The sequence below is a fragment of the Vanellus vanellus genome, assembly GCF_965231255.1.
Source record: "Vanellus vanellus genome assembly, contig: HAP1_SCAFFOLD_88, whole genome shotgun sequence".
In the NCBI taxonomy this organism is placed as follows: Eukaryota; Metazoa; Chordata; class Aves; order Charadriiformes; family Charadriidae; genus Vanellus; species Vanellus vanellus.
This window is the reverse complement of record NW_028126988.1, coordinates 400,202-470,316: the sequence shown is the minus strand read 5'-3', so window position 1 is coordinate 470,316 and position 70,115 is coordinate 400,202. Positions and strand designations below refer to the sequence as shown.

The 70,115-nt window shown below is 54.4% G+C and overlaps 1 protein-coding gene across 1 annotated transcript; it reads left to right on the top strand.

Moving 5' to 3' along the window:
• Nucleotides 1-54,789: 54,789 nt before the first annotated feature.
• On the top strand, nt 54,790-68,811 carry LOC309685583 (electroneutral sodium bicarbonate exchanger 1-like; the record flags this gene model as incomplete). The annotated part of the gene is made up of 24 exons (XM_082501331.1): nt 54,790-54,803; nt 54,863-54,942; nt 55,652-55,795; nt 56,199-56,334; nt 56,526-56,686; nt 57,638-57,826; nt 57,973-58,082; nt 58,213-58,370; nt 58,745-58,832; nt 59,267-59,413; nt 59,578-59,669; nt 60,160-60,334; nt 60,469-60,602; nt 61,487-61,732; nt 61,835-61,940; nt 62,833-62,994; nt 63,701-63,814; nt 64,168-64,329; nt 64,924-65,175; nt 65,960-66,028; nt 67,293-67,466; nt 67,567-67,701; nt 68,117-68,214; nt 68,724-68,811. The coding sequence occupies 24 exons, from the start codon at nt 54,790-54,792 to the stop codon at nt 68,809-68,811; spliced, it is 3,234 nt and encodes a 1,077-aa protein (XP_082357457.1).
• Between the last annotated feature and the right edge of the window lie 1,304 nt (nt 68,812-70,115).

Below are 70,115 nucleotides of genomic sequence, written 5' to 3'. Positions count from 1 at the left end.
CGGAATAAACACTCAGGGAAAAAGCTGCAAGGAGTCTTGGATGCTTCCCAGAGGATGGAGCATTGTCCAAGGAGAAAAATCATCTCGGGTATCTTCCCTGGAGGAGTCTGGGATTGCTACCCGGGATCACAGGGCCCTAAAGCACTGGAGAAAACTCTGCGGGAGACGCCTGGGAGGAATTCTGGGTAGATCCCGCAGGATAGACCACTGTCAAGAGAGAAAAATCATATTGGGTGTCTTCCCTGGAGGAGTCTGGGGTTGCTACCTGGGATGACAGAACCATAAACCGTGAGAAAAAAGACTCAGGGACATAGCTGCGACAAGTCTCGGATGCATCCCAGAGGATGGAGCATTGTCCAAGGAGAAAAATGATCCCGGATATCTTTCCTGGAGGAGTCTGGGGTTGCTACCCGGGATTAAAGGGACCCAAACCACGGGAAAAATGTCTGCGGGAGACGCCTGGGAGGAATCTCAGATGCATCCCAGAAGATGGAGCATTGTCCAAGGAGAAAAATCATCTCGGGTGTCTTCCCTGGAGGAGTCTGGGGTTGCTACCCGGGATCACAGGGCCCTAAAGCACTGGAATAAACACTCAGGGACAAAGCTGTAAGGAGTCTCGGATGCTTCCCAGAGGATGGAGCATTGTCCAAGGAGAAAAATCATCTCCGGTATCTTCCCTGGAGGAGTCTGGGGTTGCTACCCGGGATCACAGGGCCCTAAAGCACTGGAGAAAACTCTGCGGGAGATGCCTGGGAGGAATTCTGGGTAGATCCCGCAGGATGGACCACTGTCAAGAGAGAAAAATCATATTGGGTGTCTTCCCTGGAGGAGTCTGGGGTTGCTACCTGGGATGACAGAAACATAAACCGTGAGAAAAAGACTCAGGGACATAGCTGCGACAAGTCTCGGATGCAGCCCAGAGGATGGAGCTTTGTCCAAGGAGAAAAATCATCTCGGGTATCTTCCCTGGAGGAGTCTGGGGTTGCTACCCGGGATCACAGGGCCCTAAAGCACTGGAGAAAACTCTGCGGGAGACGCCTGGGAGGAATTCTGGGTAGATCCCGCAGGATAGACCACTGTCAAGAGAGAAAAATCATATTGGGTGTCTTCCCTGGAGGAGTCTGGGGTTGCTACCTGGGATGACAGAACCATAAACCGTGAGAAAAAAGACTCACCGACATAGCTGCGACAAGTCTCGGATACATCCCAGAGGATGGAGCATTGTCCAAGGAGAAAAATGATCCCGGATATCTTTCCTGGAGGAGTCTGGGGTTGCTACCCGGGATCACAGGGCCCCAAAACACCGGAATAAACACTCAGGGACATACCTGCAAGGAGTCTCGGATGCTTCCCATAGGATGGAGCTTTGTCCAAGGAGAAAAATCATCTCGGGTGTCTTCCCTGGAGGAGTCTGGGATTGCTACCCAGGATGACAGGGCGATAAACCACCGGAATAAAGACTCAGGGACATACCTGGAAGGAGTTTCGGATGCTTCCCAGAGGATGGAGCATTGTCCAAGGAGAAAAATTATCTCGGGTATCTTCCCTGGAGGAGTCTGGGGTTGCTACCCGGGATCACAGGGCCCTAAAGCACTGGAGAAAACTCTGCAGGAGACGCCTGGGAGGAATTCTGGGTGGATCCCGCAGGATGGACCACTGTCAAGAGAGAAAAATCATATTGGGTGTCTTTCCTGGAGGAGTCTGGGGTTGCTACCTGGGATGACAGAAACATAAACCGTGAGAAAAAGACTCAGGGACATAGCTGCGACAAGTCCCGGATGCATCCCAGAGGATGGAGCTTTGTCCAAGGAGAAAAATCGTCTCGGGTATCTTCCCTGGAGGAGTCTGGGGTTGCTACCCGGGATTACAGGGACCCAAACCACAGGAAAAATGTTTGCGGGAGACGCCTGGGAGGAATCTCAGATGCATCCCAGAAGATGGAGCATTGTCCAAGGAGAAAAATCATCTCGGGTATCTTCCCTGGAGGAGTCTGGGGTTGCTACCCGGGATTACAGGGAACAAAACCACAGGAAAAATGTCTGCGGGAGACGCCTGGGAGGAATCTCAGATGTATCCCAGAAGATGGAGCATTGTCCAAGGAGAAAAATCATCTCGGGTATCTTCCCTGGAGGAGTCTGGGGTTGCTACCCGGGATCACAGGGCCCTAAAGCACTGGAGAAAACTCTGCGGGAGACGCCTGGGAGGAATTCTGGGTAGATCCCGCAGGATGGACCACTGTCAAGAGAGAAAAATCATATTGGGTGTCTTCCCTGGAGGAGTCTGGGGTTGCTACCTGGGATGACAGAACCATAAACCGTGAGAAAAAGACTCAGGGACATAGCTGCGACAAGTCTCGGATGCAGCCCAGAGGATGGAGCTTTGTCCAAGGAGAAAAATCATCTCGGGTATCTTCCCTGGAGGAGTCTGGGGTTGCTACCCGGGATCACAGGGCCCCAAAACACCGGAATAAAAACTCAGGGACATACCTGCAAGGAGTTTCGGATGCTTCCCAGAGAATGGAGCATTGTCTAAGGAGAAAAATCATCTCGGGTATCTTCCCTGGAGGAGTCTGGGGTTGCTACCCGGGATCACAGGGCCCTAAAGCACTGGAGAAAACTCTGCGGGAGACGCCTGGGAGGAATTCTGGGTAGATCCCGCAGGATAGACCACTGTCAAGAGAGAAAAATCATATTGGGTGTCTTCCCTGGAGGAGTCTGGGGTTGCTACCTGGGATGACAGTACCATAAACCGTGAGAAAAAAGACTCAGGGACATAGCTGCGACAAGTCTCGGATGCATCCCAGAGGATGGAGCATTGTCCAAGGAGAAAAATGATCCCGGATATCTTTCCTGGAGGAGTCTGCGGTTGCTACCCGGGATTAAAGGGACCCAAACCACGGGAAAAATGTCTGCGGGAGACGCCTGGGAGGAATCTCAGATGCATCCCAGAAGATGGAGCATTGTCCAAGGAGAAAAATCATCTCGGGTGTCTTCCCTGGAGGAGTCTGGGGTTGCTACCCGGGATCACAGGGCCCTAAAGCACTGGAATAAACACTCAGGGACAAAGCTGTAAGGAGTCTCGGATGCTTCCCAGAGGATGGAGCATTGTCCAAGGAGAAAAATCATCTCCGGTATCTTCCCTGGAGGAGTCTGGGGTTGCTACCCGGGATCACAGGGCCCTAAAGCACTGGAGAAAACTCTGCGGGAGACGCCTGGGAGGAATTCTGGGTAGATCCCGCAGGATGGACCACTGTCAAGAGAGAAAAATCATATTGGGTGTCTTCCCTGGAGGAGTCTGGGGTTGCTACCTGGGATGACAGAACCATAAACCGTGAGAAAAAGACTCAGGGACATAGCTGCCACAAGTCTCGGATGCTTCCCAGAGGATGGAGCTTTGTCCAAGGAGAAAAATCATCTCGGGTATCTTCCCTGGAGGAGTCTGGGGTTGCTACCCGGGATTACAGGGACCCAAACCACAGGAAAAATGTCTGGGAGATGCCTGGGAGGAATCTCATATACATCCCAGAAGATGGAGCTTTGTCCCAGGAGAAAAATCATCTCGGGTATCTTCCCTGGAGGAGTCTGGGGTTGCTACCCGGGATTACAGGGACCCAAACCACAGAAAAAATGATTGCGGGAGACGCCTGGGAGGAATCTCAGATGCATCCCAGAAGATGGAGCATTGTCCAAGGAGAAAAATCATCTCGGGTATCTTCCCTGGAGGAGTCTGGGGTTGCTACCCGGGATTACAGGGACCCAAACCACAGGAAAAATGTCTGCGGGAGACGCCTGGGAGGAATCTCAGATGTATCCCAGAAGATGGAGCATTGTCCAAGGAGAAAAATCATCTCGGGTATCTTCCCTGGAGGAGTCTGGGGTTGCTACCTGGGATCACAGGGCCCTAAAGCACTGGAGAAAACTCTGCGGGAGACGCCTGGGAGGAATTCTGGGTAGATCCCGCAGGATGGACCACTGTCAAGAGAGAAAAATCATATTGGGTGTCTTCCCTGGAGGAGTCTGGGGTTGCTACCTGGGATGACAGAACCATAAACCGTGAGAAAAAGACTCAGGGACATAGCTGCGACAAGTCTCGGATGCAGCCCAGAGGATGGAGCTTTGTCCAAGGAGAAAAGTCATCTCGGGTATCTTCCCTGGAGGAGTCTGGGGTTGCTACACGGGATCACAGGGCCCCAAAACACCGGAATAAAAACTCAGGGACATACCTGCAAGGAGTTTCGGATGCTTCCCAGAGGATGGAGCATTGTCCAAGGAGAAAAATTATCTCGGGTATCTTCCCTAGAGGAGTCTGGGGTTGCTACCCGGGATTACAGGGAACCAAACCACCGGAAAAATGTCTGGGAAATGCCTGGGAGGAATCTCATATGCATCCCAGAAGATGGAGCTTTGTCCCAGGAGAAAAATCATCTCGGGTATCTTCCCTGGAGGAGTCTGGTGTTGCTACCCAGGATCACAGGGCCCCAAAACACCGGAATAAACACTCAGGGACATACCTGCAAGGAGTCTCGGATGCTTCCCAGAGGATGGAGCTTTGTCCAAGGAGAAAATTCATCTCGGGTATCTTCCCTGGAGGAGTCTGGGGTTGCTACCCGGGATTACAGGGACCCAAACCACAGGAAAAATGTTAGCGGGAGACACCTGGGAGGAATCTCAGATGCATCCCAGAAGATGGAGCATTGTCCAAGGAGAAAAATCATCTCGGGTATCTTCCCTGGAGGAGTCTGGGGTTGCTACCCGGGATCACAGGGCCCCAAAACACCGGAATAAACACTCAGGGACAAAGCTGTAAGGAGTCTCGGATGCTTCCCAGAGGATGGAGCATTGTCCAAGGAGAAAAATCATCTTGATTATCTTCCTTGGAGGAGTCTGGGGTTGCTACCCGGGATCACAGGGCCCTAAACCCCTGGAAGAAAACACTCAGAAACAGAGCTGGGAGGAGTCTCGGGTGCATCCCGCAGGATGGACAATAGTCCAACGAGAAAAATCAACTTGGGTATCTTCCACGGAGGAGTCTGGGGTTGCTACCCGGGATGACAGGGCCCAAAAGCACCGGAATAAACACTCAGGGAAAAAGCTGCAAGGAGTCTTGGATGCTTCCCAGAGGATGGAGCATTGTCCAAGGAGAAAAATCATCTCGGGTATCTTCCCTGGAGGAGTCTGGGGTTGCTACCCGGGATCACAGGGCCCTAAAGCACTGGAGAAAACTCTGCGGGAGACGCCTGGGAGGAATTCTGGGTGGATCCCGCAGGATGGACCACTGTCAAGAGAGAAAAATCATATTGGGTGTCTTCCCTGGAGGAGTCTGGGGTTGCTACCTGGGATGACAGAAACATAAACCGTGAGAAAAAGACTCAGGGACATAGCTGCGACAAGTCTCGGATGCATCCCAGAGGATGGAGCTTTGTCCAAGGAGAAAAATCGTCTCGGGTATCTTCCCTGGAGGAGTCTGGGGTTGCTACCCGGGATTACAGGGACCCAAACCACAGGAAAAATGTTTGCGGGAGACGCCTGGGAGGAATCTCAGATGCATCCCAGAAGATGGAGCATTGTCCAAGGAGAAAAATCATCTCGGGTATCTTCCCTGGAGGAGTCTGGGGTTGCTACCCGGGATTACAGGGACCCAAACCACAGGAAAAATGTCTGCGGGAGACGCCTGGGAGGAATCTCAGATGTATCCCAGAAGATGGAGCATTGTCCAAGGAGAAAAATCATCTCGGGTATCTTCCCTGGAGGAGTCTGGGGTTGCTACCCGGGATCACAGGGCCCTAAAGCACTGGAGAAAACTCTGCGGGAGACGCCTGGGAGGAATTCTGGGTGGATCCTGCAGGATGGACCACTGTCAAGAGAGAAAAATCATATTGGGTGTCTTCCCTGGAGGAGTCTGGGGTTGCTAGCTGGGATGACAGAACCCTAAACCGTGAGAAAAAAGACTCAGGGACATAGCTGCCACAAGTCTCGGATGCATCCCAGAGGATGGAGCTTTGTCCAAGGAGAAAAATCATCTCGGGTATCTTCCCTGGAGGAGTCTGGGGTTGCTACCCGGGATCACAGGGCCCTAAACCCCTGGAAGAAAACACTCAGAAACAGAGCTGGGAGGAGTCTCGGGTGCATCCCGCAGGATGGACAATAGTCCAAGGAGAAAAATCAACTTGGGTATCTTCCACGGAGGAGTCTGGGGTTGCTACCCGGGATGACAGGGCCCAAAAGCACCGGAATAAACACTCAGGGAAAAAGCTGCAAGGAGTCTTGGATGCTTCCCAGAGGATGGAGCATTGTCCAAGGAGAAAAATTATCTCGGGTATCTTCCCTGGAGGAGTCTGGGGTTGCTACCCGGGATCACAGGGCCCTAAAGCACTGGAATAAACACTCAGGGACAAAGCTGTAAGGAGTCTCGGATGCTTCCCAGAGGATGGAGCATTGTCCAAGGAGAAAAATCATCTCGGGTATCTTCCCTGGGGGAGTCTGGGATTGCTACCCAGGATGACAGGGCGCTAAACCACCGGAATAAAGACTCAGGGACATACCTGGAAGGAGTTTCGGATGCTTCCCAGAGGATGGAGCATTGTCCAAGGAGAAAAATTATCTCGGGTATCTTCCCTGGAGGAGTCTGGGGTTGCTACCCGGGATCACAGGGCCCCAAAACACCGGAATAAACAATCAGGGACATACCTGCAAGGTGTCTCGGATGCTTCCCAGAGGATGGAGCTTTGTCCAAGGAGAAAAATCATCTCGGGTATCTTCCCTGGAGGAGTCTGGGGTTGCTACCCGGGATTACAGGGACCCAAACCACAGGAAAAATGTCTGCGGGAGACGCCTGGGAGGAATCTCAGATGCATCCCAGAAGATGGAGCATTGTCCAAGGAGAAAAATCATCTCGGGTATCTTTCCTGGAGGAGTCTGGGGTTGCTACCCGGGATTACAGGGAACAAAACCACAGGAAAAATGTCTGCGGGAGACGCCTGGGAGGAATCTCAGATGCATCCCAGAGGATGGAGCATTGTCCAAAGAGAAAAATCATCTCGGCTATCTTCCCTGGAGGAGTCTGGGGTTGCTACCCGGGATCACAGGGCCCTAAAGCACTGGAGAAAACTCTGCGGGAGACGCCTGGGAGGAATTCTGGGTAGATCCCGCAGGATGGACCACTGTCAAGAGAGAAAAATCATATTGGGTGTCTTCCCTGGAGGAGTCTGGGGTTGCTACCTGGGATGACAGAACCATAAACCGTGAGAAAAAGACTCAGGGACATAGCTGCCACAAGTCTCGGATGCTTCCCAGAGGATGGAGCTTTGTCCAAGGAGAAAAATCATCTCGGGTATCTTCCCTGGAGGAGTCTGCGGTTGCTACCCGGGATTACAGGGACCCAAACCACAGGAAAAATGTCTGGGAGATGCCTGGGAGGAATCTCATATACATCCCAGAAGATGGAGCTTTGTCCCAGGAGAAAAACCATCTCGGGTATCTTCCCTGGAGGAGTCTGGGGTTGCTACCTGGGATCACAGGGCCCCAAAACACCGGAATAAAAACTCAGGGACATACCTGCAAGGAGTTTCGGATGCTTCCCAGAGGATGGAGCATTGTCCAAGGAGAAAAATTATCTCGGGTATCTTCCCTAGAGGAGTCTGGGATTGCTACCCGGGATTACAGGGAACCAAACCACAGGAAAAATGTCTGCGGGAGACGCCTGGGAGGAATCTCAGATGCATCCCAGAAAATGGAGCATTGTCCAAGGAGAAAAATCATCTCGGGTATCTTCCCTGGAGGAGTCTGGGGTTGCTACCCGGGATCACAGGGCCCTAAAGCACTGGAGAAAACTCTGCGGGAGACGCCTGGGAGGAATTCTGGGTAGATCCCGCAGGATGGACCACTGTCAAGAGAGAAAAATCATATTGGGTGTCTTCCCTGGAGGAGTCTGGGGTTGCTACCTGGGATGACAGAACCCTAAACCGTGAGAAAAAAGACTCACGAACATAGCTGCGACAAGTCTCGGATACATCCCAGAGGATGGAGCATTGTCCAAGGAGAAAAATGATCCCGGATTTCTTTCCTGGAGGAGTCTGGGGTTGCTACCCGGGATCACAGGGCCCCAAAACACCGGAATAAACACTCAGGGACATACCTGCAAGGAGTCTCGGATGCTTCCCATAGGATGGAGCTTTGTCCAAGGAGAAAAATCATCTCGGGTGTCTTCCCTGGAGGAGTCTGGGATTGCTACCCAGGATGACAGGGCGCTAAACCACCGGAATAAAGACTCAGGGACATACCTGGAAGGAGTTTCGGATGCTTCCCAGAGGATGGAGCATTGTCCAAGGAGAAAAATTATCTCGGGTATCTTCCCTGGAGGAGTCTGGGGTTGCTACCCGGGATCACAGGGCCCTAAAGCACTGGAGAAAACTCTGCGGGAGACGCCTGGGAGGAATTCTGGGTGGATCCCGCAGGATGGACCACTGTCAAGAGAGAAAAATCATATTGGGTGTCTTCCCTGGAGGAGTCTGGGGTTGCTACCTGGGATGACAGAAACATAAACCGTGAGAAAAAGACTCAGGGACATAGCTGCGACAAGTCCCGGATGCATCCCAGAGGATGGAGCTTTGTCCAAGGAGAAAAATCGTCTCGGGTATCTTCCCTGGAGGAGTCTGGGGTTGCTACCCGGGATTACAGGGACCCAAACCACAGGAAAAATGTCTGCGGGAGACGCCTGGGAGGAATCTCAGATGTATCCCAGAAGATGGAGCATTGTCCAAGGAGAAAAATCATCTCGGGTATCTTCCCTGGAGGAGTCTGGGGTTGCTACCCGGGATCACAGGGCCCTAAAGCACTGGAGAAAACTCTGCGGGAGACGCCTGGGAGGAATTCTGGGTAGATCCCGCAGGATGGACCACTGTCAAGAGAGAAAAATCATATTGGGTGTCTTCCCTGGAGGAGTCTGGGGTTGCTACCTGGGATGACAGAACCATAAACCGTGAGAAAAAGACTCAGGGACATAGCTGCGACAAGTCTCGGATGCAGCCCAGAGGATGGAGCTTTGTCCAAGGAGAAAAATCATCTCGGGTATCTTCCCTGGAGGAGTCTGGGGTTGCTACCCGGGATCACAGGGCCCCAAAACACCGGAATAAAAACTCAGGGACATACCTGCAAGGAGTTTCGGATGCTTCCCAGAGGATGGAGCATTGTCCAAGGAGAAAAATTATCTCGGGTATCTTCCCTAGAGGAGTCTGGGGTTGCTACCCGGGATTAAAGGGACCCAAACCACGGGAAAAATGTCTGCGGGAGACGCCTGGGAGGAATCTCAGATGCATCCCAGAAGATGGAGCATTGTCCAAGGAGAAAAATCATCTCGGGTGTCTTCCCTGGAGGAGTCTGGGGTTGCTACCCGGGATCACAGGGCCCTAAAGCACTGGAGAAAACTCTGCGGGAGACGCCTGGGAGGAATTCTGGGTAGATCCCGCAGGATGGACCACTGTCAAGAGAGAAAAATCATATTGGGTGTCTTCCCTGGAGGAGTCTGGCGTTGCTACCCGGGATTACAGGGAACCAAACCACCGGAAAAATGTCTGGGAAATGCCTGGGAGGAATCTCATATGCATCCCAGAAGATGGAGCTTTGTCCCAGGAGAAAAATCATCTCGGGTATCTTCCCTGGAGGAGTCTGGGGTTGCTACCCGGGATCACAGGGCCCCAAAACACCGGAATAAACACTCAGGGACATACCTGCAAGGAGTCTCGGATGCTTCCCAGAGAATGGAGCATTGTCCAAGGAGAAAAATCATCTCGGGTATCTTCCCTGGAGGAGTCTGGGGTTGCTACCCGGGATTACAGGGACCCAAAGCACAGGAAAAAAACACTGAGAAACAGAGCTGGGAGGAGTCTCGGGTGCATCCCGCAGGATGGACAATAGTCCAAGGAGAAAAATCAACTTGGGTATCTTCCACGGAGGAGTCTGGGGTTGCTACCCGGGATGACAGGGCCCAAAAGCACCGGAATAAACACTCAGGGAAAAAGCTGCAAGGAGTCTTGGATGCTTCCCAGAGGATGGAGCATTGTCCAAGGAGAAAAATCATCTCGGGTATCTTCCCTGGAGGAGTCTGGGGTTGCTACCCGGGATCACAGGGCCCTAAAGCACTGGAGAAAACTCTGCGGGAGACGCCTGGGAGGAATTCTGGGTAGATCCCGCAGGATGGACCACTGTCAAGAGAGAAAAATCATATTGGGTGTCTTCCCTGGAGGAGTCTGGGGTTGCTACCTGGGATGACAGAACCATAAACCGTGAGAAAAAAGACTCAGGGACATAGCTGCGACAAGTCTCGGATGCATCCCAGAGGATGGAGCATTGTCCAAGGAGAAAAATGATCCCGGATATCTTTCCTGGAGGAGTCAGGGGTTGCTACCCGGGATTAAAGGGACCCAAACCACGGGAAAAATGTCTGCGGGAGACGCCTGGGAGGAATCTCAGATGCATCCCAGAAGATGGAGCATTGTCCAAGGAGAAAAATCATCTCGGGTGTCTTCCCTGGAGGAGTCTGGGGTTGCTACCCGGGATCACAGGGCCCTAAAGCACTGGAATAAACACTCAGGGACAAAGCTGTAAGGAGTCTCGGATGCTTCCCAGAGGATGGAGCATTGTCCAAGGAGAAAAATCATCTCGGGTATCTTCCCTGGAGGAGTCTGGGGTTGCTACCCGGGATTACAGGGACCCAAACCACAGGAAAAATGTCTGGGAGATGCCTGGGAGGAATCTCATATGCATCCCAGAAGATGGAGCTTTGTCCCAGGAGAAAAATCATCTCGGGTATCTTCCCTGGAGGAGTCTGGGGTTGCTACCCGGGATCACAGGGCCCCAAAACACCGGAATAAACACTCAGGGACATACCTGCAAGGAGTCTCGGATGCTTCCCAGAGGATGGAGCTTTGTCCAAGGAGAAAAATCATCTCGGGTATCTTCCCTGGAGGAGTCTGGGATTGCTACCCAGGATGACAGGGCGCTAAACCACCGGAATAAAGACTCAGGGACATACCTGGAAGGAGTTTCGGATGCTTCCCAGAGGATGGAGCATTGTCCAAGGAGAAAAATTATCTCGGGTATCTTCCCTGGAGGAGTCTGGGGTTGCTACCCGGGATCACAGGGCCCTAAAGCACTGGAGAAAACTCTGCGGGAGACGCCTGGGAGGAATTCTGGGTGGATCCCGCAGGATGGACCACTGTCAAGAGAGAAAAATCATATTGGGTGTCTTCCCTGGAGGAGTCTGGGGTTGCTACCTGGGATGACAGAACCATAAACCGTGAGAAAAAGACTCAGGGACATAGCTGCGACAAGTCTCGGATGCAGCCCAGAGGATGGAGCTTTGTCCAAGGAGAAAAGTCATCTCGGGTATCTTCCCTGGAGGAGTCTGGGGTTGCTACACGGGATCACAGGGCCCCAAAACACCGGAATAAAAACTCAGGGACATACCTGCAAGGAGTTTCGGATGCTTCCCAGAGGATGGAGCATTGTCCAAGGAGAAAAATTATCTCGGGTATCTTCCCTAGAGGAGTCTGGGGTTGCTACCCGGGATCACAGGGCCCTAAAGCACTGGAGAAAACTCTGCGGGAGACGCCTGGGAGGAATTCTGGGTAGATCCCGCAGGATGGACCAATGTCAAGAGAGAAAAATCATATTGGGTGTCTTCCCTGGAGGAGTCTGGGGTTGCTACCCGGGATTACAGGGAACCAAACCACCGGAAAAATGTCTGGGAAATGCCTGGGTGGAATCTCATATGCATCCCAGAAGATGGAGCTTTGTCCCAGGAGAAAAATCATCTTGGGTATCTTCCCTGGAGGAGTCTGGGGTTGCTACCCAGGATCACAGGGCCCCAAAACACCGGAATAAACACTCAGGGACATACCTGCAAGGAGTCTCGGATGCTTCCCAGAGAATGGAGCATTGTCTAAGGAGAAAAATCATCTCGGGTATCTTCCCTGGAGGAGTCTGGGGTTGCTACCCGGGATCACAGGGCCCCAAAACACCGGAATAAACACTCAGGGACATACCTGCAAGGAGTCTCGGATGCTTCCCAGAGAATGGAGCATTGTCTAAGGAGAAAAATCATCTCGGGTATCTTCCCTGGAGGAGTCTGGGGTTGCTACCCGGGATTACAGGGACCCAAACCACAGGAAAAATGTCTGCGGGAGACGCCTGGGAGGAATCTCAGATGCATCCCAGAAGATGGAGCATTGTCCAAGGAGAAAAATCATCTCGGGTATCTTCCCTGGAGGAGTCTGGGGTTGCTACCCGGGATCACAGGGCCCTAAAGCACTGGAGAAAACTCTGCGGGAGACGCCTGGGAGGAATTCTGGGTAGATCCCGCAGGATAGACCACTGTCAAGAGAGAAAAATCATATTGGGTGTCTTCCCTGGAGGAGTCTGGGGTTGCTACCCGGGATCACAGGGCCCCAAAACACCGGAATAAACACTCAGGGACATACCTGCAAGGAGTCTCGGATGCTTCCCAGAGAATGGAGCATTGTCTAAGGAGAAAAATCATCTCGGGTATCTTCCCTGGAGGAGTCTGGGGTTGCTACCCGGGATTACAGGGACCCAAACCACAGGAAAAATGTCTGCGGGAGACGCCTGGGAGGAATCTCAGATGCATCCCAGAAGATGGAGCATTGTCCAAGGAGAAAAATCATCTCGGGTATCTTCCCTGGAGGAGTCTGGGGTTGCTACCCGGGATCACAGGGCCCTAAAGCACTGGAGAAAACTCTGCGGGAGACGCCTGGGAGGAATTCTGGGTAGATCCCGCAGGATAGACCACTGTCAAGAGAGAAAAATCATATTGGGTGTCTTCCCTGGAGGAGTCTGGGGTTGCTACCTGGGATGACAGAACCATAAACCGTGAGAAAAAAGACTCAGGGACATAGCTGCGACAAGTCTCGGATGCATCCCAGAGGATGGAGCTTTGTCCAAGGAGAAAAATCATCTCGGGTATCTTCCCTGGAGGAGTCTGGGGTTGCTACCCGGGAGCACAGGGACCCAAACCACAGGAAAAATGTCTGGGAGATGCCTGGGAGGAATCTCATATGCATCCCAGAAGATGGAGCTTTGTCCCAGGAGAAAAATCATCTCGGGTATCTTCCCTGGAGGAGTCTGGGGTTGCTACCCGGGATCACAGGGCCCCAAAACACCGGAATAAACAATCAGGGACATACCTGCAAGGTGTCTCGGATGCTTCCCAGAGGATGGAGCTTTGTCCAAGGAGAAAAATCATCTCGGGTATCTTCCCTGGAGGAGTCTGGGGTTGCTACCCGGGATTACAGGGACCCAAACCACAGGAAAAATGTCTGCGGGAGACGCCTGGGAGGAATCTCAGATGCATCCCAGAAGATGGAGCATTGTCCAAAGAGAAAAATCATCTCGGGTATCTTCCCTGGAGGAGTCTGGGGTTGCTACCCGGGATCACAGGGCCCTAAAGCACTGGAGAAAACTCTGCGGGAGACGCCTGGGAGGAATTCTGGGTAGATCCCGCAGGATGGACCACTGTCAAGAGAGAAAAATCATATTGGGTGTCTTCCCTGGAGGAGTCTGGGGTTGCTACCTGGGATGACAGAACCATAAACCGTGAGAAAAAGACTCAGGGACATAGCTGCCACAAGTCTCGGATGCTTCCCAGAGGATGGAGCTTTGTCCAAGGAGAAAAATCATCTCGGGTATCTTCCCTGGAGGAGTCTGGGGTTGCTACCCGGGATTACAGGGACCCAAACCACAGGAAAAATGTCTGGGAGATGCCTGGGAGGAATCTCATATGCATCCCAGAAGATGGAGCTTTGTCCCAGGAGAAAAATCATCTCGGGTATCTTCCCTGGAGGAGTCTGGGGTTGCTACCTGGGATCACAGGGCCCCAAAACACCGGAATAAAAACTCAGGGACATACCTGCAAGGAGTTTCGGATGCTTCCCAGAGGATGGAGCATTGTCCAAGGAGAAAAATTATCTCGGGTATCTTCCCTATAGGAGTCCTGGGTTGCTACCCGGGATCACAGGGCCCTAAAGCACTGGAGAAAACTCTGCGGGAGACGCCTGGGAGGAATTCTGGGTAGATCCCGCAGGATGGACCACTGTCAAGAGAGAAAAATCATATTGGGTGTCTTCCCTGGAGGAGTCTGGGGTTGCTACCTGGGATGACAGAACCCTAAACCGTGAGAAAAAAGACTCAGGGACATAGCTGCGACAAGTCTCGGATACATCCCAGAGGATGGAGCATTGTCCAAGGAGAAAAATGATCCCGGATATCTTTCCTGGAGGAGTCTGGGGTTGCTACCCGGGATCACAGGGACCCAAACCACAGGAAAAATGTCTGGGAGATGCCTGGGAGGAATCTCATATGCATCCCAGAAGATGGAGCTTTGTCCCAGGAGAAAAATCATCTCGGGTATCTTCCCTGGAGGAGTCTGGGGTTGCTACCCGGGATCACAGGGCCCCAAAACACCGGAATAAACACTCAGGGACATACCTGCAAGGAGTCTCGGATGCTTCCCAGAGGATGGAGCTTTGTCCAAGGAGAAAAATCATCTCGGGTATCTTCCCTGGAGGAGTCTGGGATTGCTACCCAGGATGACAGGGCGCTAAACCACCGGAATAAAGACTCAGGGACATACCTGGAAGGAGTTTCGGATGCTTCCCAGAGGATGGAGCATTGTCCAAGGAGAAAAATTATCTCGGGTATCTTCCCTGGAGGAGTCTGGGGTTGCTACCCGGGATCACAGGGCCCCAAAACACCGGAATAAACAATCAGGGACATACCTGCAAGGTGTCTCGGATGCTTCCCAGAGGATGGAGCTTTGTCCAAGGAGAAAAATCATCTCGGGTATCTTCCCTGGAGGAGTCTGGGGTTGCTACCCGGGATTACAGGGACCCAAAACACAGGAAAAATGTCTGCGGGAGACGCCTGGGAGGAATCTCAGATGCATCCCAGAAGATGGAGCATTGTCCAAGGAGAAAAATCATCTCGGGTATCTTTCCTGGAGGAGTCTGGGGTTGCTACCCGGGATTACAGGGAACCAAACCACATGAAAAATGTCTGCGGGAGACGCCTGGGAGGAATCTCAGATGCATCCCAGAGGATGGAGCATTGTCCAAAGAGAAAAATCATCTCGGGTATCTTCCCTGGAGGAGTCTGGGGTTGCTACCCGGGATCACAGGGCCCTAAAGCACTGGAGAAAACTCTGCGGGAGACGCCTGGGAGGAATTCTGGGTAGATCCCGCAGGATGGACCACTGTCAAGAGAGAAAAATCATATTGGGTGTCTTCCCTGGAGGAGTCTGGGGTTGCTACCTGGGATGACAGAACCATAAACCGTGAGAAAAAGACTCAGGGACATAGCTGCCACAAGTCTCGGATGCTTCCCAGAGGATGGAGCTTTGTCCAAGGAGAAAAATCATCTCGGGTATCTTCCCTGGAGGAGTCTGGGGTTGCTACCCGGGATTACAGGGACCCAAACCACAGGAAAAATGTCTGGGAGATGCCTGGGAGGAATCTCATATGCATCCCAGAAGATGGAGCTTTGTCCCAGGAGAAAAATCATCTCGGGTATCTTCCCTGGAGGAGTCTGGGGTTGCTACCTGGGATCACAGGGCCCCAAAACACCGGAATAAAAACTCAGGGACATACCTGCAAGGAGTTTCGGATGCTTCCCAGAGGATGGAGCATTGTCCAAGGAGAAAAATTATCTCGGGTATCTTCCCTAGAGGAGTCTTGGGTTGCTACCCGGGATCACAGGGCCCTAAAGCACTGGAGAAAACTCTGCAGGAGACGCCTGGGAGGAATTCTGGGTAGATCCCGCAGGATGGACCACTGTCAAGAGAGAAAAATCATATTGGGTGTCTTCCCTGGAGGAGTCTGGGGTTGCTAGCTGGGATGACAGAACCTTAAACCGTGAGAAAAAAGACTCAGGGACATAGCTGCGACAAGTCTCGGATACATCCCAGAGGATGGAGCATTGTCCCAGGAGAAAAATCATCTCGGGTATCTTCCCTGGAGGAGTCTGGGGTTGCTACCCGGGATCACAGGGCCCCAAAACACCGGAATAAACACTCAGGGACATACCTGCAAGGAGTCTCGGATGCTTCCCAGAGGATGGAGCTTTGTCCAAGGAGAAAAATCATCTCGGGTATCTTCCCTGGAGGAGTCTGGGATTGCTACCCAGGATGACAGGGCGCTAAACCACCGGAATAAAGACTCAGGGACATACCTGGAAGGAGTTTCGGATGCTTCCCAGAGGATGGAGCATTGTCCAAGGAGAAAAATTATCTCGGGTATCTTCCCTGGAGGAGTCTGGGGTTGCTACCCGGGATCACAGGGCCCTAAAGCACTGGAGAAAACTCTGCGGGAGACGCCTGGGAGGAATTCTGGGTGGATCCCGCAGGATGGACCACTGTCAAGAGAGAAAAATCATATTGGGTGTCTTCCCTGGAGGAGTCTGGGGTTGCTACCTGGGATGACAGAACCATAAACCGTGAGAAAAAGACTCAGGGACATAGCTGCCACAAGTCTCGGATGCTTCCCAGAGGATGGAGCTTTGTCCAAGGAGAAAAATGATCCCGGATATCTTTCCTGGAGGAGTCTGGGGTTGCTACCCGGGATTACAGGGACCCAAACCACAGGAAAAATGTTTGCGGGAGACGCCTGGGAGGAATCTCAGATGCATCCCAGAAGATGGAGCATTGTCCAAGGAGAAAAATCATCTCGGGTATCTTCCCTGGAGGAGTCTGGGGTTGCTACCCGGGATTACAGGGACCCAAAACACAGGAAAAATGTCTGCAGGAGACGCCTGGGAGGAATCTCAGATGCAACCCAGAAGATGGAGCATTGTCCAAGGAGAAAAATCATCTTGGGTATCTTCCCTGGAGGAGTCTGTGGTTGCTACCCGGGATCACAGGGCCCTAAAGCACTGGAGAAAACTCTGCGGGAGACGCCTGGGAGGAATTCTGGGTAGATCCCGCAGGATGGACCACTGTCAAGAGAGAAAAATCATATTGGGTGTCTTCCCTGGAGGAGTCTGGGGTTGCTACCTGGGATGACAGAACCATAAACCGTGAGAAAAAGACTCAGGGACATAGCTGCCACAAGTCTCGGATGCTTCCCAGAGGATGGAGCTTTGTCCAAGGAGAAAAATCATCTCGGGTATCTTCCCTGGAGGAGTCTGGGGTTGCTACCCGGGATTACAGGGACCCAAACCACAGGAAAAATGTCTGGGAGATGCCTGGGAGGAATCTCATATGCATCCCAGAAGATGGAGCTTTGTCCCAGGAGAAAAATCATCTCGGGTATCTTCCCTGGAGGAGTCTGGGGTTGCTACCCGGGATCACAGGGCCCCAAAACACCGGAATAAACACTCAGGGACATACCTGCAAGGAGTCTTGGATGCTTCCCAGAGGATGGAGCTTTGTCCAAGGAGAAAAATCATCTCGGGTATCTTCCCTGGAGGAGTCTGGGATTGCTACCCAGGATGACAGGGCGCTAAACCACCGGAATAAAGACTCAGGGACATACCTGGAAGGAGTTTCGGATGCTTCCCAGAGGATGGAGCATTGTCCAAGGAGAAAAATTATCTCGGGTATCTTCCCTGGAGGAGTCTGGGGTTGCTACCCGGGATCACAGGGCCCCAAAACACCGGAATAAACAATCAGGGACATACCTGCAAGCTGTCTCGGATGCTTCCCAGAGGATGGAGCTTTGTCCAAGGAGAAAAATCATCTCGGGTATCTTCCCTGGAGGAGTCTGGGGTTGCTACCCGGGATTACAGGGACCCAAAACACAGGAAAAATGTCTGCGGGAGACGCCTGGGAGGAATCTCAGATGCATCCCAGAAGATGGAGCATTGTCCAAGGAGAAAAATCATCTCGGGTATCTTTCCTGGAGGAGTCTGGGGTTGCTACCCGGGATTACAGGGAACCAAACCACAGGAAAAATGTCTGCGGGAGACGCCTGGGAGGAATCTCAGATGCATCCCAGAGGATGGAGCATTGTCCAAAGAGAAAAATCATCTCGGGTATCTTCCCTGGAGGAGTCTGGGGTTGCTACCCGGGATCACAGGGCCCTAAAGCACTGGAGAAAACTCTGCGGGAGATGCCTGGGAGGAATTCTGGGTAGATCCCGCAGGATGGACCACTGTCAAGAGAGAAAAATCATATTGGGTGTCTTCCCTGGAGGAGTCTGGGGTTGCTACCTGGGATGACAGAACCATAAACTGTGAGAAAAAGACTCAGGGACATAGCTGCCACAAGTCTCGGATGCTTCCCAGAGGATGGAGCTTTGTCCAAGGACAAAAATCATCTCGGGTATCTTCCCTGGAGGAGTCTGGGGTTGCTACCCGGGATTACAGGGACCCAAAACACAGGAAAAATGTCTGCGGGAGACGCCTGGGAGGAATCTCAGATGCATCCCAGAAAATGGAGCATTGTCCAAGGAGAAAAATCATCTCGGGTATCTTCCCTGGAGGAGTCTGGGGTTGCTACCCGGGATCACAGGGCCCTAAAGCACTGGAGAAAACTCTGCGGGAGACGCCTGGGAGGAATTCTGGGTAGATCCCGCAGGATGGACCACTGTCAAGAGAGAAAAATCATATTGGGTGTCTTCCCTGGAGGAGTCTGGGGTTGCTACCTGGGATGACAGAACCCTAAACCGTGAGAAAAAAGACTCAGGGACATAGCTGCCACAAGTCTCGGATGCATCCCAGAGGATGGAGCTTTGTCCAAGGAGAAAAATCATCTCGGGTATCTTCCCTGGAGGAGTCTGGGGTTGCTACCCGGGATCACAGGGCCCCAAAACACCGGAATAAACACTCAGGGACATACCTGCAAGGAGTCTCGGATGCTTCCCAGAGAATGGAGCATTGTCTAAGGAGAAAAATCATCTCGGGTATCTTCCCTGGAGGAGTCTGGGGTTGCTACCCGGGATTACAGGGACCCAAACCACAGGAAAAATGTCTGCGGGAGACGCCTGGGAGGAATCTCAGATGCATCCCAGAAGATGGAGCATTGTCCAAGGAGAAAAATCATCTCGGGTGTCTTCCCTGGAGGAGTCTGGGGTTGCTACCCGGGACCACAGGGCCCTAAAGCACTGGAATAAACACTCAGGGACAAAGCTGTAAGGAGTCTCGGATGCTTCCCAGAGGATGGAGCATTGTCCAAGGAGAAAAATCATCTCGGGTATCTTCCCTGGAGGAGTCTGGGGTTGCTACCCGGGATCACAGGGCCCTAAAGCACTGGAGAAAACTCTGCGGGAGATGCCTGGGAGGAATCTCATATGCATCCCAGAAGATGGAGCTTTGTCCCAGGAGAAAAATCATCTCGGGTATCTTCCCTGGAGGAGTCTGGGGTTGCTACCCGGGAGCACAGGGCCCCAAAACACCGGAATAAACACTCAGGGACATACCTGCAAGGAGTCTCGGATGCTTCCCAGAGGATGGAGCTTTGTCCAAGGAGAAAAATCATCTCGGGTATCTTCCCTGGAGGAGTCTGGGAGTGCTACCCAGGATGACAGGGCGCTAAACCACCGGAATAAAGACTCAGGGACATACCTGCAAGGAGTTTCGGATGCTTCCCAGAGGATGGAGCATTGTCCAAGGAGAAAAATTATCTCGGGTATCTTCCCTGGAGGAGTCTGGGGTTGCTACCCGGGATCACAGGGCCCTAAAGCACTGGAGAAAACTCTGCGGGAGACGCCTGGGAGGAATTCTGGGTGGATCCCGCAGGACGGACCACTGTCAAGAGAGAAAAATCATATTGGGTGTCTTCCCTGGAGGAGTCTGGGGTTGCTACCTGGGATGACAGAATAATAAACCGTGAGAAAAAGACTCAGGGACATAGCTGCGACAAGTCTCGGATGCAGCCCAGAGGATGGAGCTTTGTCCAAGGAGAAAAATCATCTCGGGTATCTTCCCTGGAGGAGTCTGGGGTTGCTACCCGGGATCACAGGGCCCGAAAACACCGGAATAAAAACTCAGGGACATACCTGCAAGGAGTTTCGGATGCTTCCCAGAGAATGGAGCATTGTCTAAGGAGAAAAATCATCTCGGGTATCTTCCCTGGAGGAGTCTGGGGTTGCTACCCGGGATTACAGGGACCCAAACCACAGGAAAAATGTCTGCGGGAGACGCCTGGGAGGAATCTCAGATGCATCCCAGAAAATGGATCATTGTCCAAGGAGAAAAATCATCTCGGGTATCTTCCCTGGAGGAGTCTGGGGTTGCTACCCGGGATCACAGGGCCCTAAAGCACTGGAGAAAACTCTGCGGGAGACGCCTGGGAGGAATTCTGGGTAGATCCCGCAGGATGGACCACTGTCAAGAGAGAAAAATCATATTGGGTGTCTTCCCTGGAGGAGTCTGGGGTTGCTACCTGGGATGACAGAACCATAAACCGTGAGAAAAAGACTCAGGGACATAGCTGCGACAAGTCTCGGATGCAGCCCAGAGGATGGAGCTTTGTCCAAGGAGAAAAATCATCTCGGGTATCTTCCCTGGAGGAGTCTGGGGTTGCTACCCGGGACCACAGGGCCCCAAAGCACTGGAATAAACACTCAGGGACAAAGCTGTAAGGAGTCTCGGATGCTTCCCAGAGGATGGAGCATTGTCCAAGGAGAAAAATCATCTCGGGTATCTTCCCTGGAGGAGTCTGGGGTTGCTACCCGGGATCACAGGGCCCTAAAGCACTGGAGAAAACTCTGCGGGAGATGCCTGGGAGGAATCTCATATGCATCCCAGAAGATGGAGCTTTGTCCCAGGAGAAAAATCATCTCGGGTATCTTCCCTGGAGGAGTCTGGGGTTGCTACCTGGGATGACAGAAACATAAACCGTGAGAAAAAGACTCAGGGACATAGCTGCGACAAGTCTCGGATGCATCCCAGAGGACGGAGCTTTGTCCAAGGAGAAAAATCGTCTCGGGTATCTTCCCTGGAGGAGTCTGGGGTTGCTACCCGGGATCACAGGGCCCTAAAGCACTGGAGAAAACTCTGCGGGAGACGCCTGGGAGGAATTCTGGGTAGATCCCGCAGGATGGACCACTGTCAAGAGAGAAAAATCATATTGGGTGTCTTCCCTGGAGGAGTCTGGGGTTGCTACCTGGGATGACAGAACCCTAAACCGTGAGAAAAAAGACTCAGGGACATAGCTGCCACAAGTCTCGGATGCATCCCAGAGGATGGAGCTTTGTCCAAGGAGAAAAATCATCCCGGGTATCTTCCCTGGAGGAGTCTGGGGTTGCTACCCGGGATCACAGGGCCCCAAAACACCGGAATAAACACTCAGGGACATACCTGCAAGGAGTCTCGGATGCTTCCCAGAGAATGGAGCATTGTCTAAGGAGAAAAATCATCTCGAGTATCTTCCCTGGAGGAGTCTGGGGTTGCTACCCGGGATTACAGGGACCCAAACCACAGGAAAAATGTCTGCGGGAGACGCCTGGGAGGAATCTCAGATGCATCCCAGAAGATGGAGCATTGTCCAAGGAGAAAAATCATCTCGGGTATCTTCCCTGGAGGAGTCTGGGGTTGCTACCCGGGATCACAGGGCCCTAAACCCCAGGAAGAAAACACTCAGAAACAGAGCTGGGAGGAGTCTCGGGTGCATCCCGCAGGATGGACAATAGTCCAAGGAGAAAAATCAACTTGGGTATCTTCCACGGAGGAGTCTGGGGTTGCTACCCGGGATCACAGGGCCCAAAAGCACCGGAATAAACACTCAGGGAAAAAGCTGCAAGGAGTCTCGGATGTTTCCCAGAGGATGGAGCATTGTCCAAGGAGAAAAATCATCTCGGGTATCTTCCCTGGAGGAGTCTGGGGTTGCTACCCGGGATCACAGGGCCCTAAAGCACTGGAGAAAACTCTGCGGGAGACGCCTGGGAGGAATTCTGGGTAGATCCCGCAGGATGGACCACTGTCAAGAGAGAAAAATCATATTGGGTGTCTTCCCTGGAGGAGTCTGGGGTTGCTACCTGGGATGACAGAACCGTAAACCGTGAGAAAAAGACTCAGGGACATAGCTGCGACAAGTCTCGGATGCAGCCCAGAGGATGGAGCTTTGTCCAAGGAGAAAAATCATCTCGGGTATCTTCCCTGTAGGAGTCTGGGGTTGCTATCCGGGATCACAGGGCCCGAAAACACCGGAATAAAAACTCAGGGACATACCTGCAAGGAGTTTCGGATGATTCCCAGAGAATGGAGCATTGTCTAAGGAGAAAAATCATCTCGGGTATCTTCCCTGGAGGAGTCTGGGGTTGCTACCCGGGATTACAGGGACCCAAACCACAGGAAAAATGTCTGCGGGAGACGCCTGGGAGGAATCTCAGATGCATCCCAGAAGATGGAGCATTGTCCAAGGAGAAAAATCATCTCGGGTGTCTTCCCTGGAGGAGTCTGGGGTTGCTACCCGGGACCACAGGGCCCTAAAGCACTGGAATAAACACTCAGGGACAAAGCTGTAAGGAGTCTCGGATGCTTCCCAGAGGATGGAGCTTTGTCCAAGGAGAAAAATCATCTCGGGTATCTTCCCTGGAGGAGTCTGGGAGTGCTACCCAGGATGACAGGGCGCTAAACCACCGGAATAAAGACTCAGGGACATACCTGGAAGGAGTTTCGGATGCTTCCCAGAGGATGGAGCATTGTCCAAGGAGAAAAATCATCTCGGGTATCTTCCCTGGAGGAGTCTGGGGTTGCTACCCGGGATCACAGGGCCCTAAAGCACTGGAGAAAACTCTGCGGGAGACGCCTGGGAGGAATTCTGGGTGGATCCCGCAGGACGGACCACTGTCAAGAGAGAAAAATCATATTGGGTGTCTTCCCTGGAGGAGTCTGGGGTTGCTACCTGGGATGACAGAAACATAAACCATGAGAAAAAGACTCAGGGACATAGCTGCGACAAGTCTCGGATGCATCCCAGAGGATGGAGCTTTGTCCAAGGAGAAAAATCGTCTCGGGTATCTTCCCTGGAGGAGTCTGGGGTTGCTACCCGGGATTACAGGGACCCAAACCACAGGAAAAATGTTTGCGGGAGACGCCTGGGAGGAATCTCAGATGCATCCCAGAAGATGGAGCATTGTCCAAGGAGAAAAATCATCTCGGGTATCTTCCCTGGAGGAGTCTGGGGTTGCTACCCGGGATTACAGGGACCCAAACCACAGGAGAAATGTCTGCGGGAGACGCCTGGGAGGAATCTCAGATGCATCCCAGAAAATGGAGCATTGTCCAAGGAGAAAAATCATCTCGGGTATCTTCCCTGGAGGAGTCTGGGGTTGCTACCCGGGATCACAGGGCCCTAAAGCACTGGAGAAAACTCTGCGGGAGACGCCTGGGAGGAATTCTGGGTAGATCCCGCAGGATGGACCACTGTCAAGAGAGAAAAATCATATTGGGTGTCTTCCCTGGAGGAGTCTGGGGTTGCTACCTGGGATGACAGAACCCTAAACCCTGAGAAAAAAGACTCAGGGACATAGCTGCCACAAGTCTCGGATGCATCCCAGCGGATGGAGCTTTGTCCAAGGAGAAAAATCATCTCGGGTATCTTCCCTGGAGGAGTCTGGGGTTGCTACCCGGGATGACAGGTCACCAAAACACTGGAAAAAAAGACTCAGGGCCATACCTGGGTGGGGTGTCGGGTGCATCCCAGAGAATGGGGCATTGTACAAGGAGAAAAATCATCTTGGGTATCTTCCCTGTATGAGTCTGGGCTTGCTTCCTGGGATCTCAGGTCCCTAAAGCAATGATCAAATGGCTCCAGGAGTTGCCTGGGAGGAGTCTTGGGTGGACCCTGGAAGATACATTTTCATAGTAAAAGAGTGTTTTGGTAGAGAATACCATGTCAGGTTTCCATGCTGGGATGGCCCTGAGGTGCCCCCAGTGGAAGCAGAGGAGGGGTTGGGCAGTGCACGTGTCCCCTGGAGCCACCGCTGCCCTGGAGGTCACGCAAAATGTCTTGCTCGAGTGCTCAGGGAACAGGCGATCGCAGTTTTGGGGTCAGGAAGGAATTTTTCCCCCGGGGCACACTGGCACGGGCCCCCGGGGGTTTTTCACCTTCCTCTGCAGCCCCGAGCACGGCCCCTTGCCAGGGCTCCTCGGGGCCAGTTGTGGCCAGCGGTTCCCTGTCCTGGCAGGAGCGGGAGTCCAGCGGTGCCCTCCATCCCTCCGCCTCTCCTCCCTGTGCCAGCTTGGCAGGGGCACCTCCGGGACCTCCCTGCACGAGCCCCCCGGGGGTCTTCTGCCCTGGGCCGGGCACGGCCTGCTTGCACAGGCTGCAGGCGCCATGCTGCCTCAGGACGGAGCGGGCAATCGAAGCGGAGCCTCCGTCTCCTCTGCCAGAGCCGCCGGCTGTGCCTCGTCTGTCCCGGCCGCAGCCCGAGAGCGTCTCCACCGGCCCGGGCCCGACCCTGTGCCCCGGGGGAGCCCCGCAGCCTCTGCCCCGCCGCCAGCCCGCCTCTCCCCGGGCCCGTCCCCGTCCCCGTCCCCGTCCCCGCCGGCACCGGGGGGAGCGCCGCCAGCGGCCGCAGCCCGGCCCCTCTCCGCACCCCCGCTGCCCGCCGACGGCCGCCCCGCCAGACCCCCGGCAGCAGCGGGCAGCGGCGGGGCCGCGCCCGGGGGACGCCCGACGGCTGCGCCGCTGCCCGCTCCCGCGGGGACCCGCTCACGGGCCCGCCGGCCCCGCGCTTCTGCCCTCGGGCCCCGCCGCGGCCTCCGCAGCCTCCGCGGAGCGAGGCCCACACGCCCCCTGCCCGCAGCCCCCGCACGCACCCACCGGGACCCCCGGCCCCCTCCGCGCCCACACCTGCCCCGCCGCTCCGCCGGGGCTCCCGCCGCACGGCCCGGCCCGGGCCCGCAGGGCCGCAGCCCACTCGAGCCGAGCCCGGCCCAGCCCGGCCCAGCCCAGCCCAGCCCAGCCCAGCCCAGCCGAGCCGAGCCGATCCAGCCAGCCGTGCGGGCAGAGCCGGGCCGAGCCGGGCGGGGGGAGCAGGCGGCAGGCGCGGCCGGAGCGAGGCAGTGCCGCCTCCCCGGGACTCCCTCCCGCCTCTGCCGGGGATGGGGGCGGGTGGCCGAGCAGCGCAGCGTCCCCGCAGGGCCCTCCCTGCCCTCTGCACCTGCGGGAGCAGACAAGTCCCCCCCAGGAGAGGCACTCCACGCTGTTCCATCCTTCCCCCGCTCTCTGCCCCCCTGCCCGTCCCCAGCGTCTTCCCGTCCTTTGGGACCTGCTCCTTGCTGCCCGGCCAGCTCCTCTGGGAAGCCCCTTCCCGGGCACTCTTGGGCCAGCAGGCAGTGCCAACGGCGTCCCTGGCAAGGGCCTGTGGCCCAACGCCTGTGGCAACCCAGCCCCGTCCTGCTGGGGAGGGCGAGGATGGGGCTGTGCTCGTGGCCGGGCGGGAGCAGTGTGGGTTGGGGGGATGCTGCCATGCCCCCAGGGATGCCATACCCGTGGACATGCTGTGCCCGCAGGGATGCCATGCCCGTGGGGGTTGCCATGCCCACTGGGGTGCTGTGCCTGGGGGATTGCCATGTCTGTGGAGATTCTACGCCCGCAAGGAGGTAGGTGCTGTATCCCATGGGGATGCCGTGCCCCTGGAGATGCTGTGACCATGGTGGTGCCGTGCCCATTGGGATGCTGTGCACGCAGCGTGCTGGCACTGTGCGAGGTCTGCTGGTCCCTGCTGCAGGACTGGGTGATCAGTGTGACCATCAGCTGGAACTGCAACCTGGACCTGTCCGACAGCGAGTGCCACCCTCGCTACTCCTTCCACTACCTCCACCCCAAAAGGACTTTGGCTTCCCCTTGGCTACAGCTACAGGTGATGGCCCTGGCCCTGCCCTGGCCCCACATCCTTTATCCAGCCCTGCCCCACCATCCCCACAGCGCCCATTGGTCTGAGGATGCTCTGTGGTGGGGGGGCATCACCCTGGGGTGCTCCAGCCTCAGGCCAGCCCATCCCGTCCCTGCCCGGGTACCACCGGAGCTGCAAAGGGCCATGGTGGCAGGCTGGAGTAACACTCGCTCTGCCCAAGACCATCCAAGTCCCCCCCAGCTCTGAGTGACATGCTGCCCCCAGAAGGAATTGCACCCCTGCCTGGGTGGGACATGTCCTACAGCCCCCATGTGTCACCACTGCCAGCCCCAGGCCTGTCAAGAAACCCCCGTGCTCAGCATCCCTGCCTGGGGCTGCTCCCTGCAGGCAGAATGGAGGGGGGGGATGGGACGGGACAGGACGGGACGGGGGGGGGGGGGGTGTCGTCCCCATCCTTGAGCCCTGCAGTGCTGACGTGCGGAAACAAATTCCACGACTCACGCAGAGTTATAAAGCAGCTATGTCTATTCCAGCACTGGTGCAAGGGGGATCGCTCCTCCAAACGTGCTCACCCTAAAGGGTTAGTTATACAGCTTATAGACATGCCATATATACACATTCACAAGGGTTTCAGGGAAATGATTAACATGTTCATGACTTTTCCGGGAACTCATTACCATAGGCTACTACCCACCCCGGTATGCCCATTATAGTCTCTCGATGGTCCTTCAGAATCCTCTGGGAGTCGTTGACTCCTTTTTAATCACTGTATTGTTTTGGTCAACTGTCCTTAACTGGTTGCCAAAGCCGCTGCTCTGTGGCTCCAGATGGCTCTGCTCCTCTGCCACCTCCAAGGCAGAGCTGCCCCAGGGTCATCATTCAGGAGCCTCTCAGCACGACTCTCGCTATGCATTTTGCCATGTTGCAATGTCTCTCTGGATGTTGTTTCCCCGTAGCGGTGCCATGGTGGGGACAGGCACATCCCCCAGCGCTCGTGGGGAGCTGGAGGGTCCTGGGGCTGCTTGCCCTGCTGCAGGCATGTGGGAAGAGCGCGGGGTCCCCCCAGCCCCCTCCGGGCACCGTCCCTGCCCACAGGCTGCCTGCAGAACCTGACACAGGCAGGCACCTTGGTTCGGGCGGCATTGCCCCCCCCGCTGCTACTGCAAGAGGAGGTCGCCCCTGACGGCACCTTGGCGTTGTCCCGAGAGCCCCCGGGGAGCACAGGAGGGGCTCTGCCCGCAGCCCCGGGGACCCGTTTCCCCCGGAGGGGGGCAGGAGCAGGAGCCGCCTGTCCGACGCTGGCAGCCCCTTCCCCTAGAGCTGCAGGGGGACAGCCGGGGGGGCTGCAGGGGTCAGACACGGACGGGTCCGTGGTCCTTCCTGCCCAGCAAGGTCACAGCTCCACCCCCTCAGCTGCATGCACCCCCCCACGGCCACAGCTCCTGCTTCCCCCCTCCCCAAATCTACACCTGCCTTCTACAAGCCAGTCATTTACAGAAATTCAACACTAAAACCACACCTGGGGGCCAGCACAGCCCTGCGGAGCACAGCTGCAGCCCTCGGTGCCCCCAGACCCCCGTGCCCGGCAGCGGGGGGCAGGACAGCCCCATGGTCCAGCTCTTCTCCCGCAGCTCCTCCGCGTTCGGCTCCCCTTCCCCCTCCTCTTCTGCCCCCGCCACCTCCTCCTCCCACACTCCTCTCTTGCCGCTGTCCTTCTGGAGGGAGACAGGGACGGCGCAGCAGTTCCTCCTGCCCGGCCAACACCTCCCTGCTCAGCTCAACCCCCCCCGCTGCTGCCGGGGTACGGAGCGCTTCCCAGCTCTGACCTCCCCGTAGCGGACGCGAGAGTCCAACTGCCCTCGGTACCTCCATAATCGGCTGGATCCATCCAGAGCAGGAACTCCCCGCAGCGGGAGCAGGAGATGGTCCGAGAGCGGAAGATCCCCTCGGAGTGGGTGCGGGAGGGCAGAGACTGCAGTCCCCCCCCGCGTTGGCATCGTCCCGAGTTCAGAGCCTTCTCTGGGGGACACTGTGGGGAGGAGGCGGTGCTGGCAAAGAGGGGGGGTTCCCTTCTCCCCTCCCACCACTGGGGGATGGATGGGCCGTACCCATCCGAGCCCATCCGAGCGGAGCCGACCCCATCCGAGCGGAGCCGAGCCCCGCCGGTGCCCGCGGGCGCGGTGCGGCTCCTCCCGCCGCGGGTGACGGCGCGCAGGAACCGGCCCCGCGGCACCGGGCGCTGCAGCTGCTCGTCCCGCTGCGCTCCGGCGGGGCGGCGCGGGCTCGGGGAGCTCCTGCCCAGGGCGGGGGCGGGCGGGCGGAGCGGGGCGCTGCCGGGGCCGGGGGGCGGCCCACGGGGGAGGGGGCGTGTGGCGATGGGAACGCGCGGACTGCGATATGCAGGATCGAAACCGGAATCCGCTGTATTAAGCAAGCGTGCTCTTTACATACCTTTCTACCAAGGCAGTAATTTCCTACTGTACTTGTTTACACCATCGCGTACTCTAAAAGATCACGTTCCCACCGAAAAAAAAATATCTCTTCCCTGTGAGCAGCACCTCCTTATCTCGGGAGGAGCTTCACACAACTTCGGCGTCTGCCAGAACAGTGCTGCAGCTGCTTATTCCTCCCTATTAGTTCTACCCCACTTAACCCTTCTTTTGCCTCAGTCCCCACATCTCGTGATCATGTGTTGCCATCTCATGTTGAGCTTCTCATCAATCAGCACCCCCAGGTCCTTCTCCCCAGGGCTGCTCTCCATCCATTCTCCGCCCAGCCTGGATTTGGGCTTGGGATTGCCCCGACCCAGGAGCAGGACATTGCACTTGGCCTGGTTGAACTTGATGAGGTTGGCATGGGCCCACCTCTCCGGCCTGTCATTAGTAGAAGGCCAGGCCTGCAGCACCCTGGTTATCAGCCCGGCTCGGGTGGGAGGGGATGCTCCTGCATGGGGCGGTTGCCCTGCACTGGGGGGGAAATGCCACAGAGGGAAGGTCTTGCCGAAGTGGAGGCCGCGCTCATGCTCCCTCTCCCCCATCCCTCCCCAGATCGCCCCGGCAGAAGGTCCCGAGGGCAGTGAGCGGATGGTCATCATCACGGGGCCGTCCGAGGCTCAGTTCAGGGTGCGCTGGGTGGGGGCTGTGGGTGGGAGGGACAGTAAGGGACAAGTCGTGGGCGTCCCTGTGGTCACCACGGTGCTGGCAGCCTGGCTTGGCCTCCCTCAGTGCCGGGGGAGCTCTTTGCTGGGTACAATGGTTTTGATGCTGCTGGACGTGGGGACATCGTCTCCTTTGGGGATAGAGAGGCAGAACGGGCGCTGCCTGATGGTTTTCCTCCCTGTCCGTCTCCTCCCCAGGCCCAAGGGTGAATATTTTGGAAGCTGAAAGAGGAAATCTTCTTTAACGCGAAAGAAGAAGTGAAGCTTGAAGCCCACATCAAGGTGCCTTCCTTCGCTGCCAGCCGTGTGATAGGCAAAGGTGTCAAGATTGTAGGTGGTGGTGCCCCGGGGATGCAGAGTTGGGCATCAGCCATCACCCCTGCCCACCCCAGGGGGACAAATCCCGGGTGCACAGTGGTTTCAGCGATGTCTTGACCCTCAGCCCCCATGTCCTGGTGGTGGTTCTTGTTGGTCCCAAGGAAGGGGGGCCCACACAGGGTGCCTGGTGCTGTGGTGACAGCTGCAGCAGAGGATTTTGGCTCTTCCACAACAAAACCCTCTTGTGATTTGCTCCAGGTGAATGAACTGCAAATCTTAACCAGTGCGGAAGTCCTTGTGCCACAAGACCAAACCCCAGACGAGAACGAGGAGGTCATCGTTAAAATCATTGGGCATTTCTTTGCCAGTCAGGTACCGTTTGGCCATGGCTTTACCCGATATTCCCCGGCCGCTTTCGTCCACTGAGGAAAGGCGTGGGGTGGCTGAGCCCAGCACCACCTGAGCATCCCGCCGCTCTTCTTTTGGATGGTCCCTGTGCCCCCAAGAGGCACTGAAGGTGTTTCGGTAACTCCCCCCGGCTGTGCGAGCGCTGAAGTTGAAGATTGGCTTCATTGAGCTAAAAATGGGTGTTTTGAATGCCGTGCAGAGCAGCACCCAGGGTGTGAATGGACTCCCTGGTGCCGGCAAGGCCACCCACATCCCACCTGGGTGCATCTTCCATAACCTTGTCTCCTGTCCACTTCAGCGGAACGGTGGCCCCCCAAAAATTCAGGCTCTCTCGAGGAGTGAAGCACAAGTTAAAAAAAAAAAAAGAACAAAACAAAACAAAAAATTAACAAAAAAAAACCCAAACACACACCAGCACCACCCCCACGAAATTAATTACAGCTTGTCCAGAGTGACAAGTTGGGAGCGGCGAGATGCTCAGTGGGGGCTCGGGAGTGGTTGGTGGTGGGAGAAGCGGTGCCCTGACCCCCACCTCTTGCTTTTCCCCTCTTCTCCCCAAGACTGCACAGCGCAAGATGAGGGAAATGCTCCAGCAGGTGAAGCAGCAGGAGCAGAAACACGCTCCGGGAGCCCCGGCCTCGCAGCACAGCAAGTGATGCTCCTGTCGTGCCGCCCAGCACCGCCCGATGAATGTAACCCCGCCGCCGGACATCTCCCTCCCCCCCTCCCCAGCCCCTCTCCCCCACCCCCAGCAGGTCAGGGGAGCAAACCAAAGACCCCCCCAAACACACAGCCCCCCATTCCCCGCGGCGCTGCGAGGATGCACAGCTGAGGGGTACGGGGAGGGCTCTCTCCATCCCACAGCCTCCCCCTTCCTCCTCCCTCGCCTCCCGACGCTCTCCCTTTCGTTGGACTAACGTGGGCAGGTTTGGGTACCTCAGCACCTCACGCTTGTGTCTCCCTTTTAGAGATTTTGTGTGCCTTGGAAACCTGAGAGTTGGAGGGTTTTTTATTAATTTTCTAATAAAAAAAGAAACGAGTTGGACAAAACGATGGGGATAGGCAGCACTCTGGTCATTCTCTCCGGGGCGTTGTGGAGGAAGGCTGCCAGTCTTCCTCCCAGTGTACTTTTCCCCGTTGGCTCCAGACTGCTGCTGGGGCTGAGCTCTGAGCCGCCAGAGCGGTTCTCAGCAGACGGTCACTCGGCGCAGACAATGAGGCCCTGAATAGCCCTTCCTGTGCTCTTGATGGCTCCGGATGGCTCTGCTCCTCTGCTGCTTCTAAGGTGGGGCTGCCCCAGTGCCCTCACTCAGGAGCCTTTTGTCTGTGCAGGTCTCACTTGTGACAGGGGGTGGGGGTGTTGCCAAACTAACTGCTGTGTTGCGATGTGTGAGTGGGTGTTCCTGCCCGTGTCAGTGCCAGAGCTCTTCCGTAGGCTCCTTCTGCCAGCGGAGAGCCAGGGGCCGCTCCTTCGGGAGAGAGCTTGTTTAAAGAGAGGAAAAAAAAAAAAGCGGGGGGGGGGGGGGGGGGGGGGGGAAGTGGGAAAAGAAAAAAGGGGAAAAAAGAGAAAAAAAGGGGAAAAAAGTGAAAAAATAAGAAAAGTGAAAACGGGGGAAAAGGGAGAAACAGAGAAAAAAGGGAGATAAGGAAAAAAACAAAGGGAAAAAGAACTAAGAGGAAAAAGAGGAAAAAAGTAAAAAAAGAGAAAAAGTAAAACGGGGAAAAGGAGAAACAGAAAAAAGGGGGAAAAGGCAAAAAAAAAGGGAAAAAGAAAAAAAGGGAAAAAAGAGAAAAAAGGAGGGGCAGCGAAAAACAAAAGGGAGAAAGAAGAAAACCCCACATATTAAAAAACAAAGGTAGAAAAGAAAAAAAAACAAACAAACCAAGGAAGGAAAGTGGGAACAGCCGCGGGGCAGGAGGAGGGACAGGAGCCGGGGGAGGGGGGGGGGGCCGTGGGGGGAGGTGGCGGTGCCAGCGGCGGCCCCGGGGGCTGCGACACCACGTTTTTGTCCTCTACTGCAAAGTGTTCTGTGAAAAAACCCCAACCAAATCCCACCCACCGACAACATCAAAACCCAAAGAGAAATCTCTGCAGCTCACACGAGCCTGAGCTCGCTCTCCGTTGCGCTCTTTCCAGTGTCTCGGGGGGGTCACGGCCGAGCTGAGATTGGGGGGTGGGGGTGGTGGGAGTTTGCCCCATGGCTGTGATGGGGGGAGAAGGGGTGGGTGGGGAGTGGGGGATGTGGTGTGGGGGTTTCAACAGCACAGTAATTAGGCCCGTGTAATGGGGAAGCTCAGATGCCCCCTAACCACCCCACCCCCCCGGTGCTTCTCTAGCCAGGCGAGCGCTGGGCGTCCCCCCCGCAGGAGAGGAGCGCACCTCCGGGGTGGGTGGAAGGGCGTCACCCAACGGGGAGAGGACCAAGATGGGGCTTGGGTGTCCCTTGGGGTGGCCGGGTGGCGGGGTAGGGCTGCTGGGGGCTGCCATGATGAGGGACACCCCCACGCCTTTCTCCATGGCTCCCACAGCTCTGCTCCCTCCCTCCCACCCATCCAGTGCCACCGGAGAGGTGGTGTCCCCCCTCCCGGGGTGGGCAGGGGCTGTGCCACCCCATCTAACACCTCAATGCACCAAAGCACCTCACTGGGGGAGGGACCCTGTGCCTGGTAGCCCCGTGCGCCCCAGCACTGTAAGGATGGGGCTGAGCCCCCACCACGGCCACCCTGTGCAAACCAAAGACCCCCACACAGACCCCCCCACCCCCATTCCCCGCGGCGCTGCGAGGATGCACAGCCGAGGGGTACGGGGAGGGCTCTCTCCATCCCACAGCCTCCCCCTTCCTCCTCCCTCGCCTCCCAACGCTATCCCTTTCGTTGGACTAACACAGGCAGAGAGAGAGAGAGAGGTTTTATTATTCTTTTTTTTTTTTTAATTTTTTATTTCCTAAAAGCCACCAGTTTTCATCCCAGGCACGGCCAGAGGAGCTCGCCCAGCGTTGAGGGGGGGAGGTTGGGCTGCAGCGCACAGCACAGCGGCTCATCAGTTTTTAGAATTAATGTAACGATAACGAAACAAATGGTGATTTTTACGTTTTGTAAGGACTTTATTTTATTTATTTATTTATTTCATTTCAGAGGGGGTGGGGGCGGGAGGGGGATGTTTGTTTTTTAGCACAAGCCGGCTTTTCTAGAGGTTAAAGGAAAGGCTGTGCTCAGCCGTAAACGCTTTGCGGAAAGATCCCGGTTGCAAGGAGAGAAGGGGGGAAAGAGGGGCAGGGGGGGAAAAACAGATTTCCAAGAGGTTGTCAGCCCAGGGCTGGGGGAAAAAAACACCCAACACTAGCAAAAATATTAATTTTTTTTTTAGTTTCAAAAGTAACACACACACAACCCCCAACCCCCGATGACACACACACATCCACACACAAAAACTACCTCAGGCTTTCATACCTCAGCACATTGCGCTTCTGTTCCTTTTAGAGATTTTTTGTGCCTTACAAAACTGATAGCTGGAGCATTATTTTTGTTTATTTTCTTAATAATAAAAAAAAAAAAAGACTTGGAAAACACGCTCTCTACTGAGTGCGAGGCGGGAGAAGGAAAGCAATCCCACGGGTGCCAGAGCTCTTCCATAGTCTCCTTCTGCTGGCTGAGAGCCAGGGGCCGTTCCTTCGGAGAAAGCTTGAGAGATGTTTAAAAAGAGAAAAAGAAAAAAAACAAAAGAAAAAAATGGGGGGAGAAAAAAAAAGAGGGGAAAGAAGAACAAAGAGAAAAAGAGATAAAAGGGGGGGAAGAAAAAAGGGGGAAAAAGAAAAAAAGGGAAAAGGAAAAAAGGGGGGGGAAGAGAAAAAAAAAGGAAAAGGAAACAAAAACCCCAAATATAAAAAAAAAGAAAGGTAGAAAGGAAAAAAAAAACAACCAAACCAAGCAAGGAAAGGAGTGAAAGCCCTCGGGCAAGACGAGGGACGAGACACGGGGGTGAGGTGGCGGTGCCAGCGCCGGCCCCGGGGGCTGTGACACCACACTGCAAAGTGTTCTGTGAAAAAACCAACCAAAACCCACCCAACGACAACATCAAAAACCAAACTCACAAGAGCCTGAGCTCGCTCTCCGTTGCTCTCGTTCCAGTGTCTTCGGGGGGTCACAGCCGAGCTGAGATTGGGGGGTGGTGGTGGTGGGAGTTTGCCCCATGGCTGTGATGGGGGGAGAAGGGGTGGGTGGGAGTGGGGGGTGTCGTGTGGGGTTTTTTTTGGGGTGGTGGTGGTTTTTTTGAGGTGGTGGTGTTTTTTTTGCCAGGTGTCGCTTTACCCAGTGGCTCGGGGAGTGTGACAAAACGGGAAAAAGGGCTTCACTGAGAGGTTCAAATTAATAATTTCTTTGGACTTCGGTCACAGGCCCAATACGTCACTATTGCAAGTTCTGTGTGTGCGATGGCGATTACACTATTGCGGTTTAGAAGCAATTAGCGGGATCCACTATTGCGAGCTACAAATGCCCCCGACAAGTAGCAACACAAACCACAAGGGCGCTAGATATTAATGCCTTAGAAGAGGGCACCAGTCACAAACTCAATCGCATGCCCTATACCGTACGGATGTTTCTTAGTCACTTACCCTCTCTCTCTCAGGTGAGGTCGCTCCATCCCAGGGAAGTTACCCTGTACAGCGTCCTGGATGGGGGGGACGGATCTCCGAGGGGCCAGCTGTATCCTTGGAGGATTCCCCATTTGTCTCCCCAGACCCTGCGGTTTATATTTCCTGACTCGGTGAGGGTGCAGGATTATGCCCGAGTGGATTACACTGTCTGGGATATTTCCCTCTGGTGGTGCCATAGCGAAGTCTCTGTTGCCAATTTGTGATGTCCGGCGCTCAACGTCACGGGAAGAGTGGTGGGATGGGACTCGGGGCATTTTGTTTGTTAAGGGCCATTTGGTTTTGGTTGTTCTGTGCCATCTTGAGATAAGCCCGGGCTGAGCTGTTTTGCAGCTCCCCCCAAGTTCTCTCTGCACAGCCAAGGCACGGCGGAGATGGAGCTGAGTGGGATGGCAGCTCCCTGCCTCTCACCTCTGGTGCTCTGAAACCGGCTTGGCTGGCTGCTCCCACACAGTGTGTTACTGGCTTGCCCAGCAGGTAAAGAACCCAGATTTGGGACACCACTGGGGTGTCCGTAAGGGGTCCTGGGCGGCCCTTATGGGGTCCTGGGGGGGACTCTTGCAGGCCAGAGGGAGTCTGGGGCAGTTTTTCAAGGATCTGGGGGTCCCCTCTGGTGCCTCTGGGGAGGGTTTTGTGGCTGGAGAGGGCCCAGCTGGTTTCAAGAGGTGCTTCCTCCCTTTCTCCAGCCCACCCAGCTCCCCCGACACCATCACCCCCCCAGGTTGGTGGGTGCCAGCAGTGCCAGCCTGTCCCACTGGGTCGGGCACTGAGGGGGGCACAGCCCCAGCCGCAGGATGGGAGGAGGACTCCGTCCCCTCCCTCAGCAGCTTCTCGGCTAGCGGATGAAGGAACGGAACTCAAGTCAACACAGGAGAAGCAGGGAGTGTGGGGGAGACCCCCAGATCCTGCCCCAGACCCTCAGCCTGTGCCCTGCCCTGCCTGCGCTGGGCAGCCCTGCCCGCCTGCTGAGGAGGGGGTGCTGCCCACGGGCCCCGATAGAGGAGACAGGGTGCAGCGGGCTCTCTTCTCTCTCCTCCTCTGCAGGGCAACCGAGGAGGCAGCACCCACTGGGCTCCCTGCCAACCATATACCATCGAAGCAGTGATGCCTCTCTCTACCCCCTGCACCCCCCCCAAGCCCCCAGGTCCCCCTGCCCTCCTCTGCCGCCTATAGGTCCTATCAGTGGGGACAGCTCCTTCTGGTCCAGGCACCCCCCGGGCTCCTGGGCCCCCCGAGGGCCACCCCAAGAGCCCCTGCAGCCTGTGCTCGCTGGCCAACTCAGAGGACTGCAGCAGCCTGTTGAGGAGCAGCTCCTCTTCCCAGAGCTCCCTCTACCACTTCCTGGAGCCCGGGCCCAGTGCAGCAACAGAGACAGTGGTGCTCACACACTCAGGACACCCCCGCTCTCCCATGGCTGCTGGTGGGGCAGTGGGGAAACTGGGGCTGGTCCTCAGCCAGGAGCCTCCACAGGAGCTGCCAGCAGGGACCGAGAAAGAGTGGGTTCCCAGGTAGGGGATGGAACTGAGTGTGGAAGCATACGCTGTGGAGCTCTGAGCTGCTGCATGGTGCCAGGTCTATCCAACGTCAGGCAGTATGTTCCCAGGAGATGTCACCGCTAACAACTCTTCCGAGGAAGTGGGGCCGTTTCTGTAGTCGTAGCCTGCCTGGAGAAAGAGCCCCACGGAGCCAATAGTCTGCTGAGCAGCAAGGGAGCAGAGTCGCTGACTCTCAACCAAGGACTGAAATACAGCAACTCACTCTATTGCCTTCCCCCTTCGCCCGCTGCCTCCCACAGTCACCAGCGAGCTCCAAGTGAGGGGACCCCTCCCCCACTCCCCCAAATCTGCCCAACACCCCCAAAGCTCCCCAAAGACACGGGACTCCTCCCACACATCTCCACTCCCCACACCGACAACCCTGCCTCCCCCCCAAAGCTCCAAAAAGCAGCAGTCCTTAGGGCAGACTCCTTAAGCTGACTCCACAGCTACGGCTCCCCGTCGGCTCTGGGGGAGACAAGGGGGCCCCGGGGCTCTCCGTGGGCTTTAAGGGGGTCCCAGGGCTGCCCACGGGCTCCCAGCAATGCCCGTGCCCACCACCCACCCCCGCTTCAGGGGGCCCAGCGCTGACACCCCCCACCCCATCTCGGGGGTACCTGGGGGGACTCGGCCGTGGGCTGGAGGCGGGCGAAGGGGGCACGGCCGGGCTGACCTGCCGGGGGGGGCTGAGAGCGGAGCCCAGAGCGGAGCCAAGCGCCCGGCCAGGCCGGCCCCGGGCACCCTGCGCTGCGGCCGGGGCTGCCGCCACCTGCGGGGAGCGAGCGGGGGGTGAGGGGGGGGCAGCGGGGGACGGGGGGCCTGAATCGGCCCTGTTCCCTCCGGGGACCCCCCAGTCAGCTCTGTCCCCCCCAAACAGGCCCAGCCCACCCCCCGAGCCCCCCAGCCCGGTCCCGCCACCCCACAAATCCCCCGAACTGGCCCTGGACACCTCCGCTCCTGCCGCCGCCGCCGCGCCGCGCCGCCCCGCCCGCGCACGCTCCCGCTCCCGCTCCCGCTCCCGCTCCCGCTCCCGCTCCCGCTCCCCTCGGCCCCGGTCCGACCGGGTACCGTCTCGCCCGGTACCGACCATCGCAGCTCCCGACCGCCAACACACACCGGAAGTGCTCCCCTTCGTGTCCGCCCACCCGCGCATGCGCCGAAGGGCAAATCCGGGCCACGCCCCCCAGCACCGCCCCCGCCCTCATCACCGCACCAACGCTTCTCTCCGCCTCAGGCAGTGCGAGGCCGAAACCAGCCCAGCGCTTCCCCAAATGCGCCGGGACCCCCCGAAGCCAGCCCAGCCTTCCCCAAAATGAGCCGGACAGCCGTCTGCAGAGCTCCGCCAGCCCCCCCCGACGGACATCACGGGGATGGGGGGAAAGAAAACAACCAGAAAGGTACTGAAAATAACGTGGAGACAGTGCTTAGAGATCCTTCTGAGAGGCAAAACCCGGGCTTTATCCTCATTTTTGAACACGGGGTTTCGCAGTGCTTCGCGGGCAGTGGTTATCCAGGGGCATCAGCTATCCCGGGAAGCGAACGTTCCCATCCCGTGTGGCAAAAATCCACTCGCATGAATAACTTAGACAGAACCAGCCCACAAAAGGACAAGAGGCACCTTTGGTCACCCTTTGCTTGAAGCTTCGCTAAAACTGTATCCTCAGATTGGCCCTGTCCTGCAGTTTCTTTCCCAGAGTTTTGCCCCAAACCCACGCTTCTAGCCCCGCTCCCCAAGCCCTCCCTCGGGGCCCACCACCTTTCCCCAGCCCAGCCTGTCCTTAAAGCTTTTCTTTCCACACACAGCCCTTTCCACTCACCTCCCTCCGGGGCCTCCTCTCTCACAGGCACCTCACAGCCCTGCAAACCTCCCTCTCCCGAAAAGCCATTCCCCCCTCGCTCCCCCCTCACGCAACACCTATTCCCCTCACACACTCGCTCCCACCCCCCCCACCATCCTCTCTTCCTCTCTCCTCCCCTCCCCCCATCTTTCGCCCCCCCTTCCCCTCTCCTCCCATTCAAAATGGCCCTTCCCTCCCCCTCTCGCCTTTTCCTGCCTCAGCCCCCGCCCCCCGCTCAGGTGACACCGCACACAGCCGCCATGAGGCGCGGCGGGGAGGGCCGGGGCTGTGAGAGGCGATGGCGGGGAGGGAATTTTTTTTCCTCTTCTTTTCATCTCCTCAGGCTTCGGGCAGCCCCGCGTGGGCGGCTGGAGATCCCCCCCTCCCCTTCCAGGAGTGGCCCCGGCCCTGGGGCGGCCCCCGCCTCCCTCCTCCCCACAGGCTCTCCTCAGGGGGAGCCCCCAAATCTGTCCCCTGGGCGGCCCCACAGCCTCCTGTGTGTCAGGGAATGGGGTTTCCCTCAGGGAGAGCCCCCAAATCCATCTCTGTCATTGCCCTACAGCCTCCTGCATGGCTGGGAGCAGTGATTCCCTCAGGGATAGATCCCCCCTCATCCCCAAACCTATCCCCAGGGTGGTCCCACAGCCTCCTGCATGGCTGGGAGCAGTGTTTCCCTCAGGCAGAGCCCCCAAATCCATCCCCAGGGTGGTCCCACAGCCGCCTGTGTGGCCAGCAACGGCGTTTCCCCCAGGGATGGAGCCCTCTCCTTCCCCCTACCCCACTCCTGGGCAGCCTTTTCCTCCCTCCCACCTTCTCCCCACAGCTCTTCCAGGGCTGGGAAAACACTCCTGCCCTTTCTCTTCCTGTGGGTTTTGAGAAGAGCCCCCTGTCTTCCCAGCCCACACGTGGGGTGTGGGCAGCTCCACGCCTTGTGTTTGAAGCGGGAATTGGGATATTTCAGTTTTCTTCTGCGATCAGGCATGGTTGTGAAAGGGCCAGTTGTAGTGGTTAGGCTTTGGTGGGTGAGTAACAGCAAATCTTATTGAACTTTTCCTTTTTTTCAGATTTTGTGTAGGGGGCTCGTTGTCCTCACGCCCGCGAGTTCTGCTCCAGGTCAAGCGAAGCCCCATGGAACTGGCCCTAAGGGCGGCGGCGGCCATGGACCAGCGCCCCTTTGGCGTCGAGAACGTGGTTTATTTTGAGGTGAATCTCCCTGTTTTTCTTGAAAAGCGGGGGGCTGGTTTGTAGCGAGGCTTAAAACCCCGGGTTGTGCCTGAATGTGGGGCTGATTTCAACCTCAGGGGCTGCGACTCCGTCCTCAGGGGCTCCGACTCACAGCCCTGGCAGCACCGTCAGCGCGCCAGGCTTGGCATTCTCTTGTATTTTGAAGGGTTTCTTACGGATCGGCAGCAGCCAGGGATATTTAGCAGCTGTGTATTGGTGGTGGAATCCGTGTGGTGAAAAGATCTTTGGGGTAAAGAGGTGAATAGGTGGTTTGTTTTTTTTTTCACCTCGAGAATGTTTCTTGTTGCCTTGTACCTGTAAAAAGATGTTCAAATCGTTAAGGTGTTCAAATTGTTTCATAAAATTACCCCCTAGACAGGAATATGTTTTGTGGTTGGTTTGGGTTTTTTTATAAGAGTCCTTTCAGCCTGCTCTCCAGGTGGAAATGGGCAATGCAAAGGCATTACAATGACAGATTTGCTAAATATGTTGCCGAGGTCTATATTAGTGGCTTTTCCTGAAGCGGGGAAAAGACGTCCTGTTTAATTCTTGTTTGCATTTCAAATTCTCTGTGAAATGGATTAAGCAGAGAGGGCTTCTTTTTGTGGGTCTGCCCTTGGGAGGAGAGCGCCTTTAGGAAAAGGCTTTTCTGGAGGGGACAGAGAACTTAATTGCTGATGTCTCTAAAAGCGCGCCCTGTTTGGGTGCTTTGAATTTTCCAGTGTGGGAAAAGCCGCAGAAGTGTGTATTTCTGTCCAGCTGCAGAGAAATGGGTAATACTGAGCCCTACAATAGCTTGGTTGTTTTTTTTTCCCGTGTGATGACTGGTGTGGAGGGAGTTTGTACCAAAGAGTCAACTTCTGATTGTGGGCAGCCCCTGTTTTAGGAACTGTTGCACAGATTGCTTATCGATGCAACTGCTGCCGTGACTCCCGCACTCCCTGCTGCTGTCAAGCTTTTATTACTTGTTCTGAAAAGCTCTCGAAATACGTGCTGAGCTGCGCGGCTCCCCCGAGCCAGGTGGCCATGGCCACTGCCTCCTCGGCTCCTGTTGGCCATGGCTGACTATTTTCAGCAGGATTTGAGTATGTCTGTGTGCTCCTCCTTCCCTTTTAGCCATCTGTTATTTGAGTTTGGGACTCGGAGGCCTTACTGTCTTCCTGCACTCTGTTTTTTATCACTGTTGACAGTTCTGGATTCACCAATAACAGTACTCAGCGCTTACATCTGGAACTCCCTGAAAACAATGAACTCATTGATCCAGGGCCAAAGGTTTAGAAATAAATGGAACAAGGTCAAGCCTTGGGATCTTTAGTAACGTGATTCGGAGCCTCTCACCTGGCTTCTTGGTGGAGCTGGCACAGAGGTCGGTGATAATCCAAAACTGCAGAGCGAGCTGGGTGCCCGTGGAAGGGGAACTGCACTCTCAAGTGGAAATACTTGGGGTCTCGTTGCCTGTGGGAGGGAAAGGGACGTCAAGAGTCAACCTAAAGGAACTTCTCACCTTCAGAGGTCGCACTCTGGAGGTGACGGTTAATTGAGGGGAGTCGTGGAAGCGTGCCTTACTGAGCAACATGCTGCTGCCGGCCCGAGACTAAATGTCTCCAAAGTTTGGGGTTGGTTTAAGTGCTCTTTGGTTATTAGCTGGATGTCACTCTTAGAAGCACCTCTTGCCCTGTCTGGAGGGGTTTGCTGCTGCCTCCTGCATTGGGCCGAGGGGACCGGCAGCCTTCAGGACAGGGACTTTCTCAAGTGCAGAGGCTAAACCCAGTGTGTGCTGCTTAAAAACTGCTCTGGGTGTTAGTGCGGCGGTCACGGTGAGAAATGTGTTGGCTTAGGGGAGCCTGAGATTTGCATTCCTCTTAAGTGCGGGGGATTTTGGGGAGCCTGGGTGGTACAATCCCCTTCCTGCTCCCAGATTCCTGTCGCTGACCCGTCAGCGGGGTGTTAGCAGAGCTGATGCCCGCAGCAGCTGAGGGTCGGCATGATCCCGGCATCGACAGAGCTCTGGAGCTGAGGAATGGGAGCGTGGCCCGTTTCCATCACAGCTTGTGAGGGAAATAGTGCGGTTTGATATAGCCGGGGTGTGTAAACGGGGATTCCTCTGTGCACGTGTGCTTACAGGGTGCACGCAGGTGTGTTACTTGGAGTGTTTCTTAATGCCTGTGAAGCTTTACGAGATTGGTTAATGAGCGTTGCTTTGCTGCGCAAGTGCAAAGTGTTATTTTCATGGAGAAACCAGCTCAGATGTTCCCTTTATTTTTCTTTTTTTTAAAGGCAGAATGCCTATTTTAAAGCTTTCCTTGCAGGCAGAATGACATCTGCTTTTGAGGATTGTTTCTTTCCCTGCGGGGTGGGAAAATTCTATAGCCTCGCTAAGGCCGCAGAGGAAGAAAACTTGTCAGTTTCCTGGAGCAAACTGCAGTTTGGAGAGGGGGGTGGTTTGCCAGAGCGCCTTTTAGCACCTCGTCGGGCACATTTCTTTTCCCTGGGGGGGGCTGAGGTTTAACATGGCCTTTTCATTTGCCTAGCTTTTGGTTGTATGAATTAATGGGTGTTTCAATGGGAACCACAAGACCTAATTTCTCAGTTGCCGTCTTAAAAACTGTGCAGGGACAGAAGTGGGACAGGGAGGTGACCGGAGTGAAACGCTGAAGGCTGTTAAGGCTGGAATAAGGAATGGCAGGGCTTGTTCTGGTCACCCAATATGACAATAAAAGGCCACAAGTTCCTCGTGGAGGTAAAGAACCGACAATCTGGGAGGGCGTTCAGGGATTTCCCTCATCGAAGGGTTTCCAGGGGAATACGGGGGTCACTCTCCATCTCATTCCTGGTGAGCTGCCTGCCTGTTAAGACCGTTACTGCATTATAACCACAGAGACAGGCCCTGAGTTTAGGTTTGGGAAGCCATTAGCTAATTTTGTGGTTAATGCTTTTTTCCTTTAGAGTGAGTCTGTGACTCGGTTCTCTCTGCTGAAGATGAGACACGTCCTTCCCTCTGCTTTGGCAATGGCCGCTTTCCTTGGGCACAGGGACCGCACACCCCTCTGGTCCTTTCTCTGTAAGTAAATCGTGGCTGTGCCGCCTTCCTGCCCGGCCTGGGGAGCTTGTCCTTTACTGAATGAGAAAGCAAGTTTTTCCCTGGAAGGAAAAAAAGAGATTTAAAAATCTCTGTCCTTCTGTGCAGCACTGCCATCCCAATGCAGCCTTGGGAGAGGCACCTTTCCTCCAGCGCTGGAACCATGGCAGGGAAGGGACCTGCTATGTTGTTAGATGGATGAATTTTATTGTTCTTTGGCAAGAAATGAATATGGTGACAATCGTTACCCGGTCCAGCCGGCCTTAGTGGTCAGCCCCCTCCTCCCTTTCCCTGTGGGAAGGCTCCGAGGATCTCCCGGGCTATAGGAACAGGCAGGCAGTAAGGATGCTGTGCTGGGAAGCTTTGACTGGCTTTGCTATCTTCCTCCTGTGAATGGAGAGATGGATCCTCAGCACTTTGGAGCTCACCTTCCCCAAACGCTGAGTTTGCCATTTGTTATCCACAAATGATGCGATTTTCTGTGCAGGAAACAGGATTTTTCAGAAATTCCAGCACGGTATGGGAAGAAAACGCTCCTGGAACTTTTAATGCAGGTCATTCCTTTTTGGTGTCGCAATTAAAAAGTGACGTCTGTAACTTTGAAACAAATATTTGTACATATTTGTCAATGGGTGCAATTCACGTAGTCGCTGGAAGGAGAAGGGATCTTAACCGCATCTCTTATTTCAGGCTGTATCCTGATAACGCCAGGGATTGATGTCCCGCTGGGGATTTTTCTCCAGTTCCCATCTTTTGCGGCTAATTGAGCGGCAGAGATTTTCCAGCTAGACAGGCAGTGAGCTCTACGGAGGGAATGCGAGTGCAGATCTAACGTTGACTGTGATTAAACTATATTGTTAAAAGACTCCTGCCTTCCAAAGAAAGTCTGGAAAAGTGAAAAAGGATGTGCCTTTCTCCTTTGGGATTGCTTTTGTGTCAGAGGGGATGGAAACAGCCCACCGGGCTTTTGCTCCGCTCCTGGCTTTGGCTTGGAAAAAGCCCGAAACGGCTCAATCCCTGTGGGGCCGACTGTGACCCAGGTGAGGGGCAGCTGTGCCAGGAGATCCGGAGGGTCCATCTCCACACCTTCCGTGTCCAGTGAGAGATTTCCCCGAAAAGAGGGAAGTTCTGGGAGAATGGGGAGTGGTGCAATGATGAGGGTGGCGAGGAAGGCTAAAGGATGGTCTTGATGATTTTTACCGTGAGTGGGCTTTTTCATATATCTTTTGGGCAGAATGGCCGGGGACTTTGTGTTTAGGCCGATGAAGGTCAACTCTAAAATCCGCATTGGGCCATGAGTTCCAGCCCAGCGGTCAGAATAACTGCAAACCCTGGGGAAAGGGGGCTGAGGAGCGGGTGCGTGGTTGGTTCGGCGCCGGGGCTCTGCCAGCCGTCGCTGTTGCCGTTGACCTTCTCCCTGTGGATCGGCCACTTCTCCCACTGCCCCACAGCACTGCGGAGGGTCATGGAGGGTTATTTTTGGCTGGAGTATACCCCTGTGCTGGCCAGAAATGGCCAGAGCTAGCCCAGGCTGGGCTTGCCACTCAGGCTGACCTCATGATGCCGGTTGCCGGCCTCCTGCCTTCTACACAACATTCCGACGGTGGTCTTGGCCCACCGTTGCAGCTCTTCTGCTGCTGGCTGTCGGTCTCGGAGTGAACTTTGCGAGTTTGCTCAGGCTTTTGAGGAAGGAAGCGGCAATTTTCTTGCCCGATGGGGCGCAAAAGGGCTCACGTGGTGGAACGGTAATGCTGTTGGTGGCGAGAAGGGGCTGTGGGAGTTGTCAGAGGGCAGTTGGTGATGCTGTGCTGGGAAATAACTGCCATACCTGACACGTCCCCTCCTTCGAAGCGGGTGCGTGCTATCGTGCTGTTCCCAGCTCTGCTTTCTCACCTCCTCTGCCTTAACAATTTCAGTCATGTCAACATTGGCAGCGACTTTCAGGCCGAGATCCCAGACCTGCAGGACAGATCCCGGTTGGAAGAGGAGGAGGAGGGAGCGTCGCTAGTGTGGAAGCCCTGGGGAGACATCGCAACGAACCCGGAAACACAGGACAGAGGTTTCTCTTAATGCTTTTCTTGTCAGTTCCCCCCCGAGATACTAAGGGTCGAAAACTGCACGTTTTCACAGCAGCTGTTTGTCCGTTGGGACCCTCTCCCTCCTTTCCTTGACTGCCTTCGTGGCTGGTAGCACCCGAGGGTGCTCAGATCTGATGGGACAGTGAACAGATAACTGGTGGCACTCTCAGTCGCGTCCTCTGGGAGAGACGGTCAGGGGTGTTTGTAGCTGTCCCACCTCAACTGCAGCGACCTCGGTAGAGGGGAGAGCTGTCTCTGGAGCTTCTGGTCCCAAAGCTGCTCTGAAGGGAGAGAGAGCGATAGTGGATAACCTGCCTTTTTTGCAGTGCCTTTTCTGGGTCTCCAGTCTGTGTGCTCTATTTGCCCTCGGCCTTGTATCGTACCTTTTCCTCTTTCTTGATGGGAACTGACTTTCTGTTGGTTTTTGTTGCATTTCTAGTGACAAATCTGCTCAATTTCGCCTGCTCCAATGTGGTGCCGGGGGGAAGAGGCAACCTGGAGCACGCCTTGCACCGCCTGCATGAAGCCCTGGTAAGAAGCAGCTATTTTCGAATTCCTGCTGGAGTAGGACAGACTTAATTACTGGGGTGAGCTGGGAGTCGCTCCTGAGTTTTCTGTTCCGCAGGCTCGAATCCCTTTGCTAAAGGGGCAGAGTTCTTGCGTGCTGCCTGTTGGCCGCCGTCTGCATTAAGGTCTTGTGGGATGACAGACCCTGTGTATCAATAAGAGCTTGTTCTGTCTCTTGTCAATTCTGACAATTTGGAGAATAGAAGTCCTCCTACTCCTGCAGGCAGCTCTGCCTGCAGCGGGGACGAGCCCAGAAGGACTCCAGCAGCAAGCAGTGGCCGTTGGGGTGCCACAGCTTGGTCCCCGGAGATCTGCGCGGGTTCTGGTTTCTTAAAACACATCAGTGTGGATTGAGGAAATATTCCCATCGACTGCCGTGGGCGGAGGTGACCCCGACGCGCTGTTTCTGAGCATCGACTGAGCACCGTCTTCCCACAGTGGGCTGAAGAGTTGAGGTCCCTCCTGAGGGGGAATCTAAGTCTTGTTCTCTGAACTCCTGCAGGAGGGTCTGGAGATGTTGCAGTCTGGGGCACCTCAGCGACCTGAATCCCATCCCCTGGCTGATTATCACTATGCAGGTAAAGCGGAAGCAGAGCTTGTTGCTTCTCTGGGAATGCGAGCGGGTACTGCCGTTCCCTTTGTTCTGATTGAAAGAAGTGATTTTTTAGAAACGTGCGAGCAGCGGTTCGTGTTCTTCGGGGCAGGGAAAATAGTCGTTTTAATCTGTTCCGGGGGCCTTTTGGCGCGGGGAGTGCCTTGTCCCTGTGTTCCAGCCCACTGCTGTCCTGTGCAGTGATGCCCCACGCTGCCGTACGCTCCTCCTTTTGCACGCCGGCTTCACGGCAGCTCTGCTGGCAGCCATAACTGCTCGTGCTAACGAACTCCCTGCGGCATTGGCTAATCACTTTCCACAGGAGGAGAGATGTGGATGTGTGATGAATAACTTGTGCGGATTTCAGGTAGGCTGCGAGTGGTCTAATCATTTGCACGTGGCTGTTTCTTCCCAGGCTCAGACACTTGGATGCCCCTGGAGGAGCAGTTGTTTAAAGAGGCTTTTTATGTGCATAAGAAGAATTTCCACCTGATACAGAAGAAGGTAAAGCAGTTAGTCCGAGGCGGGTCACGGGTTGGTAGCGTGGAGGGGAGTTTTAACCCAGAAAAGTCTTTTGATCGGCGTGTCAGAATCCTGTCCTTGGGATGCAGCTTCATGCTAAAAAGACACTGGTACGAAACATAATTTTCCCTAATGTGTAATTACCAAACAATATTTAATCTCTCCGGTACAAAATATGGGAAATATTAAAAGAATAATGACACGTTCCGCTGACCATCGGCGTGTAATGTACAGTTCTGCTCTCCCAAGGCTTCTTTACAGCCCTTTCAGAAGAAGGGGGCTCGTTTTCAGCCTGATCTCACCTGTGGGAACTGCAGACGCAGGGGGGGACAGACAAAGAGCACTGGATAGATCCGTCCTGGGTCTGTGCCTTCGGTGTTTTGCTGCGCTATTTCCCTCATCGATCGCTTCTGGTTTTCTCCCGACAGATTCAGACGAAGACCGTGGCCCAGTGTGTGGAATATTACTATACCTGGAAAAAACACGTCAGGTTTGGCGCCACCCGACCTGGACGGATAGCCAAAAGGCTCCAGGGAGGCACGGATGAGGTGGAGGAGGCTGAAGAGAAGGTAGGAAAACCGCTGGGGGTGGGTGCGAGATGCCGCTCCTCCATGATCGCCTTCTCCCGGGCTCTGGGAAACGATACCCTTCGCATTAAACTTGCTGCTGATGATGATTTTCGGGGATGTTTTGTAATGTCCCAGTGCTCTGTAGGAGGAACTGCCGGTGACCCGCCTCTGCGCGGGTGTTGCCAAAACGTTCCTTGCCAGGAAGCAGAAATGTGGCTCACAGAAATATATATTATTTAGGGTTTTTTTTGGTGGCAGCCACTGGGTAAGCATGTCACTTCAGTTCTCAGAAATTCTACTGTTCTGCTGAGGACAGTGGAAATAATACGGTTTTTCTTTCGCCATCTGTCTTTGCACCCCATCCTCCCTGTCGAATTTCGGCATTGTTTTGGCTGTTTTAACGTTCAGAGGAGCTCAGCGGGGCAGGCTGGGGCTGATAGAATGCGTTCCACCCAGCACACAAATAAACCCCTCAGTGTCTGGGCCGTTTGGGGATGTTTCCAGCCAGTTTTTCGCTTTAGCTGTCCCCCTTGCTGAGGAGCAGGAGAAATGAGCACAAGCTGTCTGGTTTACAGGCTGGTTGCAGCCCAAAGAAGAGGCGCCGGCTCGGGCCCACCAAGAAGCAGAAGAGCAGCGAAAAGACGCCCCGTGGCACAGGCAGTCCCTCCCGCCATCCCAGGGACGCTCCACGCGGGGTTGGAGGCGCAGGCGATGTGGCTGGGTTTCCCTGCGGGCAGTGTGGAAGGTGAGCTGCTCGCTTTTTCTTCTTGAAACTCACTGCTTTGGGCTCAAACAGATGGAAACTCTCCGAGATGGCTGGGGGGAGCAGAACTAAGGGCAGCTGGAGGATTCCCACTGTCCCGCCGCCACCTGCTGCTTTTGTTGGACTTTTAGCTGAAACCGCTGTGTTTTCCTGTGCCTTTGAACGCCTCACGGTCTCTTCCCTGAGGTGTTGGGGCACCTGTCCCATGCCGCACATGGCCACGTGTTGTCACCACCATTTGTTTAATAGCCGCTTTTCCTCTGCGCCTGTTGGAGCAACGAACCTGTCGGGATTGTTCCTGCTCAGTTCCATCCTCCTCCCGTCTCCCCTGCACTCGGGGCTCCTCCGTCTCCCGCTGACTGCAGCCACAAAGGTTTCTCTCTCTCCCTTTGAAGGCCCTTTCCTCCCATTACAGGCCTGGGGCGGTTCATCTCCTTGGGCGAGAATCCCAGCGTTTCTCCTTTGTTTGGCTGAGAAAAAGGTTCCACTGAAGTTCCTTCTTGCGGTTTGCGGCCCGAGGGCTCCCGCGCTGCAGTCGCTCGTGCCAAGCGACATTGCTCGTGCCACGCAGAGCCACTCGAGTTTCAGTCCGACCCGATTTTGATCCATCGTGATGTTAATTCTCCTATTTTAATCCCCAATGATCTGCCGTGTTTAACCAACGAGGTCCCACCCAGCCGGGGGTACCGGCAGAGACTGTGTGGCACCACCCAGCAAAACGCACAAGAAACTCACAAAATTAGAAGTAATGAAACGTCGTCTAACAAATTTTTTTTTCTTAGAAAAGGAGTTAAAAATCCCCGTTTGTTTTTTCCCTTCCAGGGTGTTTGGGACAGTCAACGGGAGGAACGCGCATGTGAAATACCATCGCCCACGGGAGGATCGGAAGGCCCTGGGGACGTCTTCAAAGGGCGGCGAAGCCGGCAGAAGCCCAGAGGGTGACCTCCTCCCGTTGGCAACTGGGCAACTGCCGGTGCAGCCCAGCAACCAGGTCCCTTTCCACCACTAAGAAAACCCCACCCACCATCTCTCGCCTCCAGCAGCGCCTGAGCTCTGCGGAGGGTCCACCACCACGAGGTCGCCCCCGCTCCAGAAAGACCCAGAAGATAAGAACAGCAGAGAATAAGGTATTGTATTTAATAGTGTTTCCCCCTTAGGTGATAGTGACGTGTAGATTTTCGGTCTTAGTTAGGCATCTTTTAGCTCTTAGTTTTAGGCTTTAGTGTTGTTCTGATAGGAGTAAGGTTTGTTGTTCTTCTGAGAGGAGTAAGGTTTTTTTTTTATGTGTTCTCCTCAATTTATTAAATTGAGCTGTTGAACGTTCAAGTCCTGGGGCTGCTCTTGCTGGGTTTGAGCCAGAAATAATCGAAGCCGTCAAAACCCGTTCTGTGCGGTTGGTGGTGCGAAGCAAAGGAGAACCTGGGCCGGCGCCACACAGTGCTGTTCCCGGGTTGGTTTTCCCACTGGAGAGCGCAGCGGCACTGCCATGACAAAGCCGGCAGCAGGATTGGGGCGGGTGAAGGCATTGGATGTCTGCGAGGCCTCTTGGTTATTTGCCAGAGTCGGCGTTGGCCTTTCGTGCTGCGCTGTAGCGCCCATCGGTGTTTGTTTGCACAAATAACGCAGCGTTTGGCAGTGACAATGGTGGTTGGGTTAGTTCAGGGAATGACATCTAAAGAAGGGGGCTGGTCTCCGCCGGCGGTGTACCGGGAGGGAGAAAAGGTTTACTTTTCGTTGCCAGGCCACCCGATTTTCATGGCTTTGGTTTTTTGTTTTTTTTTTGTTTTTTTTTTTGTTTTTTGTTTTTTGTTTTTTTTTGTTTTGGTTTGGTTTGGTTTTTTTTTTGTGTGGCTGAATATTCCCGCCCGGTTGAAGCAAATCTGTATTTTGGTTCTGTTTTGTCTTTAAAGTATTGATCTTCAGGTCTGGGCCATGGTAAACTTCTTTCCCCGAAGCGCCCGCTTTGCAGAGCGGGTACGAACATTCTCCTTTTGTTTCCCATCACTTGTATTTATAAAAAAACTACCCTAAAAGTCAGAAGAGGCATCGGCGTGTTCACACCTCTTCCCTAAGCCTGCTCCTCACTGCCGGTGCTGCCCAAGCGATGCCAAAAAGGCGGGAGTTTGGGAAAAATACCCGGCACCCTATCTAACTGTGGTGTCCAAAACCCCGTGGGTCGATTTAACCCCCCACTGACCCAGGGAAGGGCTCCACGTGCCAGTTCCTGTTCCAAGTCTTGTTGCTGTTTCACATTGATTCTAAAAAATCAGAATGTGGATGCAAGAACAGAATTTGGACCAGATTCTCCGGCACCAGGACAGTGCACCGATGCTCCAGGGCGCTTTCCCCAGCAGCGAAGGCCTGGTCTGGCAGGAGGGCGGTGGCGGGGATGGCGAGGTACTGCCGGCTCAGCCGCCCCACGGCCAGGAAGCGATGCTCGTTCTTCTTCCACCAGCTGGTGCTGTGCTTGCAGAGGGGCTCCAGGATGTAGTTTTCCAGTTGCTGGTGGATCTCGGGCATGCTCTCCATCGGGTCCTACCCCAGAAGGATGTCGTAGCTACTCTGAGACGGGGCGCTGGCGCATGGGTCCTTGCGAGCAGGCAGCTGGCTGCCGGCATCTGCGCCCGTGGCTTTGGAATCTGAGTTTGGCACCCCAAACTGGGTGGCAGATGGGGACTGGTGGTTGCAAACCCACAACAGCGTGGTTCTCGCTGGCTGGTGCAACTCGCTTCTCAGGCTGGGGCTGAGAAACTGCATCTCCTTGAAGTGCGGGTCCAAAACAGAGGCGATAACTGCTGGGCTTTCGAGCACTTTCTCGAATGCAGTTCCCTTCAGTTTGGAAGACGGCAGAACACGGAGAATGGCATTACACGCGATCTCCTCCTTGGTGTATTGATTGGACAGGGAATCAGTCAAAAGAGAAAATAAGAAAAATTAATTTGTTTTCTACTTGGATGGCAGAAATCTATGAGAGGCAATAGAAGTCGGATGGTTGAACAAAATCTTGCATGGCTTTGAGTTTGCCCTGAGCTGACAGCTGCAAAGCCTATTGTGAAACCTACTCATTTTTGTGATCGTAGTGATTTTTGTTTGTGTTTTGTTTGGATGTCTTAAGAGTATCGTTATCAAGCAATTATCTCCCCCCCAGCCCCGCCATGCCCACCAGCAGCAACGGGCCGATGGGATCCTCAGCTGTCAGGTGGGGGGCAGCGGCACCAGGGCAGGGAGGGCGATGCCTGGTACCCCCGGGCGGGCCATGCCGACGGTGTGGCTGGAGAATGCTCCATGGCTGCTCACTGCGGCATTTCTCATGGCTGGGGGGAAACACGTTGGGAGCAGGGGGTGGGGGTGAATGGGGGAGGCAAAGCATCTGCAAGGGGCTGTGAGGGCCATGGAAAGGGGAGTGAAGGGCATCTGCAAGGTTGGAGGGGGTAAGGAGGGTGGTAGGTGTCTAAAATAGGGTGCTGGGGGTGTGCAAGGAGGGGGGACAGCAGGCCGCTGAAAGGGGGTGTAAGGCATCAGCAAGGCATCTGCAAGGCAGAGGGGTGGGGGCTCAAAGGGGGAGGCGAGGGGTACCCAAGTTGGGTGCGGGAGGGATGTGAGGAGGGGAGGAAGGCACCTGGGCAATGCCTGTTGGGGGTCTCCCCACCAGACCCCCCCTCCTCCGCATCTCGATGTGACCCCCTGGTGATGCTGCGGCCCTTCAGAGCAGGGGGACAAAGGCCACTGTCCCCACAGAGCCCCATGCCACCCGGTCACCTCAGCTATTGTCCCACCGGGCGCTTGCACGGATGCGCCCGGTGTTGGGGTGCAGGCAGGAGGTGGCTGGGTGGTCCCCCCCTCTTTCTGCATCTCCTTGGCCCGGGGGAGGGCCTGTCCGCCCCCCCGCTGCACCCATGGGACCCAGCTGCAGGAGGTGCTCTCGGGGGCAAACGAGAGGTGGGGAATTAATTAATCTGCCCTGAAATTACAGCTCACGGGAAAGACTGAGAGGAATTTGCGTCTCCGCCAGCAAGGGAAGACGGTCACGTCCTGGTGATGCTCAGCTGTGACCTGCGTGTGTCCCCCCCTCACAGCCCCACTTTGGGGCTCTGGAGATGTGTCCTCTCCCGGGTCCAGTCCCCGTCACAGCCCAAATCCTGGCTCAGGAGCCGGAGGGGTCCCTGCAGGGGATGGTGCTGACCCCCACGATAGCAAAGGAGGGAGCCACAGGACCGGTGGCTTCGTCTGGGTAGGATGGAGATGGAGAGGGGCGAGGAGGGGGGTCTCCTGCTCCACCACTAGAGCAGCTCCCCCAGTTTGGCCCCTCATCCCCTTATAACACTGGGATCAGTGTTATTAATTACACTTTGCGCGAGATTAATTACATCAATCCTCCCTCCTGCTGCTGGTGGCCAGTCCAGCTTGCGAGTGACGGAATGAGGGGGCTGAGATGGGAAGTTTGCCTGCTCGTGCGATGCTTTTGGCCTCCCCTGGCACCGGGAGGACTCAAAGCCGGACCTGAACCTCTGCTTTGTGCTTTTCCTCATCCTCAATTACACCAAAGCTTCCCCAGGGAAAGATTTTTCTTTCTAACTGGAGGAGTTGCACTGAGACAGGTAAACTGAGGCAGGACAGTCAAAAGTCCCTCTCTCTCCTGCTGGGACAAAAAAAACCCTGCAGCAAAATAATAATTTGGAGAAGTTTTCTTGAGAGGGAACAACACTCTCTGCTCCGAAAGTCAAAAGTGAGCTTGCCATCCCCTTTCCCAGCCCAGTTTCGATGATTTGATGTTTTCCAGGCGCCTAGCAGCAGCGGAGAAGGACAAAGAGGGAAGGCGAAGTGTCTGCAAGTGCTGGTACCCATCCTGGGATGGGATAATTTGCTTTCTGGAGGCATCTCTCCATCCTGCTCCATCCCATCCCAAGCCCACGCGTCCACAGATCCCATAGACTTATTAAATCCTTAAATCCTCCAGCGATTTCCTCAATGAAATAACCTTTCTGAGTCCATTTGGGTGTCTTAATCGGGAAAAAGAGGGTTTTGAGTGGCACCGTTTCCTTCGGTGGCATCTCTGTGCGAGGTTTGCCGCGATTTCTGCTGCAACAACTGGGGAAGGGCGATGGGATTCTCGGAGTGTCTTGCCACGGACCCGCTTGGCTTCTTTCTCCTGTATTTGCGCCTGAAGCTTTAATACTAAATAATAAAAAAGCAGCAGAGATCTGAGCTTGGATCCCGATGGGATTTTAACGGATTAGACCTCATTGTCACCCTCCTTCGCTGTGTTATTTTACATCCCATGTCACCTTTCAGGGCGAGCCGGGGCTGTCAACCTTTGTGCTGAGCAGCGCCGGGGAGGAAGTTAATGACAGCAAATGAATCTGTAGGCTGGAAATGAGGGATTAGCTCCGCTCGGAACATAAAGTAGGGCTGGAGATAGCTGGCGGAAGCGAGGAGAGTAAAACATGGGGCTTCTCTGGACATTTCCGTACGGCGTAGGACTTGGTCTGTCTAACGAGGGTTTATGGAAGCCGCGAAGGGACGGAGGCTGTGCCGAAGGGAGACCTCCCTGAAACACCCTGATTTGATGCAGGAAATGTTGATGAAGATCAGGGCTGCCCCATAACGGGCATTTCCCCAATGGTTTGTGCCTCACGTGGTCTTTTGGCAGTTTGGGCTTTCAAATACACCCAAACACTGTGTAACACCTTTTGCCCTGCCGAGATGCAGCGTTTCCGCCCCTTTTCTCTATTCTGGAGAGTTTTTCCTCAAAACAGAGCAGGTTTCTCCCCATGCGCTAAGTTTTCCAAGCGGGATCAGTATTGGGGTGTATAGCTTTAAATAACTGCCGGGGTCACCCTGAACATTCCGATCCCAGCAACGGTCGCTGTTTATGTGCTGGAGATGGTGCAGACTGGGAGTCACTGGGCTGCAGTCGGAGGGTTTGGTCCTCTGATTGATCTGGAGGCTCAGTTATCCCCCAAAACCGGTGACCGACTTGAGGATGAAGCAGGAGGAGCGTCCCAAAATGACACTTCTGGAAGAGTTACAGGTGGGAGGGCTGTGCCGAGGGTCTGCGCATCCCCCAAAAAGGGGGGGAGACTTCCCAAAATCCCAGTGACATGTCGCCAGAGCAGGGAAGGATGCGGGGGGACGATGCTTTGTGCCCTGCCGGGGGCAGGTTTAGCATCGTGGGTGGGAGCACGGAGCCAAAATGGTTTCTGAGAGAGAAGCAGACTTTCCCCATGTTGCTCGGGGGGGATTTGGGGAGCTGTGATGCCCAAATCGCTCCGTTTATTCCCACTCTGACACCCCTGTAACACACTCAAGCTCGCTATTGTATTTAAATTGCGATTTTATTTCAATTGTGATTGTATCTAAGTTGCGATTTAATTTAAACAGTGATTTAATTCAAATTGGGGTTTTATTTCGGTGGCGATTTTACTTAAATTGCGATTTAATTCAAATTGGTGTTTTACTTAAGTAATGATTTTACTAAAATTGCCATTTAAAGCGATTTGATTAAGCCCCTTTTGTCCCGTGCCTTTTCTGAGGATGGGGTTTGGGTTTTTGAGTTTTTTTTCCGGTAAATCTGGAAGGGAGCAGACGCATTGCTAAGAAGGGACGGAGGGTGGTGGAGATCGTCGTGGGAGAGAGGACGGGAAAGCCACAGGCGTGTCATAATCCGGCTGCCGGGTGACGCGGGCGAGTGCCGGGAGGTGGCGGGGAGGTCGCAGCAAGTCGGCTTTGAAATTAGTACTCGGGGGCCAGAAAAAACTCATTCCCAGATGGGAACGTTTGTTCCTTTTGCTCATTAAATTAACTGGTGAGCGGGAGGTGTGAGCTTCCCGAGTGTCGCTGCTGCGCGGCAGCAGATGATGCCATTCAGTCGAAGCAGGGATTTGGGGGATAAAAAGCAGATTTCTGGTGTTTTGCTCTTCTCTAAAGAGAAGGGTTTCCTGGAGGCCCTTTCAAAGTTGCAGTTGCGACTCGAGTGTGAGACGTGGTTGGGTTTTTATTTCTTTGAGCGTGGTAATCCCGGTGATGCCCTTCCCCAGCCCAGGGGCAAGGGGAGAAGAGAACGCCTGTAATTCTCCTTCAGCTTTTAAGGCACAGATGCTCTTTGTGCAGCGCTGGCAGTGGTATTTCAGCCAAGGAGGGCATTAGCTGTTAGTCTTTGGCTTTTCTTTTGAGGAGAAAAACGCAGTTTTGTGTGGAAAGCAGGCTTGCAGCAAGAGAAGCCCGAGCCTGGTTGGGTTGAAGTCGAAGCTTCACCCTTGCAGGTTCTTGAGGGCCTTTGGAGGTTGATGGTGGCCATGTCCTGTGGCCAAGTGCCATCTAGTGAGTATCTGCAGGTATCACTTTTGGAGAATGAAACTGGCTGTGTTCAAAAGTGTGGAGTTGGGTTCCCCCACCCCACTCCACCCCCAGTTTGGAAATCCCTTTTTTAATTTTTAATTTTTCGAAAGGAACCACAAGAACGAAGCAGGAGGTTTGGTTTTGGTTTGAAACACTCAACTGTCTCCCCTTTTAGTAAATCCTTCCAGACTCACGGTATATACAATACAGGTGACATTACAGGTGGTTTTATTTGGGTATGGGAATAAAAACCTCCAAGTCCGTGTTTTTAGGGCTGTGCCTGGAGGAGGAGACACACAGAGGTGTGATGCTCTTGGGCTCACGTGGCCGCAGGGATGGGTGATGACTGGGAAGACGTAAGGGAGCTCTCCTCACCTGGTCCCAACTTGTATCTTCTTCTCCTCACTAAACAGAGACACGACGAGGAGGCGGTGATTGACCAGGGAAGAACGAGCACCGCTGTCACTATTCACTATGAGAAGGAGGAGCTGGAAGGTGAGTTGGGAGAGGTGCCACCAGCCCCACGCGTTTTTCCGTCGCGCTAAGTCCCTGCCGCGTCCTGTGCTCAGCGTATGCATCACCTGCAGCGAAACGTGGCGTGCTTCTAAATAAACAAGCACAGTTATTTTCACATTGTTTTAATATTATGGCTTTTAGACAGAGGGGAAAAAGCCCCCATGGCATCTGCGGTGTGAGCGTTGGCCACAGACCTTGGTAGTTCCCAGCTTGTTTTCTCAGAGGCTGCTCTTGGCTTGGAGAGGTCAGGAGAATAATTTGATGGCTGCAGACACAGGGCTGTGATTTTCTTTTTTTTTTGTTCCAGACTTCATTATCACAGGACTGATTGGATCTCCTCTTGTTGCCTTGTGCCATACAAAGATTTTAAAAATAATTACCTTCTGTCGCTGCTTAATGAGCAGGTCTGAGTGTTGTCCAGCCAAAGCTGGAATTTTAGACAAGGGTTGATATTTTCAGGGCACTTTTAGGTGACCCGGAGCCATCGCTTGTTGTTGCTCTGTTGTTGCAAAGTTAGAGTAAAACAGGCTTGGAAAAAAGGATGTCTCTGACATTCAGGGATGCAGTGAAACTAAAATGAAGAGAAGTTGGTGTTTCCTCCTGGGATGGATGCGCTGGTTTAATCGTGGCAGCGGCGTTAACCATCTCCGCAATATCGAGAGTGATGCGAACACTGCTTTTTTCGCAGGCCACCGCACCCTGTCCGTGGGCGTGCGGATGCCGCTGGTGAGGCAAAGCCACCGGCGCCACCGGCACCACCGACCCCACCGCCAGAAGCATCGGAAGAAGGAACGGGAGAAGGACTGTGCCCCAATGGAGCAGGGCTACCACTGTAAGTCCCGCCGCAGCGTTCACGAGCCTCCTCGGGGCTGCGTGGGTGCCGGGGTCCTCTGCAAGCAGGTCTGTGTGGCTGATTTGTGTGGTTTGCTGTTCTTCTGAGGGAAAGTGGCATTATTTGGGAGGCAGTTGAAGGCATAATGGATTGAGGCTGGTCTTCCGTAGAGGGATCCTGCCTTTAAAAATGGAAACGTGGGGAAGGAAAGTGGCCCGTCCTTATGCAGAGGTGCAATAGATGCTTCTCCTTCTCCGTGGCTCTGTGCAAGCCTGGCCAGACCTGGGGGAGAGGGGCTAGCCCAATATTTAGGGCTGAACTGGTGCCGATCGATGGCCACTTTGCGTGTGAGCGTGACGGGTCGAATGCAGGTGTGGTAACGGGATTTATCTTCTGCCCCCAGACACCCCATCCCAGCGGGTGCAGTTCATCCTCAGCACCGAGGAGGACGAGCAGCACATTCCCCACCACTTGTTCACCGAGCTGGATGAGATCTTCCTGAAGGAGGGTGAAGATGCCGAGTGGAAGGAAACGGCAAGGTAAATCCCTGCCGCCGGCTGCGGTGGCGGCCGTGGGCTCTGCCTTCCGCTCTCTGGAACGCGAAGCTTTTGCAGCTGCAGGTGCCGATGCGCGGAGCCTTCTCCTCTTGCCGCCCCGTAGCTGCACCGAAGGGGTTGCAGAGCTGAGGCTGTTTTCTTGCAACGGGGCTGATCGTGCCCGATGTCCGCAGGTGGCTGAAGTTTGAGGAGGACGTGGAAGATGGTGGCGAGCGCTGGAGCAAGCCCTACGTGGCCACGCTGTCCTTGCACAGCCTCTTTGAGCTGCGGAGCTGCATCAGCAACGGGATGGTGCTGCTGGACGTTTGTGCCAACAGCATCGAAGAGATCGCAGGTACTGAGCACGCTGCGTCCCGCCGGGAACGGCTGAGCTCAATTTGCCGCAGTGCCCTTCACTCCCGTATCAAGCCCTGCCCCAATGGCACGTCCTTTTCCAGAAGTCGCGCGGTGTTTTTAAATCGTGGGTTGCTTTTTGGATGTAGACTGGGTGTACAACAGTCACATCAGCTTTTTCTCCCAGTATGGGAGCCTTTTGAAAGCAATTTGTGGGGTCAGAGAGGCGATTAGAGAATATTCTCTGGCCAGAAAGGAGTGTCAGGGCTTGGCAGGCTGCTCTCAGAAACACGGAGTCTGCGTAAGAGCTGAACCTCCTTAAATAAACTACTTACTACAAGCTGTTTCCTCCCGTTCTTTGTTTTGGTTTTTTTTCCTATTGCCTTAACATCCAGGATTTAAGAGCTTTAAAGGCAGAGTTTATCTGGCAGGTGACCAAGCAGCATATTTCTGTGGGGAAGATAATTGAAGTTAATTGAAAAAGCAGCTTTGGAGAAATTATCTTTGACTGGCAGGTCTCCATTCAGCCCTTGCAAGAGCTGGAGAAATCGGAGCCGTTATTAGCACGTTTCTCCCCGGGCTTGCCAAATTGCAGTCGATGGGCAAAGGAAACTCTGGGAAAGTCTGTGATAGAGATTGCTTATAATTTGTTGAAATGTGTCGAGTCTAGAGAGTCTGTCTAGAAACGCCAGATCGGGCAAAAAAATGACATTATCTAGGATGGGGAATAATTATCTGAGCGGAGTGATGAATAAGCACTTTGATGATGGCTTTTAGCAAAAGAGAATTCTTCCTTTCGCTGCAAAGGCTGAACTGCATTAAAACGTCTTGCTAAGCAAGGCTGAGCCCGCGTTAGGGTATCCTGCGTGGCGCAGCCTTCGCCGGGGGCTTGAGGGGTCGGGGCTTGGGGACTTTCTGCTCTGACGGCTTCGTTTCCTGTTGCCATCTCCAGATATGATCCTGGGCCAGCAAGAGCAGTCCGCAGAGTTTGATGAGTGCACGCGGGCGAAAGTTCGAGAAGTGCTTTTGAAGAAGCATCACCATCAGAACGAGAAGAAAAGAAACAACCTTCTCCCCATCGTCTGCTCATTTGCTGACATGAGCAAGAAGCAGTTAGACGTGCATCCCCTTGGCAAGCCAGGTGAGGGTTCCTGCAGGGTTTGGTACCCAGTGAGGGTTTCTGCCAGGCTTTGGCACCAGGTGAAGGTTTCTGCAGGGCTTTGGCCCCATTAGACTTCTCCCGGCAAAGGAGAAGTGTCCCGATTGCTCCTTGCCTGTCTTTCTCAGTGTCTTTCTTTCCCCTCCCAACCCAAACACTCACTCCTCATCCATCTCCCACCACTGCAGAAGCTAAAAATGGGGTGAACCATGACAGCCATCCGATGGATCTAAGCAAGGTGAGACACTCGTAGCTTTCTTACGCTTTTAGGCCAGATTTGCTCTTGCAAACTTGGCTGCAGAGTGTTCTGCAGAGTGCTGTGGGCTTTGCTTTTGGGGTAATGGCTGAAAATCCCTTGTCGTGCCCAGGCGGAGCTGCGCTTCATGAAGAAAATTCCCACCGGGGCTGAAGCGTGCAGCGTGCTCGTAGGAGAGCTGGATTTCCTTCGCCAGCCCATCGTGGCATTTGTCCGCCTGAGCCCAGCTGTCCTCCTCTCGGGCATGATGGAAGTTCCCATCCCAACGAGGTCTGAATGAGAAGCGCAAAGTTTTTATTTAAAAAAAAAAACACCACAACAAAACACCAAATTCATGCATCAGTTGGGCGTCCCAGGGGAACACAGCCAGTGGGAGCAAGCACGTTTCTCCCACCCACATCTCCCTGCTTTCATTCCTCCCTTCCCTGCTGGAGCTTTTAAACCCATTGGCCAATTTTAATGAAAGTTGGTCCAAACCTCAAATTTGTGTTTGGTTTTGATGCGTTTCAAATTCATCACCGGAGTCGGTGAGCCTACACGTCCCCCCTGGAGCCACGCTCTGGGCTGGGAGCTCCCAGGGATTTCCTTGGGCGCCCTTTGAGTGAGGCCATGTTCTTCTCTCTCATTTTGGTTTTCTTGCCTAGGTTCCTGTTTGTTTTGCTTGGACCAGGAGGAAAAGCCCATCAGTACCATGAGATCGGCAGGTCCATGGCTACTATCATGACGGATGAGGTGTGACGAGATAAGAGATATCTCTGGGTCATTTTTTTGGGGCTTCACCTCTCCCTGTCTCTGTAGTAGTGAGGAAGAGGGTTTGTTGTCTCTCTTAGCTGCCTGCAGGAGGCTAAAATCCCACCTGGGCTGCAGCCTGCGCCTCATCCTTCTCCCCAGGGTCCCCAGCATGCTGTCCCCAGTGGTGGCATTGCCAGGGCCAGTGAAACTTCTCCTCTTGAAGCAGAAGGCTGTGGTGTGCCATGGGGGACGGGAGCCTGGTGGAGATGGTTACAAATACTGTGATGCACAGATTTTTGCTTTGGGGGGAATATTTCCTGCCACTTCCAACAGGCGATTTGGGGGAAATGACCTTGCATTTAGCCAAGAGCTTATTGCACTGGTTAGGACATCCGAGATGGGTCATGCTCTCACCAGGTTGTCTCCTACGGCAGGTTTTCCACGACGTTGCCTATAAAGCCAAGAACCGGGCTGACCTGGTGGCTGGCATCGATGAGTTTCTGGATCAGGTCATGGTTTTGCCGCCAGGAGAGTGGGATCCCTCCATCCGAATTGAGCCCCCGAAAAACGTCCCTTCGCAGGTGAGTGCTGCGGCAGAAGGAGGCACGAGGAGGACAGGCAGGAGGGCAGCACAGCTGGGGGTGCTGCTCAGGGGCCCAAATTCACAGGTCACGTACCCAGCCCAAAAAGCAAAACAAGCCAGTGGCTGCAAAGACATATCTTTATCTTATTTGCATTTTAACAGGAAAAAAGGAAGTTGCCAGAAGCTCTCGATGACAGCGCTTCTCACAGCAAGCTGGAGAAACACAGCGGTCCTGAACTGGAGCGGACAGGAAGGTGTGAACTGAAATAGTTTGGTGGGGTGTTTTTCTGTTTGCCCCTAAAATCTGAGTGTGCACCTCCCTTCTAGCAGAGTTTTGGGGTTAACTGGGTCAGTGAAGGGGCTCCAGGTTCCCAGCTTGGTCCCCTGGGCTGGGTGGGTGGGACATTTGGGCAGCTGGGCTGAGCCGCAGCATGGTTGCACACAGGTTTTCTTGCTTTGGGGTGGAAGCAGATGTGTAAGTACCTCCAGGTAGAGCTCTGCTGCTTCTCAAAGTGAGGGACTGTTGCAATAAGAGGGGACGGGCTCTCAGGTTTGGTCTCCTTTTCTTTTTGTTGGAGGGGTTTTTTGTATGCCTCAGTTTCTACTGGGGCTAAAATGGGAGAAGGAGACTTCTTTTTAGCAACGGAAGTTACTCTGTGCTTGTGATTGTCCTTCCTCAGCCAAGAAAACTCAACGCTGTCTTCCACGAAAATGTTGTTTTGTTTTTTTTTTTCCTTCCTCCAGGCTCTTTGGCGGTTTGATCCGGGATGTGAAGCGAAAAGCCCCCTGGTTCTGGAGTGACTTTCGGGATGGTCTGAGCCTGCAGTGTCTGGCGTCCTTCCTGTTCCTCTACTGTGCCTGCATGTCCCCCATCATCACCTTCGGGGGACTGCTGGGGGAGGCGACCAACGGCCACATAGTGAGCACCTCTCTCTGTTGGGTGGCACGGGGGAGGACAACACTCATGCAAAAGTCCTTGCTGCAGTGAATTTGCACTTGTTTTTTTCCCCCTAATGATTTAATTACTCGCTGCTGCCTCTCTTCCCCGGACAGAGTGCCATGGAGTCGCTGCTGGGCGCATCCATGACCGGCGTGGTGTATTCCCTCTTTGCTGGCCAACCTCTCACCATCCTCGGCAGCACCGGCCCCGTCCTCGTGTTCGAGAAGATCCTCTACAAATTCTGCAAGTAAGGCTGGCTGCTGCGGCCAGGTGCTGCGAGCGCCTTTGGAAGAAGGCAGGGATGGAGAAAGGATGTTTTTCTTAGTGGTAGTTGGTAGATTTAAGTTGTCTTCTGTGTCACAGACATCACGCGCTGCTGCTTTAGTATGTGACGGTGCAGGAGCCCTCAGTCTCTGAAGGATGGATGGGTGGTTCGGGGTTTTTAGGGTTAAAGTGAAAGAGCAGGAGGAGGAGAAACCACAAGGATGTGGATGCCCGAGATGGGCTGCACAGGGAAGATGAGACAAATGACTCTGGTTTGGGAATGAGGGAAGATTTGCTTTCCTCTCAGTACAAACTCGGGCACTTTTTTGTATGATTTTTGCTGGAAGTGGAAATATATTTTACCCACATATCCAAAGAGTTTTCTGGTCAAATGTTTTGATGATTTTTGAGAAAGCAGGAGCTTTTCACGCGAAATGGATATTTTCCATGACAGTCTTTTTGTTGTGGCAACTGTGATGGGAGATTAACCCCCTTATTGCAATTAAATTTATTATGAAGCCCCAACTTGCTGGCAGCAGGTAACTGGGTGCAAACCCAGCCGGTTTCGCTGTTAGGGCATTGGGGTGATGTGGGAGAACACCACCTTCCACAACAGGGACCTGACCTCAATTAGCCTCCGAGGCATTAACACAAGGTCATTGTTAAATAAGGATTAATTAGCCTCTCCTCCTGTGGGCCCACACCCTGTGCCGCAGCCCCGAGGCTGTCTGTCGTAGGACCGGAAACTGCATTTACCATCCGCAGCCTTGACACGCTCCTGAATTGCTGCCGACTTTCCCCGAAGGAAGGCACCGCTCAGAGCCTCTTGCTGCCCTCTCCACCCTGCATTTTCTTTTGCTTTCCCAGGGACTACGCGCTCTCCTATCTCTCTCTCCGGGCATGCATCGGGCTGTGGACCGCCTTCTTCTGCATAGTGCTGGTGGCCACCGATGCTAGCTCTTTGGTGTGCTACATCACCCGCTTCACCGAAGAAGCCTTCGCCTCCCTCATCTGCATCATCTTCATCTACGAGGCTCTGGAGAAGCTGAGTCACCTGCGAGTGACCTACCCTGTGCAGACGCACAGCAAGCTGGACTTCCTCACCATCTCCTAGTGGGTTTCTTCCTCCTAAAACGCCGCTGCCCCTTGGCAGGAGCTCAGGGCTGCACCTCCATCGCCTTCCCCTCACCCCTGTCTTGGCTTCTCTCCTCCCAGCTGTAAGTGTGAGGCACCGACCCATCCCAGCAACGAAACCCTGCAGTTCTGGGAGAGCAACAAGATCAATGTGTCTGGCATCACCTGGGAGAACCTCACGGTGACTGTAAGTGCCCCGAGTCACTGCTTCCTCGTGCCGCGGCCGCGGGGTCCAGGGCCACTGGCCTGGTGCAAAGCTCAGAGCCCTTCAGGTGATGATGGGCTTCCAACTGTGCCAGCGCTGCTCGGAAAAGTTGTTACTTCAGTCTAAGGTGTGGGTTTAACCCCCTTGGGCCTGGGAAGGAGAGTCCACCTCATCCCCGACATGGTGGGCAATAACTGTTATCCTCAGGACAGCGGTTCTGTCTGGGAGCAAGGTTCAGTGGGTGCTTTGGTTATTGGAGAAGTTGGAGGACTTAAGTTCATGCTTGAAGGCCATAATTAGCTTCCTTAATTGGTTCCTAGTAACTCCAGGCCTTGCTTTCTTACTCAGCGCTGTCTGAAGGTACGTGCATAAACTTGCATGTCTGAGCAGCCCCTTGGGCCGTTGTTGCTGGAAGCAGAGCTCAGGCACAGGGTGGGACACTCTTATGGACATCTTCACCCCCCTTGGCCGTGTCCTGTGAGCCCGCCCCTGGGAAGGGACAATTTGTCTCTTCTCCTTTCCTGTCACTGTTGTCTTAGCCCTCCTTCCCCATTCCCTCTTTCACTCTCCCCAAGAGTTTCCAGTGTTTCCTTCCCCTCTGGTGTCTTCTTCATCCACGGTTACCTGCCGTTCAAGCAGAGGATGTGCCATAGGTCTGTGGTACGGTGTCCCATCACATCTCCTCTCTCCGCTGTCTGTGTAGTTCCATGTGTCACTTATTCAGCTGCTGTTGATTGTTAAATATAAATCTCCGCTGGCAGCAGCAGTCCCGAGGTCACAGATCTTGGAGCAAGATCCTCCAAACCCCCTAGTTATCCGAGGTTTCCTTGCCGCATGTGCACTACCTTTGTGTCCTGATGCTCTGTTTCCCCAGGAATGTCGGTATTTGCATGGAGAGTTTCGTGGACCTGCCTGTGGACACGATGGCCCCTACACACCCGATGTCCTCTTCTGGTGCTGCATCCTCTTCTTCTCCACCTTTGTCCTGTCGGGCTTATTGAAGAAGTTTAAAACCAGCCGCTACTTCCCAACCAGAGTAGGTAGAAGACGGTGGCCAGCAGCAGTCTCCCCACTCATTTCCCAAAATGGCTTTCCCGGAGCACTAAGCAGTGTTTGCCACTGCTTGGTCAAACTGGGAAGTGTTGACCTTGAAGGCCAAACTTGGATGTCCCTCACTCATTTCCAGGAGTGCAAAACGATCGTAGCGTTTCCCACCTGCCTCGCGACCTGCCCCGGAGCGGTTTTTTTGCCCAGGCAGTGGGAAATCAGGTCTTCCAAAGTTGGTTGTTTGTTGTTTTTTCGTTTGTGTTTTTTTTTTCACCTTCTGTGCCCAAGGGGAAAGTTGATTCAAATGAGGAACTGCCATAGAAAAAGACACAAAAGACACTGTTTCTTCCTTTTGAGGAGTAAATGATGCCTCAGTGCTTTATTCCCATTGTAGCTGTGAGTGCAGCTGTAGTGGCAGACGTCTATTTCGTTATTTTTTAATATTTATTGGCTTTTTTTTTAAGGTTTGAATTTAAACCACCCTTTTCAGCCTAATTAAACTTTTTTTATTGCCTGACACCAGATCTTGCAGGTACAAACACAGCAACAGCATCTAACTGAGGGATTTGGCTGCATGTCCTCAGAGTGGTGGGAATTTGTTAACCAGCCTTAATGCTGTTGATGTCTTTAACTTTTCCATCTCACGGTATGGCCCCGTTTGTGCTGTCCCTTTCAGCTCTGCTTTCTTGCCCCAGGTACGGTCCACAGTAAGTGACTTTGGTGTCTTCCTCACCATCGTCATCATGGTGCTCATTGACTTCCTGGTTGGGATCCCATCGCCGAAGCTCCACGTCCCCCACATGTTCAAGGTAATGGGGTGTTTTGGTGTGGAGCCACTTTCAGCTCTTGGGGATGCCACAAGGTGATGCTGGGACAGGACAGGGCTGAGTCTGGAGATGCTGGAGGTGTTACCATCTCCTCTTCCACCTCCGAATGCATCGTTTCCTTCTGGAAAGAAGACGCCAGCCCCAAAACTTGATGCCTACAGAAGTATCTATAGGTGCTTGCGACGAGGACACTGGCACTGCTGAACCCCGTAGGAGAGGGTGACATGAAGGCAGGGCCAGGAGATGAGGCGGCACAGCGATGGAGAGGAAAATCAAAGCCAGTGAAGTGGCTGGGCTGGGAGTTGATCCTGATGTGTGTTTTGGCTTTGTTGCAGCCTACCAGAGACGACCGCGGGTGGTTGGTCAACCCCATAGGGCCCAACCCTTGGTGGACGGTGTTGGCCGCGCCCATCCCAGCTCTGCTCTGCACCATCTTGATATTCATGGACCAGCAGATCACGGCTGTCATTGTCAACAGGAAGGAGCACAAGCTGAAGGTAAGGGGCTGCAAGAGCTGACCCCATCCCCACCCCACTCTGGGCTGCAGGTGTGGGGAGAAGCTCCTATGCCAAGTGCTTTGTGAAGGCGTTGGTTTGGGACAATGTCAGGCTGTGTGACAGGATGCTCTGCTGGATTAGTGATGTCACAGGGAGCAAACGAGGGCAGTTCAGATGAGCAATCTTTTGGAGGAGCAAATTAATTTTCGAGCACTATAGAAGCGTGTTTTTGTTTCACAACGCCAGCAGGTGCTGGGGGAACGAACTGTTTTGACGCGCTGCCAGGGATAACTCAGGGTCACATCTTGCTTACAAGCAGTAGAAATTTCTTTATGAATGAAAATAGTCTGTTTGTTTGTTTGTTTGTTTGAGAAGTAGCTATTGCACAAACCTCCCAAATCCACTTGGTCTGAACTCCTGCCAGATTTTCACCAAAGGTGCTTGCGCAAAGACCAGATCCATCCTTATTTGTTGCCAATTCTTCTAAATTTTCAAGAGGGTGACTTGCGCCCGAGTAGGGTTTGAGTCTGAGTCGCGACGTTGTCCTCGCTCTTGTGCTGTGGGATGCTCTGTTCCTTGTTTTGCTGCCCACAGAAAGGATGCGGGTACCACCTGGACCTTTTCATGGTGGCCGTGATGCTCGGGGTGTGCTCCGTGATGGGGCTGCCCTGGTTTGTGGCTGCGACTGTCCTGTCCATCACCCACGTCAATAGCCTCAAAGTGGAGTCTGGCTGCTCAGCTCCAGGAGAACAACCCAAGTTTCTGGGGATACGAGAGCAGAGAGTCACCGGCTTGATGATCTTTGTGCTCATGGGCTGCTCTGTCTTCTTCACTTCGGTGTTAAAGGTAAGAGGAAAATGCAAAATGCCCAACAAGCGTGAGCTTTTTGGAGGTTATACAAAAACCATCCCCTCCCTCCAGGCCTGAGTAGGTGTGGAGCAGAGGAGGAGGCGATCCCAAACCTTGAGGCTTGGCCCATGGTGGGAACCAGCCTCAGTTACCCTTTCCACCAGTTTGGTGTCCTCGAGGCAAGCGAGCAGGACAACTGCTTTAATTCCCAGGTGTCTCTCAGGCCCACCTGTGTTTATGGGTTACGATGAAGCGGATTCAGACCAGTACACTGCTCTCTTTCAAGCAGGCAGCACCTTATGGGATGCAATTTGCTCCCCCAAATGCCTCCCAACAGCCGTTCCCAGTAGCTAAACACACCAAAATCATCCCCGTGGGCTTCCTTGTGTGTTCCTCCCACAAAGTCACCACAGCTCTAGGCTAAAAGGAGGCACTTCGCTTTTGCGTGTTGCCACAAAAATGTGTAGAAATGATCTTCTGCCATCACAGAACGTGGTGTACAGTTTCATTGGTGAAATGACCTATTTTCCTCCAACCTTTCAGGAAAACGGGATTATTCTAATGAAACGTAACTCAGAAGCTCAGCCTAAAGCAGAGCATTCACTCACTCACTCGCACGCACAAAACCTCTACGGGTTAAGAGGTGACACTTCTCTAACCATGTGGAAACTGGAAAGCTTTAGGCAATTTTAGGCAGTGCCTCTAGAAGAAAGCAGTAATACTGAAAAAGCAATTAAAAAAATTAATTATTGCATTCTTTTTTTTTTTTTTAATTTCCCAGTTTATACCCATGCCTGTGCTTTATGGTGTCTTTCTCTACATGGGCGTGTCGTCGCTCAGAGGGATTCAGGTACGGACTCTTACAGCGTGCGGCTCCCTGCTGTGTCATCTCCAGAGAAGCAGGAAAAAAGCAGTGGTGTGGGAGAAAACCTCCCCAAAAGCAGGCAGTGAAAGTATTTTGTATAAGGAAAAGATTGGTGGGGGCACAGGAGGTACGTAGGGTGGGAGGACCAGGCAAGTTCAGTGCGCTCTGCGTCACGGTTTGGGACAGGGCAGTGTTTGGTGTGGTGAAAATGGGGGAATTCAGTGCAAAGCGAAGGCGATTTCTACTGCCGGTGGGAGTCCTCACTGGGGGATTCAGTGGGCTGAGAAATGCCAAATAACAAACAGAAGAATAGAATATATTAAACATATACTTTTATAGAAGAACAGGGAGGGGGAGGGGGAGATGGTATGAGGAGAAGGACCTGGGGGTGCGGACTGATGAGAAGCTCACTGTGAGCCGGCAATGCGCGATCGCAGCCCAGAAGGCCGACCGCATCCTGGGCTGCATCAGCAGTGTGGCCGGCAGGGCGAGGGGGGATTGTGCCCTCTGCTGTGCTCTGCTCTGGGGAGACCCCCTGCAGTGCTGCCTCCAGCTCGGGGACCACAGCACAGGAGAGCCATGGACCTGGTGGAGCGGGGCCAGAGGAGGCCCCGGAGCTGCTGGGAGGGCTGGAGCCCCTCTGCTGGGAGGACAGTCTGGGAGAGTTGGGGGTGTTCAGCCTGGAGAAGAGAAGGCTCCGGGGAGTCCAGTGCCTAAAGGGGCTCCAGGAGAGCTGGGGAGGGACTCTGGATGAGGGAGGGGAGCGATGGGACGAGGGTGGATGGTTTGACACTGACAGAGGGCAGATTGAGATGAGATATCAGGGAGAAATTTTTCCCTGTGAGGGTGGTGAGGCACCCAGGTTGCCCTGAGAATCTGTGGCTGCCCCATGCCTGGAGGTGTTCAAGGCCAGGTTGGACGGGGCTTGGAGCAACCTGGGCTGGTGGGAGGTGTCCCTGCCCAGGGCAGGGGGTGGGACTGGATGATCTTCGAGGTCCCTTCCAACCTAAACCCTTCTGTGATTCTATAATAGAAGGACGTGGAATAATTGCAATTTGGTGGGCAGCTCTCATGGACACACTGGTTTATAGATGGAGCAAAGGGAAAACGGGTGCTGCTCCCGGGAGGAACAAAGTGGGATCCAGGATTTCTCACTGCACGCGAGATCCTGAAAACTCCTTCCACGTCCCAACAGGGCCGGAAACTTTCCGCATCCCCAAGGGGTAACTTTTCTGCTTTTATTTTGCAGTTCTTCGACCGCTTGAAGCTCTTTTGGATGCCGGCAAAACACCAGCCGGATTTCATCTACCTGCGGCACGTTCCCTTGCGGAAGGTGCATTTCTTCACCATGATCCAGCTCATCTGCCTCGTCCTGCTCTGGGCCATCAAGGTGTCCCGTGCTGCCATCATCTTTCCCATGATGGTAAGAGCCGGTGCCGCTCAGCAGCGGGACGTTTGCAGCGTCGGAGTGAGACGTAGCATCATCTCACACCTCACCCCCTCTTCCTTCTTATTTTGTGAAGGTTTTGGCTCTCGTGTTTGTCCGGAAAGTGATGGACTTCTGCTTCTCAAAGCGGGAGCTCAGCTTTTTGGATGACCTTATGCCAGAAAGCAGGAAGAAGTTGGCCGATGCCAAAAATGAAGCCAAAGAAGAAGAGGTGATGCTTGCTGGGTGCTCGGGGCTGGATGTCTCCCTCGGGCTCTGAGATTGCCTCTTTCCATCACAGCTTCTCTTGAAATGTTGGGGGAAGATCTGAACTCAATAGAAATAGATCCTGACAGCCTGGATCCCGCATCATAACCTTGTTTTTCAAGTGTTAAGCTCACTGCTAATTTAATAGCGGTATAATTTTTAAAGGTGCCATTTATAATAAACATTATAATTATGATGGAAAGATTTGCTCATAAGGGTGGTTTTAACCCCCCCCAAAATGTTTGGAGTGAAAGGTCTTTCCCCGGCTGCGCTAACAGAAGGTCAGAAGGAGAGGGCAGCACGTGGGTTTTGCTGGGTGTTTAGTTTATCTCCACTTCGATCATAGACAGAGAACTTTGATTTGTCCCTTTTTATGTCAGGAGTCCCAGGAGATGATGGAAGCTGCTGCTGCAAACTCCGTTCGGCTGCAGCTGGGCAAGAGCAGCAGCGCGGATATCCCAAAGCCAAGCAGCGACAGGTAAAGCCCCACCAAGCAGCAGGACCCCCGGCAAGATTAGCCTGAAGGGGGTTGGCAGAATTTTCTCCACGTTTATCTTTGCTGAGCATCCCAGCGCCATGCACTCAGCTTGGCGGGAAGAGCAAATTTATGGGCAGGGCGGGCGGCAGAGCGCTGGCACAGCTGCCCAGAGAGGTGGGGGAGTCTCCCACTCGGGAGCCATTCCAAACCCGCCTGGAGGTGTCCTGTGCCACTGCTGTAGGTGCCCCTGCTCTGGCGGGGGTGGGACTGGGGGAGCTCCAGAGGGCCCTTCCAGCCCTGACCAGTCTGGGATTCTGTGCAGAGCCTTTGCACAGAGCTGTGGCTCTGCGGCTCTCCGGCTCGCCTTCCAAACCTCCTCATCCCGCCCAACCCGCTGTGCTTATGCGCAGCTTTGGTTCTCCTCCCCCCCGTTCCTCTTGCTGGTGCTGATGCGCTGGGTGGCGTCAGTTCCCACAGTCACAGATTGCTGTCTCAAATATTTATTGCAGGACTGATCCTTCGGAGATTAATATCTCGGATGAGATACCAAAAACAACCGTGTGGAAGGCTCTCACTATGAGCACGGAAACAGTCTGAATTTGGGGAGGAAAGAGGTAAAGGATCGCGTGGGAACGTGGCTGTACTCCTTTGCGAGTGGTGGCATGTGCCTACGGCTTTTTTTTTTTTGCCGGCAATGCCGAGCAAGCGGCGAGGGCTGCGGCACACGAACCAGCTCCTCTCTGCCGGTGCGGTCCCACGAGCGGGGCAACAGCCCCACTGATGACGCTCTCCCTCCTTTTCTCTCTCCTCCTTCCCCCCAACTCCAGTTTTCATGTTTAGGAATCTTGACTTTGAAGGAGAGGCGTGAGAACGTGACTCGGGGATGTGCCCACGCAGACATGGGCAGAAACCGCTTTTATTTTGTTTTCCGGTTGGCGGATTCCTCTTTAAGCCACGGCGATGGTTTCAGCTGTCCTTGGTGTGCTTCAGGCATTCCCTCTCCAGAGCAGCAAACTGAGGTGCACATCACAGTCAGTGAGAGTTTGGTGGTGTTCCGCCTCCGTGTGTTCGTGTGTGGGTTGTTGCCGTTTTGTAGAGGTAGAGGGACTGCTGCCGCTTCATCCTTCAGTGCTATTTTTTTAATATCTCACTCCTTTTCTATTTATCTTTCTTTTGTTCCCCAAAAATAAACTCTGAATGTTTCTGTTGTATGTGACGCTTTCTCCACTTTCTTCTTCATCGCGACCAGGTTCTCGGGTCTGGTTTGGGGTCCTGCCTTCAGTTCGCCCTCCTGTCTCTCCCTGGCAGGAGAGGGATGCCCTCCGTGGCGGGGCAGCGCGGAGCGCCCGAGCGGTTGGGCCGAGGCGAAGGAAAAGCATTTGCTCCCTGCGCTCCAGTTTTACACTGGAGTGTTTTTGGAATTTTTGTTTGTTGGTTTGTTTGTTTGTTTTTATGATAATTATTTTTCTTGTTTCGGCTCTGCCGTCAGCCTGGAAGCTGCAAAAGGCAGAAATGGCGCCTTCTCCTCCCCCGGCTGTTAAATTAATATAAGTCAGCGCTTCAGATCAACCCCCTCCAATCCGCCGGGTGGTGGCGGGAGCGGCCAGGCGAGACCTGGGGCTCTGTGTCCCCGGGCTGCCCCTCCGCTGTCCCTCCGCTTTCCTTCCTTTTCCCTCCCTGGCTCTCTCGCTGTGGTGTTTTTTCCTCCTCCCCTCTCCTCACAAAGCCTCTCGCAGGGTGGGATGAGCCCGGAGGCAAGTGGGAAGGTGCCTTTTCCTCCTCCTTTTTCCTGCCCCTTTGCAGGAAGAAGCTGTTGAGCAGAGATGGTTCTTGTGCTCTCTTCCCATCTCGGTGGGGTCGTTGGGCTGTGGCGTGGGGCCGCGGAGCCCGGGAGGAGAGGA